The sequence below is a fragment of the Bos indicus genome, chromosome 8 (genome assembly GCF_029378745.1).
Source record: "Bos indicus isolate NIAB-ARS_2022 breed Sahiwal x Tharparkar chromosome 8, NIAB-ARS_B.indTharparkar_mat_pri_1.0, whole genome shotgun sequence".
NCBI lineage: Eukaryota > Metazoa > Chordata > Mammalia > Artiodactyla > Bovidae > Bos > Bos indicus.
The window spans coordinates 76,238,132-76,293,001 of NC_091767.1; the positions used below are offsets into that span (position 1 = coordinate 76,238,132).

Consider the following 54,870-nt stretch of genomic DNA (forward strand, 5'->3'; position numbering starts at 1 on the left):
AGAAATTAAGGAAACACTTCCATTCAGCATTCCAACCAAAAGAATAAAATACTTAGGAATATTTCTACCTAAAGAAACAAAAGACCTATATATAGAAAACTATAAAACACTGATGAAAGAAATCAAAGAGGACACTAAGAGATGGAGAAATATACCATGTTCATGGATCAGAAGAATCAATATAGTGAAAATGAGTATACTACCCAAAGCAATCTATAGATTCAATACAATCCCTATCAAGCTACCAATGGTATTTTCCACAGAGCTAGAACAAATAATTTCACAATTTGTATGGAAATACAAAAAACCTCGAATAGCCAAAGCTATCTTGAGAAAGAAGAATGGAACTGGAGGAATCAACCTACCTGACTTCAGGCTCTACTACAAACCCACAGTCATCAAGACAGTATGGTACTGGCACAAAGACAGAAATATAGATCAATGAAACAAAATAGAAAGCCCAGAGATAAATCCACACACCTATGGACACCTTATCTTTGACAAAGGAGGCAAGACTATACAATGGAGAAAAGACAATCTCTTTAACAAGTGGTGCTGGGAAACCTGGTCAACCAATTGTAAAAGAATGAAACTAGAACACTTTCTAACACCATACACAAAAATATACTCACAATGGATTAAAGATCTAAACAAGGACCAGAAACTATAAAACTCCTAGAGGAGAACATAGGCAAAACACTCTCCGACATAAATCACAGCAGGATCCTCTGTGACCCACCTCCCAGAATATTGGAAATAAAAGCAAAAATAAACAAATGGGACCTAATTAAAATTAAAAGCTTCTGCACAACAAAGGAAACTATAAGCAAGGTGAAAAGTCAGCCTTCAGAATGGGAGAAAATAATAGCAAATGAAGCAACTGACAATGAATTAATCTCAAAAATATACAAGCAATTCCTGCAGCTCAACTCCAGAAAAATAAATGACCCAATCAAAAAGTGGGCCAAAGAACTAAACAGACATTTCTCCAAATAAGACATACAGATGGCTAACAAACATATGAAAAGATGCTCAAAATCACTCATTATCTGAGAAATGCAAATCAAAACCACTATGAGGTACCATTTCAAGCCAGTCAGAATGGCTGCGATCCAAAAGTCTACAAGCAATAAATGCTGGAGAGGGTGTGGAGAAAAGGGAACCCTCTTACACTGTTGGTGGGAATGCAAACTAGTACAGCCACTATGGAGAACAGTGTGGAGATTCCTTAAAAAACTGGAAATAGAACTGCCATACGACAGCAGTGGGATTGCACAATCCCACTACTGGGCATACACACTGAGGAAACCAGAGTTGAAAGAGACACGTGTACCCCAATGTTCATCGCAGCACTGTTTATAATAGCCAGGACATGGAAGCAACCTAGATGTCCATCAGCAGACGAATGGATAAGAAAGCTGTGGTACATACACACAATGGAGTATTAGTCAGCTATTAAAAAGAATAAATTTGAATCAGTTCTAATGGGGTGGATGAAACTGGAGCCTATTATACAGAGTGAAGTAATCCAGAAAGAAAAACACCAATACAGTATAATAACACGTATATATGGAATTTAGAAAGATGGTAATGATAACCCTGTATGTGAGACAGCAAAAGAGACACAGATGTATAGCCTTTTGGACTCTGTGGGAGAGGGCGAAGATGGGATGATTTGGGAGAATGGCACTGAAACATGTATATTATTATATGTGAAATGAATCGCTAGACCAGGTTTGATGCATGATACAGGATGCTCAGGGCTGGTGCACTGGGATGACCCAGAGGGATGGGATGGGGAGGGAGGTGGGAGGGGGATCAGGATGGGGAACACATGTACACCCATGGCAGATTCATGTCAATATATGGCAAAACCAATACAACATTGTAAAGTAATTAGCCTCCAATTAAAATAAATAAATTTATATTTTAAAAAAAAAATGAAAAAAAAAATCTTTGGTCCAACAAAGTCTCACATATCCCCAAATCATGCATCCATTCCTTTCCTTTTGCCTCAATTCCATTCAGTGATGATGGGTCAAGTCATTGCAGAGAATGATGCTGGCTGCTCTGCCAAGACACAAAAACGTATCAGGTGGAATCCTGGCTTCCAGTCCATTCATCCATCGACTAGAGTGTATTGGTTATTCCAGTGACTTAAATAAAGAAAAATCAAAAAACCAAAGCCAAAACCCTAAAGATTTATGTAACCACTTTTCTGGGGTCTGGTTAGGATCCCACAGAGAAGAAAGTACCCGAGAGTTTGCAGATAGGTGCTGATTGCCACCAAGCTCAGGTCTGTTACCTGAGAGCAGGAGCTGAGGACCAGACTGTCAAATTTAGGACATCATGTGCAATGAGATGGACAGTCTGATCTCTCACCTACAGGAGAAAACAGACAGGATTTATTTTCAAGCACACGTCTCTCTTCACAGAGAAGATGGGGCAATGAATGGAGAGTGTTAGAGATTAAAATGTTCGTTTTTCTCAGCTGTGTTATAAGCATCATCACAATCATCATATTAATAGTTTTCATTGGAGGACTGCCTGAGGTATGTTGGATTCTGAGCAAGGGATTTTATGTGTGTTAGCTCTAAATCTTTCAGTAGTCCCAACAAAATAGATATTTTTATCCCCACTTTACAAATAAGGAAATTGTGGGTCTGGTAATTAAATGTCTTGTTAAAGCTACCCCTGTGTAAAAAACAAAGCTGAAAATCAAATCTGGAACTGGTGGTTCCAAAGCCCATGCTTTTTCCAAAGCATTTTCAGTTTAGAAATAAACTGTGATCTGATGCAAGCACCAAGGTTCTTTATTAGTAAAATCAGCAAGTAAGAGAGACCTTGAAAAACTGATGATATAAAATGAAATTAGCTGTAAGATTCTACAGTGAAAAGTGTAGGTTTCATAGGTTGTGTTTTAATGAAACAAGTTATGAAACGCTAATAAACTAATGTTATAAAGGATCAGGATGTACCAAACTGGAACCTGATAAATGTTGGAAAATCAATATAATCTATGGCTAACTCCAAGATTTTATATGATTTTTCTACTTATCTTAACTATTGCTCATTAGGTTTTTACTTTTGACCATCATTTTAATGACTACATAGTACTCTATTAACATAAATATTTTATTTCCCTAATATCATTATATAAAAAATCACTAATAAGCACCTAATTGTAAGTAGGATGGTGCTAGGCACTGAACACAGACCCAAGCCATAAAAAAGAATGAAATCTTATCATTTGTGACAACATGAATGGCCCTAGAGGGTATATGCTAAGTAAAATAAGTCAGAGAAAGACAAATACTGTATGATTTCACTTACATGTGGAATCTAATATAATAAAACAGGAACAGAGTTATAGATACAGAGAAAAAAAGAGCTGGTTGCCAGAGGTGTGAGGGTAGGAGGAAGAGAGAAGTAGCTGAGGGAGATTAAGAGATACAAACTCCCAAATGCAAAATAAATGAATCGCAGGTATGAAATATGCAGTGTGAGGGAATATATAATTGTTTTTTTTTTAAAGTAAAACTTACAGAGTAGGCAAATTAAGAAGAAGCTATTCATTTTACAGATGATTCTAGGCAAAGTTCTTAAGTATAACAAGCTCTTACTATACATTCAAAATGAGAATTGATTCTCAAAAATTCAATTGACACATAATTTACTGTGATACAGCCTTCAGAACCTGGTTTCAACCCAATCATGAAGTTAACAAAAATTTACAGTGCACTGACTATGTGCTGGGAACTGTGCTTTGCTTCGTGATCAACACCGAAAGCCCCAATGACCTTTTGGGGCTAGGCTCCAAATCTGTGCTGTTGCACATCTGTTTTAGTGCCAGAATCTACAGAATCCCCATCTGAATATCAAGGAGAGTCATGGACATGTTTATCCCATATTGTGTTTAGATTAACAACAGAAACTCAAATATGATAGTAATACAGCATTAGTACACTCAAATAATTTAAGCAATAGGCCCTGTCCTTGTAGGGCACCCATCATCTTATTTAGGATATTGAGTAATCCAGAATGGCTCACATAATGCTCATTTAGGAACTCTTCATGGATTAAAAGTGAATGCCTAGAAACTGAGTAAGATTGAGCTATTGTTGTGTGAGTTTGCTGTTTTGAGTGAAAAGAGACTAAGAATGAAAGCTTACTTATTCCCAGAATTTTGAGTTTGTGAAAGACTTCCCCAAACATATCTAAATACAACATCAAGCAAGCTAAGAGCAAACTGTCATCTCTTAAAGAAGAATTCCTTTCAAAGACATGACATTTTGATTAAAAAGGAGAAATATAGTATTGTTCTTCTCTTGTTAATTCATTCAGGGTTTAAGGCAAGAACACTTCAGAACCCAAGATAATCCTAGTAAAAAGAGAAAACTGAGAACTTAAAATTTTTAATGCAACTGCTGAAGTCAGAATATCTTTTCATTGGCTTCCAATCAACCAGCATCAAACAGAATGATAATAATCTGTTTTCAGCCAGAAGTACTATCCACTCCAAGCTCACAGAATTTCAATCAACATTTAATTTGTGAAAAGCAGCCTGTCCCATTGTCACATCACCGTTTGGCTAATCATGTCTGAGGGGGAGGACAGATTCCCTTCTCACACAGACTGAAGCCAAGTGAATATAGTGGGGGAAACCAGCAAACCTGGGTCCAGACTTACAAGCTTCATGACCTGGACCATTTTTCTTTCACCTCCCAGAACCTCAATGACTCTACCTGTAAATTGGGGACAATGCTTCTTCTCACACAGGTAGATGGGAAGCTGGTGAAATAATGTGTGTAACAAGTGCCTTATATGTTCCTGAAACATGGAAGGGGCTCTGTAAATAATAGCTATTATCATTATCTCTTATTTAATAGTTCCATTGAATTATTGTAAATACTAGCTCAGTTAGAAGAATGGAAAAAGATTCAGTTAACTAGGTCAACTTTTAGATCTGCTACCTACATATTCTATAACCAAATAGCAATGTTTTCTCAGTGAAACAGTTTCAAATATTTCTTCTCTTGAGTAGAAGAAATGGTCCACTGTCCAAACCCTTTCTATCATACCGATACTCTGTGATTCTGTCCCCTGTAAAATGTACATTTCAGAACATTATTTCATGATGAGGTGGGAAAGACATGGAAGCATTATTTAGTTTTATGTTCTGAAAACTTAGGCAGGTGGAAACCAATTAAAATGTCAGTCTGAGTCCAAGAAGTCTCATCATTTTGAGGCCAGCAACATTAAGGGCAGTCTCCTCTTGTAAGTTCTCCAGGCTCCTGACCAGGCAGGCCTTAGAGACCTTGGGGACTCTCCCAATATTCAGGATCTGAAGGTGTGAACACTGCGAGGCCAGGGAGCCCACACTCCTGGCAGTAAGAGCAAGGCAGCCAAATACTTCTATTTTGTGGAGACTCTGGAAGGAAAAAAAAAAAGTAAAATATTATACTGTACTCCCTGATTCACTGCACTTGAGCAGATTCCCCAAGTCACCTGAATGACATTTTTACTTTTTCATGGTGGAAAGTCTGCATTTTAACATTATATTTGAGAAGTGAACATATAGTGCTGATAACACGAAATGAACTGGTAGACTTGATCAACAGATAAAGAAAATTCACTAAGCGTGGTGCCCTCAGCAAATCCAAGCCATGTTGATTCGCCTTATTTATGGTAGTTGTGTTCTAGGAAGCTGCTCAAACACTGGGTTAGCAAATCCTCAATCATTGCCCGTAAGGAAATACAGGGTTAGATAACTGTGAGCTTCTGGCATAATGTTTTTGTCAACTGGTTAATACATAACCTTGTTTTAATGTGTGTTTTTGTTTAAAAACACCTCATTTAATGTATATTATTGATTCATTAACACTGAACTCATGGCCAACAGGACTATAACTCGCACTTGAACAAAGCCAGTTTGACATGTGTATTTACTCTACAAGGCACACCATAGCCCTCTCACCCTTAGGAATACTAAATACCTCTTCAGTACTATATTTGGAGGCCATTTTAATAGCAAGTCACTAATAAAAAGCACAAACATGGGGAAAACATGGCACTAAGTGGACCATGAAAAGGATACCTCCTTACAGTAGGACTAAAACAAGAAGATAGAACCTCACCCTATTGGATCTCAGCTGAGAACATGCACCTTGGACAACTCAATTTTTCAGTTCAGTTCAGTTGCTCAGTCGTGTCCGACTCTTTGCGACCCCATGAATCACAGCACGCCAGGCCTCCCTGTCCATCACCAACACCTGGAGTTTACTCAAACTCATGTCCATCGAGTCGGTGATGCCATCCAGCCATCTCATCCTCTGTCGTCCTCTTCTCCACCTGCCCCCAATCCCTCCCAGCATCAGGGTCTTTTCCAATGAGTCAACTCTTCACATGAGGTGGCCAAAGTATTGGAGTTTCAGCTTTAGCATCAGTCCTTCCAATGAACACCCAGGACTGATCTCCTATAGAATGGACTGGTTGGATTTCCTTGCAGTCCAAGGGACTCTCAAGAGTCTTCTCCAACACCACAGTTCAAAAGCATCAATTCTTTGGCACTCAGCTTTCTTCACAGTCCAGCTCTCACATCCATACATGGCCACTGGAAAAACCATAGCCTTGACTAGATGGACCTTTGTTGGCAAAGTAATATCTCTGCTTTTTAATATGCTATCTAGGGTGGTCATAACTTTCCTTCCAAGGAGTAAATGTCTTTAATTTCATGGCTGCAATCACCATCTGCAGTGATTTTGGAGCCCAGAAAAATAGAGTCTGACACTGTTTCCAGTTTCTCCATCTATTTCCCATGAAGTGATGGGACCAGTTGCCATGATCTTAGTGACACCTAAATTATAGGATAGCAATGCTCAATGGCAGTGGAGGTTTATATAAAAATATTTTCGCATTTCTTATAAATTGATTATATTCAGGAATATGAAACCACCCCTCACTCTCAAATTACAGGACGTGTAAACCTGTCTGATTGTTTTAAAACATGAAAGCTCGCAGTTATTTGTGTCTGTTCTAGCAGCTTGGTGCTCTTGGTATATTTTTCACACATATCTGTCTGACCTGAGTCACTACTATGACCTAGAAAATTTCAGGTCGTAGTGAGGGCACAGGGAAGATAGTAAGTAATAATACTGTCTACTTGGAGGACTTACATTGTCATCCAGTGGTTAAGAAACTGCCTTGCAATTCAGGGTATGAGGCTTCAATCCCTGGGTCAGGGAACTAAGATCCCACATGCCACGGAGCAACTAAGCCTGTTGCCACAACTACTGAGCCCGCATGCCACAGCTAGAGAGTCCATGCACCACAAGGAAAGATCCTGTGTGCCACAACTAAGGCCCCATGCAGTTAAATAAATAAGTAAATATTTTAAAACAAACAGAACAAAAGAGCACATTGGGTACTTGCTATTAGACTGCAAGCCCATGCGTTGGTTCTGAAGAAATCAGGAAACTCCCACCAGTCCCTCTTTTTGTGTGACTTTCAGTTGAATGATTACCTAAAGCAGCAGCTCTCCTCCAAATGTGGTTCTGTAACCAGCAGTAACCTGTTAGAAATACAAATACCTAGAGCCCACCCCAGAACCTCTGAGGGTGGGGCCCGGTGACTTGTGGTTTAACAAGCCCTCCAGGTGATTCTCATGCCTCTTTAATTTGACAATCACTGACCTCAGGAATCTTCCTAATTATTCCCAGGTCACTTGAGTAGTTAGCACAGGCACATGGGTCCTGAGTCCATGATTACATCTTGGATAATTGAATTCACTACGGAATAATGAAGCTTTAATCTATATTCCCCAGAACCAGCACAACATAATAAAATACCTTTTTAAACTGACAGTGTATTTTTAGTACATTATTTCAAAATCAATTCATATTACATGAGTAATATGTTGACTTTACTGTTGACTACTGCAAAATTGGATGAGGTATGCAGGACCATGAATGAGTTATTGTGGGATATTTTAACACATGAACTATTAATTTATTGCCCCATCCATCTAGATAGGTTAATTTCTATTAAGGAATTTTTTTTTTTTAAGACAATAGGAGAGTATTCAGGTGTAGAATGAGTATATGTTGTGTGTTTGTGACTACATTTGTGTGTATAGAAGCAAAAATCAGAAATAAATACAGCATATTATAGAGTGTAAGTATTATAATAAAATACGACAAACCATTATAAGAACATTTTTTCTGAGGACATGATTAATTTCCCAGTTATTTAAATACATATTTGTTCTATTGATTTGATAGTGTTACAGCCAAGTTACTCATAGTCCACTAGAACTTGTTACTGAATAGAAGTCAGATTTCACTAAAAGTTAACACAGTGGCTTTCCTGGTGGTTCAGTCAGTAAAGAGTTTGCTTGTAATGCAGAAGACCCAGGTTCAGTCCTTAGGTTCGGAAGATCCCCTGGAGAAAGAAATGGCAGCCTACTCCAGTATTCTTGCCTGAGAAATCCCAAGGACAGAGGAGCCTGGCAGGCTACAGTCCATGGGGTGGTAAGAGTCAGACACAACTTAGTGACTAAACCTATCAACACCATGAAAGAATGTGTACTTTAGTATTAAAAAGCCTACACCTTTTTGCAGTGGATACTCTTAGGACCAGTCCTTTACCTCTCTGAGGCTCGTTTCCTCATATGTAAAATGAGGATGTTGAATTATTAAGGGTCCGTAGTGTCTGATCTTGGAGAAGGAAATGGCAACCCACTCCAGTGTTCTTGCCTGGAGAATCCCATGGACGGAGAAGCCTGGTAGGCTGCAGTCCATGGGGTCGCACAGAGTCGGACACGACTGAAGCGACTTGGCAGCAGCAGTAGGGTCTGATCTAACATTCTGCCTAAGGTGGAAACTGAGCTGGAAATGCAAGAGTTAGCTTGAGAACTAGAGTCTCAGAGAAGAGGAAACACTTGAGGTAGAGTCAGGTACTGAGAATCTCAGATAAAACCCTTTACTGTTGACTACTGCAAAATTGGATGAGGTATGCAGGACCAGCAGGCATGGTGACCTAAGAGAAGAAATACTGGGGAAGCTTCAACATCAGAATGTGAGAGAACACTGCCTTTCCTACAGTCTTAGGGGAATGTATTTGAGGTGATATTCATATCTAAGAAAAATATAATTCCCCTGAATTCAGCCCACCTTGGGAAGCTAGCAAGATAACTGAATGATTGCCAATTATTATTCAGTTATGATGTCTTTCACATGCTGTTGACCTCATTGTCTGTCCCCTTCTGCTATTCTTTTAGTGTTTGACCTCCAACCCAATTACCTGACCCAGGACTGTCACCTGCTTCCAATTAGCTTGTTAGATCTTCCAGCAGCAAGTCTTGGTATGAAGTCTCAGAGAGTCTCAAATGGAACCTTTTCACCAGAATTTGATCAAGTCCCATCAATGAAAAGCCAAAAGGCTCCTTTGACTTCCTGTTCCTATCCAGTCATCACTTTTCCTTTTTTCCTACCCTTTTAGACAAAATTTCTCTGTTCCATTCATTCATCATTTCATGTCAATGTGTTTTTTTACTCTGTCACACCCCTAAAACAGTTCTCATGAAGATCATTAATGATTGCTAGTAGCTAAATCCAATAAACATGCTAAAATCCCCAATTTATATACATTTTAAGTAGCACTGGACACTGTTAACCACTGCCTATTTCTTAAAATTTTTCTCCATTTCTCAAAATAACACATTTTTTTTTGTTTTCCTCATATATCTTTGGCTTTTCCTTCTCATTCCTTTTGTAGACTCAGCTTCCTTTACATAATCATTGACAAATGGGGCTTCTCAAGGCTAATGGCAAGACCCTCTTCTCCCCTCACACTATAATCTCTTTCTAGATGTCAGCCATAGCTTCTACAATGTCCATCTCTAGGCAGATCCTCCTCTGAGCTCCAGAGTCCTCTATCCTTCAGTTCAGTTCAGTCCAGTCACTCAGTTGTGGCCGACTCTTTGCGACGCCGTGGACTGCAGCACACCAGGTCTCCCTGTCCATCACCAACACCTGGAGTTTACTTAAACTCATGTCCATTGAGCGCGTGATGCCACCCAACCATGTCATCCTCTGTCGTCCCCTTTTCCTCTGGCCTTCAATCCTTCCCAGCATCAGGATCTTTTCCAATGGGTCAGTTCGTTGCATCAGGTGGCCAAAGTACTGGAGTTTCAGCTTCAGCATCAGTCCTTCCAATGAATATTCAGGACTTATTTCCTTTATGATGGACTGGTTGGATCTCCTTGCAGTCCAAGGGACTCTTAAGAGTCTTCTCCAACACCACAGTTAAAAAGCACCAATTCTTTGGTGCTCAGCTTTCTTTATAGTCCAAGGAAAAACCATAGCTTTGACTAGACAGACCTTTGTTGGCAAAGTAATGTCTCTGTTTTTTAATATACTGTCTAGGTTGGTCATAACTTTTCTTCCAAGGAGCAAGCATCTTTTAATTTCATTGCTTCAGTCACCATCTGCAGTGATTTTGGAGCCCCCCCCCCCCAAAAAAAAAGGTCTGTCACTGCTTCCATTGTCTGTCCATCTATTTGCCATGGAGTGATGGGACCAGATGCCATGATCTTAGTTTTCTGAATGTTGAGTTTTAAGCCAACTTTTTCACTCTTCTCTTTCACTTTCATCAAGAGGCTCTTTAGTTCCTCTTTATTTTCTGCCATAAGGGTGGTGTCATCTGCACATCTGAGGTTATTGATATTTCTCCCAGCAGTCTTGATTCCAGCTTGTGCTTCCTCCAACCCAGCATTTCTCATGATGTGCTCTGCATATAAGTTAAACAAGCAGGGTGACAATATACAGCCTTGATGTACTCCTTTTCCTCTTTGGAACCAGTCTGTTGTTCCATCTCTAGTTTTAACTGTTGCTTCCTGACCTGCAAACAAGTTTCTCAAGAGGCAGGTCAGGTGGTCTGGTATTCCCATCTCTTGAAGAATTTTCCACAGTTTATTGTGATCCACACAGTCAAAGGCTTTGGCATAGTCAATAAAGCAGAAATAGATGTTTTTTTGGAACTCTCTTGCTTTTTCGATGATCCAGTGGATGTTGGCAATTTGATCTCTGGTTCCTCTGCCTTTTCTAAATCCAGCTTGAACATCAGGAAGTTCACAGTTCACATATTGCTGAAGCCTGGCTTGGAGAATTTTGAGCATCACTTTGCTAGCATGTGAGATGAATGCAATTGTGCAGTAGTTTGAGCATTCTTTGGGATTACCTATCTTTGGGATTGGAATGAAAACTGACCTTTTCCAGTCCTGTGGCCACTGCTGAGTTTTCCAAATTTGCTGGCATATCAAGTGCAACACTTTCACAGCATCATCTTTTAGGATTTGAAATAGCTCAACTGGAATTCCATCACCTCCACTATCTTTGTTCATAGTGATGCTTCCTAAGGCCCACTTGACTTTGCATTCCAGGATGTCTGGCTTTAGGTGAGTGATCACACCATCGTGGTTATCTGGGTCATGAAGATCTTTTTTGTATAGTTCTTCTGTGTATTTTTGCCACCTCTTCTTAATATCTTCTGCTTCTGTAAGGTCCATACCATTTCTGTCCCGTCTTTGCATGAAATGTTCCCTTGGTATCTCTAATTTTATTGAAGAGATCTCTAGTCTTTCTGATTCTATTGTTTTCCTCTATTTCTTTGCACTGATCACTGAGGGAGGCTTTCTTATTGCTCCTTGCTATTCCTTGGAACTCTGCATTCTAATGGGTATCTCTTTCCTTTTCTCCTTTGCCTTTTGCTTCTCTTCTTTTCTCAACTATTTGTAAGGCTGCCTCAGACAACCATTTTGCCTTTTTGCATTTCTTTTTCTTGAAGTTGGTCTTAATCACCACCTCCTGTACGATGTCATTAGCCTCCATCCGTAGCTCTTCAGGTACTCTGTCTATCAGATCTAATCCCTTGAATCTATTTGTCACTTCCACTTATAATAGTAAGGGATTTGATTCAGGTCATACCTGAATGGTCTAGTCATATCTGAATGGTTTACCTCTATCCTTATACCTGCTTAATATCTCCACTTATATATCCTCAAGCACTTCAAACTCAATATAGCCAAGAACACACTCATTTTTCCTCTCCAAAATAACATTCACTTCCAAATTTTCTCTGTCTTTTCACAGAAGTATAGTTTGCAATAAACCAAAAATTGGACAACCTAAGTAAAATAAAAAGTGTGACATATTAGTTCAATGGGATACCATATATTGATTAAAATGAATATACCATAACCATATGTTTTAACATCAGTTCATCTCACAAAAATATTAAACAAAAGAAGGAAGTCACAAAATAATATGTACAGAATGACTCCAGTTACAAAATTTTTAATAGGCAAAATTAAGCTATTTTTTAAGGATGCATACACATGTGGTAAAACTATAAATAAAAACAAGATTAATGGTTCTCACAAAGGTCAAGGCCATTGATGGTCTCTATTATATAAGCAGGGTAATGTACATAGGTTTATAAGCAATCAATGATATTCTGTTTCTTAAGATGGTAAATATATGAGTGATTTCTGATTAGTTTTCTTTATACTTTATAATTACCTACTAAATGGTGTGCTAAAATATTTAATATGCAAGGAATTTTTCAAATACACATAATTTTTTAAGATAGAAGAAAGACTGTACTGGTAATGTTATTTATGTAAACATTTGAAAACAGGGCTTTGGAATTATAGGGAAGGGTAGAAAGGTTCTCATAGGCAAAAGCGCTGTACAACTCACTACTACAAATTTAGGCTGGGCTTGTTATAAATTATGGGATTAGTAATCATAATTATTCTGTAAATGAAGTACTTAAATACGTAATAATATGTGTGTGTGTTTGAACTCACTGAAGAGGTAATCCATGCATGAACATGAGCTGTTGTGAACAATAGTTCTGGAGATGATTGTGGGCAAGCTGAAGCAAGAGATAAACATCAGTAAAATCACATGTTTTTGTAAAAACCTCTAACTATTGTAAGAGGGTCATGTTGCAGAAGTGATACGTAAAGTCAGCCACTATTTCCACTGTTTCCCTATCACTTCATGGAAAATAGATGGGGAAACAGTGGAAATAGTGGCTGACTATTTTTCTGGGCTCCAAAATCACTGCAGATGGTGACTGCAGCCATGAAATTAAAAGACGTTTATTCCTTGGAAGGAAAGTTATGACCAACCTGCTGCTAAGTTGCTTCAGTCGTGTCCGACTCTGTGCGACCCCATAGACGGCAGCCCACCAGGCTCCTCTGTCCCTGGGATTCTCCAGGCAAGAATACTAGAGTGGGTTGCCATTTCCTTCTCCAGTGCATTAAAGTGAAACGTGAAAGTGAAGTCGCTCAGTCATGTCTGACTCTTAGCGACCCCATGGACTTCAGCCTACCAGGCTCCTCCGTCCATGGGATTTTCCAGGCAAGAGTACTGGAGTGGGGTGCCATTGCCTTCTCTGATGACCAACCTAGACAGCATATTAAAAAGCAGAGACATTACTTTGCCAATAAAGGTCTGTCTAGTCAAGGTTATGGTCTTTCCAGTGGTCATGTATGGATGTGAGAGTTGGACTATAAAGAAAACTGAGCCCTGAAGAATTGATGCTTTTGAACTGTGGTGTTGGAAAAGACTCTTGAGAGTCCCTTGGACTACAAGGAGATGCAACCAGTCCATCCTAAAGGAGATCAGTCCTGGGTGTTCATTGGTGGGACTGATGTTGAAGCTGAAACTTCAATACTTTGGCCACCTGATGTGAAGAGCTGACTCATTTGAGAAAACCCTGATGCTGGGATAGATTGAGGGGAGGAGGAAGGGGATGACAGAGGATGAGATGGTTGGATGGCACCACCGACTCAATGGACATGGGTTTGGGTGGACTCCGGGAGTTGGTGATGGATAGGGAGTCCTGGTGTGCTGCAATTCATGGGGTTGCAAAGAGTCAGACACGACTGAGCAACTGAACTGAACTGAATATATACTTAACAGAATGGCAGTGGAGGATATAATGGATATGGGTACATTTGAAGATCATAAGCCCTAAAATGTGTTAATGATCTAAAAGCAAACGTAATGCCAATATTTATTACATAAAAGTGGAAGTGGTTACAATGGAATACTACTCAGCCATAAAAAAGAATGGCAGCAACATGAAATTATCATAATTAGAAAGTATCACACTAAGTAAGTCAGAAAGAGAAAGAGAGATACCATATGATATTACTTATATGTGAAATCTAAAATATGACACAAATGAACTTATTTATGAAACAGACTCACAGACATAGAAAACAAAAAGGCTACCAAAGGGAAAAGGGCTTAGGGGAGGGATAAATTAGGAGTTTGGCATTAGCAGATATAGACAACTATACACAAAATAGATGAACAACCTATTTTATAACACAGGAAACCATATTTAATATCCTGTAATAAACCACAGTGGAAAAGACTACAAACATGAGTATGTATGTATATGTATAACTGAGTCACTTTGCTGTACAGCAGGAACTAACACAACATTGTAAATCAGCTATGCATGCTAAGTCACTTCAGTCATATCCAACTCCTTGAGACTCCAGAGACTGTAGCCTTCTAGGCTCCTCTGTCCATGGGTTTCTTCAGGCAAGAATACTGGAGTGGGATGTCATCCCCTCTTCCAGGAGATCTTCCCAATCCAGGGATCAAACCCAAGTCTCTTACATCTCCTGCATTGGCAGGTGGGTTTTTTTCTTTGTTTTGATTTTAACACTAGTGCTACCTGGGAAGCCCAAATCATCTATAATTCAATTTAAAAAAAGTAGAAGTGGTTAGGTAACATCATGAGAACTAACTCATGATGACATGAAGATTACAGGCCTTTCTTGAGAAAAAATCCATAATGAACCCAATAGAGGAAGATGAAGAGTATTCAGATCTTGAAAATTTGGACACAAGGATGGTGGAAAATCTATGTGGCTCCAGTAGGAACCAAAATTCTTAAGTTTCTTAAGTGGCTGAAAAAGATTCAGGGCCATAAGCAATCCAGAGCAGGATAATAATCTGGATCGATATCTAGAGCTGCCATCATTTATCTAATTTTAAAAGACTGACCTCTGGAAACTATTCTTGGTATCTTCTGTTCCTCATGTACTATTCCAGTTTCTCAGCAACTTCTATCCATTTCATTCATAAATATCTCATTTCTCTCTGAGTTTGCACCATCACCACCCTTAGATGCCTTCGTCTCTAAACCACATCCATAATGATTACTAGATGAGAGTCCTGCTACTCAAAGCATGTTTTACAAGCGGACAGTATCAGCACTTTGCGGGAACTGGCCAGATATGCAGATTCTCAGGTCACATCCTGGACCAACAGAGTCATAATCTGCATTTTAACAAAATCCCCAGGGGATTTGTATGCACATAAAAGTCTGAGAAGCACTGGATTAAAGGGCATTAGAAACTTCTTCACAATTCTGTGAGCCCATGATAGTATAAAACCAATTGGTTTTTAGTTTATACTACTGATCTGAGGGTAAAGGAAAGAAAGAAATTCTGCATCAAAGAAGGATTCAGATCAGATCAGATCAGTTGCTCAGTCGTGTCCGACTCTTTTCGACCCCATGAATCGCAGCATGCCAGGCCTCCCTGTCCATCACCAACTCCAAGAGTTCACTCAGACTCACGTCCATCGAGTCAGTGATGCCATCCAGCCATCTCATCCTCTGTCGTCCCCTTCTCCTCCTGCCCCCAATCCCTCCCAGCATCAGAGTCTTTTCCAATGAGTCAACTCTTCGCATGAGGTGGCCAAAGTACTGGAGTTTCAGCTTTAGCATCATTCCCTCCAAAGAAATCCCAGGGCTGATTTCCTTCAGGATGGACTGGTTGGATCTCCTTGCAGTCCAAGGAACTCTCAAGAGTCTTCTCCAACACCACAGTTCAAAAGCATCAATTCTTCGGCGCTCAGCCTTCTTCACAGTCAAACTCTCACATCCATACATGACCACTGGAAAAACCATAGCCTTGACTAGACAGACCTTTGTTGGCAAAGTAATGTCTCTGCTTTTGAATATGCTATCTAGGTTGGTCATAACTTTCCTTCCAAGGAGTAAGCGTCTTTTAATTTCATGGCTGCAGTCACCATCTGCAGTGATTTTGGAGCCCCCAAAAATAAAGTCTGACACTGTTTCCCCATCTATTTCCCATAAAGTGATGGGACCGGATGCCATGATCTTAGTTTTCTGAATGTTGAGCTTTAAGCCAACTTTTTCACTCTCCACTTTCACTTTCATCAAGAAGCTTTTGAGTTCCTCTTCACTTTCTGCCATAAGAGTGGTGTCATCTGCATATCTGAGGTTATTGATATTTCTCCCAGGAATCTTGATTCCAGCTTGTGTTTCTTCCAGTCCAGCGTTTCTCATGATATACTCTGCATAGAAGTTAAATAAGCAGGGTGACAATATACAGCCTTGACGTACTCCTTTTCCTATTTGGAACCAGTCTGTTGTTCCATGTCCAGTTCTAACTGTTGCTTCCTGACCTGCATACAGATTTCTCAAGAGGCAGATCAGGTGTTCTGGTATTCCCAACTCTTTCAGAATTTTCTACAGTTTATTGTGATCCACACAGTCAAAGGCTTTGGCATAGCCAATAAAGCAGAAATAGATGTTTTTCTGGAACTCTCTTGGTTTTTCCATGGTCCAGCGGATGTTGGCAATTTGATCTCTGGTTCCTCTGCCTTTTCTAAAACCAGCTTGAACATCAGGAAGTTCACGGTTTAGCATGACTTAATTCCTACCCCACCCATACACCCAGAATTCAAGCTGACAGTAAAATGCTGAGAATTCTTATCAATCCTTCAAATATGAAGAAAAACAAAATAAATTATGTATAATGGGCATATAAATCATAAGCTGAAGACTTTTTCCTTGAAAAGATAAGGAAAAAGAAGACTGAAAAAATTTTTAAATATTGATAGCAGATAATTTGGGGTGTTAGAAATACATAGTTATATTTATGTATGTTTTTCGTTTTCAAAGAATAATATCCAAGAATAAAATATTTTAAAAAATAATAAATATTTAACTGTGAAAAGAATACAAACATGTACTCCATAGAAGAATAGAGACAAATAATCAATAAACATGATGTTCAATTTTGCTATCAAAGAGCAGCAAAGCAAATTGATAATATAGAACTCCAGTCTATCAAAGAAGCAAATATTTTTATTTAAAATTATAATAGTAGTCAGTGCTAGCAAAGTGAGGTTAGATTACATTGTTAAATTCTGTTGGAATGCATATTGTGACCCCTTTCTAGAAAGCTGTTTTGCAGTATTTGTGTTCTTACCCTCTGATCCAATAATTCCACCTCTAAGATTCTATCTTAGAATTTTCATCATATTATATATATGGTTAGTCATTCAGTCATGTCCAACTCTTTGTGACCCCATGGACTATAGACTGCCAGGCTCGTTGGTCCATGGGGATTCTCCAGGCAAGAATATTGAAGTCGGTTGCCATATCTTCTTCCAGGGGATCTTCCCAACCCAGGCATCGAACCCAGGTCTCCTGCACTGCAGGCAGATTCTTTACCGTTTGAGCCAGGGGAAACCCAAGAATACTGGAGTGGATAGTTTCTTCCTTCTCCAGGGGATCTTCCTGACCCAGGAATTGAACTGGGGTCTCCTGCATTGCAGGAGGATTCTTTACCAGCTGAACTACCAAGGAAGTCCCATACTACATAAAACAGCAAACATTTAATAATTGTCCAAAGATCTGTAGTGAAATTGTGCATTTGTTTTACACAATCATTAAAAATTATACTTTCAAAGGGTATTTAATGAATTGAGAATATTCTCTCCATGTACCTAATGAAAAGAAATACTACAAAAACTATCCTTGTGATTATAGTTTTGTTTAAAACATTTCCCCACATATAGAATACAGACTGAAAGTAAATAATAAGATGTAAACAGTGCTCATCACTGAGTATTAAAATTAAGGGCAATTTCAAAAAAGGAACGAATTCGAGTCAGTTGAACTGAGATGGGTGGACCTAGAGTCTGTTACAGAGTGAAGTATGTCAGAAAGAGAAAAGCAAATATCATATGTTAACTCATATGTACGGGATCTAGAGAAGTGGTACTGAGGAACCTATTTGCAGGGTAGGAATAGAGACACAGATATAGAGAACAGACTTTTGGACTCAGCGAAGGAAGGAAAGGGTGGGACAAATCAAGAGAGTAGCATTGAAACATACACATTACCGTGTGTAAAACAGATGGCTAGTAAGAAGTTGCTGTATACCGTAGGGAGCTCAGCCTGGTGCTCTGTGATGACCTAGAGGAGTGGGATGGGGGATGGACGGGAGGGAGGTTCAAGAAGGAGGGATGTATGTATACTTATGGTTGATTCACATCGTTGTATGGCAGAAACCAACACAACATTGTAAAGCAATTATCCTCCAATTAAAGTCAAGTCACTCAGTTGTGTCTGACTCTTTGCGACCCAGTGAACTGTAGCCTACCAGGCTCTTCCGTCCATGGAATTTTCTAGGCAAGAGTACTGGAGTGGGTTGCCATTTTAACAAATTAATGGCAGTTTTTATGTGCTCCTTTAACTTTGTATGTTTTAAAGTAAAAAAAAAATTGTTTCAGCAAATATATAAGAAGTAAAATAAAACATACATAGAAGATTCTGACATCTAGATAGAAAAGTACTGTGCTGTCTTAAAATTAATGAAATTTCTTTGTTACAAAACCCACTATGCCTTCAATAGGACTTGAACAGAAAATTAATAATTGACAAAATGCAAATAGCAAACAAATAGATAAAGATAAAACTAAGTAATCGAAGACAAGAATAAGAAAGTAATCTTACAAGAGAAAAAACTTTTTTATTCATCAAATCAGTGAAGTTCACTTTGTTTCTACCCCTCAATTTTCCACCCCCACTGCCAAAGAACAGTGACTGGCAAGTGTATGATGAACAGGCATTCTTTTCCACTGTTGATGGAGTATATGTTAATCCAGTCCTTGAGAACATTTGAAAATGTAAATTAAGAAAAGTTAAATCCAGAAATTCCACTTTGAAGAATCTAGCCTTAATAGTCATTAAGGGGGAGATGGGACTCTCCATGCAAAAAGGATCATTGGTGTAGCTTTTACTTCAAAACATTAGGAACATCCTAACTGTTCAAAACTTAAGAGATGGCTAATACATTTTGAAAAGGTTAAAATGATGCTAATAGCAAGCTTTCAATAATGTAGGAAAATATTTGCTAAAATGCTAAAGACAAAGGTTCTATACAATTATTTTTTTAAAAACTGATGCATTAGAAATAATTCAAAGCAAATACAGTCAAAATAGTTTTAACAAAGAAACAAGAAAAAGTACACTGGAACCTTCTGAACCAAAGCATTGTATTAATATTCCAAAGTGAGTGACCATGAGATATGAAACTATGGCAAAAGGGACCATTTTGGATTTCAGTGCCAACACTGCATTTCTAGTTTTATCTTTCCATTTGACTATGGCAAAATTGTTCAAGGACTAGTATTCAAAAGACTTGAGATAATTCAGAGAAACCACAAGCTGCTGCCAACTTACATAAGAAATGTTGGCCTTCTTAATTTACTTAAATACTTTGCCAGTCAGATTTCAATTTGATGAGGTTTTATTGGCCAGTTCCAGGCTTTTTTTTTTTTTTTTTTTTTACATCACAGGGGCCACACTCCTTGGTGTGTTTTTCTACCAAGTAAGCTATTACACAATTTACAAGCCATTCGAGGTGTTTCCCCAAGTTATGTCTTGCATTATGCCTGCATTCCTGCAGGGGTTTAAAGTATTCTTGTGTTAAAAGTTGGTTAAGAAGACAAGGTTATAATTATAGAAACAGTTGGGAATGTGTGCTGTAGGCATTCAGAGTGGGGGATAATCAATGGAGCCTGGAATAAAATAAAGTAGCATTTATTGAGCACACACTAAGTACTAGTCACTAAGGGTTTTATGTATACTATTTTTTAATTTTCACAACAGCTCTCCTTGATGATTATTATTACCCATATTTTATAAATAAGGTAACTAGGGTTCATGGGCTAGGTAATGGACTTCCCTGGTGGCTCAGACAGTAAGTAATCTGCCTGCAATGCAGGAGAGCTGGGTTCATTCCCTGGGTTGGGATCATGGCATCTGGTCCCATCACTTCATGGGAAATAGATGGGGAAACAGTGGAAACTGTCAGACTTTATTTTTTGGGGCTCCAAAATCACTGCAGATGGTGACTGCAGCCATGAAATTAAAAGATACTTGCTCCTTGGAAGAAAAGTTATGACCAACCTAGACAGCATATTCAAAAGCAGAGATGTTACTTTGCCAACAAAGATCTGTCTAGTCAAGGCTATGGTTTTCCAGTGGTCATGTATGGATGTGAGAGTTGGACTGTGAAGAAAGCTGAGCGCCGAAGAATTGATGCTTTTGAACTGTGGTGTTGGAGAAGACTCTTGAGAGTCTCTTGGACTGCAAGGAGATCCAACCAGTCCATTCTGAAGGAGATCAGCCCTGGGATTTCTTTGGAAGGAAAGCTGAAACTCCAATACTTTGGCCACCTCATGCGAAGAGTTGACTCATTGGAAAAGACCCTGATGCTTGGAGGGATTGGGGGCAGGAGGAGAAGGGGACGACAGAGGATGAGATGGCTGGATAGCATCACCGACTCGATGGACATGAGTTTGACTGAACTTCGGGAGTTGGTGATGGACAGGGAGGCCTGACATGCTGCGATTCATGGGGTTGCAAAGAGTCAGACACGACTGAGCGACTAAACTGAACTGAACTGAACTGTCTCTGAGTCTCAGATTACTTGACAGACAACTGTAGGTAATGCCTACCTCAATGAGTGCTTGATAAGAACATCAGATAAAGAAATACAAACATACATAAATGGAAGCTACATGTAAATGAAATATTTATCATTATTTTACCTGTTTCCATGCTTTTTAACTAAAGCTGCAATGGCTTTGTCTGTGATCTGGGATCCATTAACAGAGTCCTTGCAGGCTGAAAAAGAAATTACATGTCAATAATATCTCTATTTAAAAAGAAGGATTTCATACCAAAAGCTTGCAGTTCACTAGTTATTCAAATAGCTGCAAAAAATATCTAAAGAAGATTTTGTTTTGATAAACCATGCACTCTAATTTTCTTTTGATAGCTTTGGAGGGCTCAATGAGTCAGACACAAATATATATCTTTATTTCTTGAACTTCTTTTCTGTTGCCTTGATTTCATCTTTGGGGGAAACATATTTTCATTTCAAATTATTTTCTTTATTGTGACCAAAGAACATGGTTGTGTAAGGGATATGGAATGCTCCTGGGTGTGGCCACTTAAAGTATAGTTTCCATCGTCACCACCATGTTATTCAGCCAAGAATAGTTTCCTATGGAGATAAATTAAGGAAAACATACAGTGACATCATGATCATTACACTTATTTTCTTTGCTCAACACCAAGCTTCAGTTAGAAATTGACAAAGAAATGAAATATAGTGAGTCTTACATAGCATTTCTTTTAAGATTTACCACTAAATATAATGGGACATGGGTGTCCCTGGTAGCTCAGCTGGTAAAGAATCCACCTGCAATGCAGGAGACCTGGGTTCAATCCCTGGGTTGGGAAGATCCCCTAGAGGAAGGCATGGCAATCCACTGCAGTATTCTTGCCTGGAGCGTCCCCACGGACAGAAGAGTCTAGTGGGCTGCAGTTCACGGGGTTGCAAAGAAATGATTGAGTGACTAAGCACAGCAAAGACAATGATGTGTTTAACATGACACTACATGTGTTTCCCAAACAGTTCTTATACGGTGCAGAAAGTATATTTGTGATGCTTGACAACACATCTGATTTTGTGACTCTGGACGGAAAGCCATAATCACTGATTGCCTTTGGCATCTGATATATATTGACTACACAGATTCTATTAAAATATCTGAAGGAGTCCTTGCCTACTGCCAGAGAGCTACCATTAACTTCATCAGAGCTGGGCATTAGGTGGTTAGAGAGGCAGGTGGAAAACTAAAACTACTTTGGCCACAATTCTACTCTAAAAGATTAGTGAAGATCAATTTTGATGTCGGGTGACTGTTTACAAATGCCTGGTTTTCTCTTTCCTTCTCTTTAATCTTTGCTTTATGCTTTGAATATACAATATACAAATTGGAATTACTTCAGTTTGTTGGGGATATAATTAATTTTCTCATGAAAAATATTTATAAGGTAAAGTACTTGCAAAGATTATTTTGTATTCTGATTTTTCTGCAAATCAGAAAAAGAAAAAATTTTCAAGGCAACATATCAGTATAGGTAAAAACATCATACCATTTAAATATATACATATGTATATTAAACAGTTGGACATGACTGAGCAACTTTCACACACACACTTGTAAATATTGACCTATATATTAAAATATGCAAAAGCCTTTATGCATGTGCTTATGTGGCTCATTTATGGGTAAGGAATCCATTACTTTCATCTGAGTCTCAAAGAAGTTGTTATCCATAGTATTTTAAGCACTTCTCAAGACTAGGAGTTAGCAAATTATGGCCCATCAGCCAAATGCATTCGCCATCTGATTGTGTAAACAAAGTGTTACTGAAACAGGACTATGTTAGTTTATTTACGTACCATCTAGGGAAGCTACAAAGGCAGAGTTAAGTAGTTATGACAGATTGTATGGCCTGCAAGGCCTGAAATACAAACTACCTGGCACTTGAGAGACAAAGCGTTCGATCCCTGCTCTGGACGCTGGTCCATCTGGAAACCTGGTGCTCCTGGTTGTGAACTGAGCCTACCCAGGCCAAGTCTACAAAAATCATGGATGGCATGCTTAGAGCCAAACATTAAATCCTGAAGGAAACATCCTCATGTTTTATTTCTGTAAGGAATAGATATGAGGCAGAGGGTAGTCAGAATCTGAATCCCCTTGTTTAGGTTCCAGTTCAAACTACTACTTACTACACGTGTGAAGTTAGGCAAGTTACTTAACCTCACTAAGTCTAGGCTTTCCTCCTCAGCAAAATGAGGAAAATAATAATACCTATCACTTCATGGCAAATAGATGGGGAAACAATGGAAGCAGTGAGAAACTTTATTTTCTGGGGCTCCTAAATCACTGCAGATTATGACTGTAGACATGAAATTAAAAGACGCTTGCTCCTTGGAAGAAAAGTTATGACCAATCTAAACAGCATATTAAAAAGCAGAGACATTACTTTACCAACAAAGGTCTGTCTAGTCAAAGCTATCGTATTTCCTTGGACTATAAAGAAAGCTGAGCGCCAAAGAGTTGATGCTTTTGAACTGTGGTATTGGAGAAGACTCTTGAGAGTCCCTTGGACTGCAAGGAGATCCAACCAGTCCATTCTAAAGGAGATCAGTCCTGGGTGTTCATTGGAAGGACTGATGCTGAAGCTGAAACTCCAATACTTTGGCCACTTGATGCAAAGAACCGACTCATTGAAAAAGACCCTGATGCTGGGGAGGATCGAAGATGGGAGGAGAAGGGGATGACAGAGGATGAGATGGTTGCATGGCATCACTGATGCAATGGACATGAGTTTGAGTAAACTCCAGGAGTTGCTGATGGACAGGGAGGCCTGGCGTGCTGCAGTCCATGGGGTTACAAAGAGTCGGACATTACCGAGCGACTGTACTGAACTGAACCTCATAGAGATGTTCTAGGGATTAATATAATGCAGATATAACATGTAAAACAGTGGCTTGCATATAACAGGAACAAGAAAAGTTTTATTTTAAAAATATATTGTCAATTAATTAGTGGGGAAGTGGCAGGGCAACTTTTGATGCATTACCTTGAAACTGCTTGTATGAGTGCCATCATGCCCACATCTGTGGTCCCCAGACCAACTTAGATCCACTGCTGTCAATCTGCTAAAAAGGGCCCCTGCATGGAGCAGGACCTTGTCTCCCCTAAGCCCACGGTCACTGCTGCTTGTCTCAGTCAGCTCCTGGGTGGATTAAAACCAAGTGAGCCTTCATTAGAAATGCTTCTGAATCCCTTCAGAATAGGGCATGATCAGAAGATTTTTACTAAGAATACTAGGGAGTAAGAGAAATCAACACAGAGGCCAACAGCTGAGATATAAACAGCTCAGCAAAGGAGGAAGAAAAACATGAGGTGAGCAATTAAAACTACTCGGTATGTCTCTGTTCAATCAACTCATCTTCCTTCAGGCCTGCTTACTGAACCTGCCACACTTTCCTCCTGACAACAGGGGAGATAACTGTATTACCATGATAGGATTATCATGGAGCTCATTCAAACAGCCAATGATGATGTAGCCATTAAAAGTTATTTTCCTGAAGAGTTTTTAATTAATTGAGAAAATGCTTAAATGAAAATGACTACAAAATGTTTTATACTTTTTATAATCTCCAGTATTTCTATAAATATGTTAAAATGCCCTTAAATAAATATGTATTGATTTGTAGCTTAAAAAATGTTATTTATGAACAAAGTGAGGCCAATTTATAGTGGAAAAATCCAGATGAGTGATTACCTCTGGGGGATGGTGGTGTAGGGACTGAATGGGAAGGTGGCATGGGGCAACTTTCTGAGATGGTGGGAATGTTTGCATCTGGATGGGATGGGTAACACAGGTGTCTGCATTTGTCAAAACTCCATAAATGGTACACTTACAATATGTGTGTTTCATTATATATACTGCTGCTGCTAAGTTGCTTCAGTCATGTCCGACTCTGTGTGACCCCATAGACGGCAGCCCACCAGGCTCCCCCGTCCCTGGGATTCTCCAGGCAAGAACACTGGAGTGGGTTGCCATTTCCTTCTCCAATGCATGAAAGTGAAAAGTGAAAGTGAAGTAGCTCAGTTGTGTCTGACTCTTAGCGACCCCAAGGACTGCAGCCTACCAGGCTCCTCTGTCTGTGGGATTTTCCAGGCAAGAGTACTGGAGTGGGGTGCCATTGCCTTCTCCAATTGTATATACATTTTACCTCAAAAATAAAAAGGAATTGTAATGATATACATGTTGAAGTATTTAGGAGTGAAGTATACCAGATGTCCATAACTTTGAAAAAGAACTCAAAGAAAATGAAGATGGATTGATGCGCAGATAGAGGAATGGATTGATAGAACTGTGGTAAAGTAAATATGCTATCACCCAACTATAGAGCCAAGGTGGCAAATATAGATGTTAACTATACAATTCCTTTAATTTTTAAACATATTTTAAACTTTTAATTACAAAATGATGGGAAAATGCAAACAAAACCTAAGTCTGGTCTGTCCTTCAATCCACACCAGAGCTTTGTACTAGTGTTGGAGGTAAGAGTTACTGGTTGGCTTTCATAAAGCCAGTTGGTGAAAACTAAGAATTCTAAATTAGATACTTGGATGTAAGTATTCTTTTTTTATTAAAAGGTTATTCATTTGAAATAAATAGCTGGAGGATATTATCAGTTGGATATGTCACTCTATTACTTTTATCTGAGCTGAACAGGATTCACCAAACCCCTAGAATCTGGACCATCTTAAACACATTCTCCATAATGGCGTCCTTACTGTCTTACCAGTTCACACCTGTTTTCATTTTTCCACACATAACAGGAGTGACTGTTGTTTGATGTAAAAAAGGAACAGAGAAATCAGTCTTTCTAGGCTAGAAGCTTGTCATCCCAGGCAACAGAAATTTTCTACCAGTAGAATCTAAAAGTTTTGAGAGGCTGAGTTAAAACTGAATTATATGAAATAATATTGACCGAGAGCCTCAACTTGATTTCTACTCCTATCCCAGATTCAATAGGCTAAAGACTGGGAGCTGGAGCATTATACCTAAAGCTCCACATTTTCCCTGGGAGGATTCCCAGTGGCTGCCTACTCACCTGGATGGCAGCTCTTAGCTTTTTACAAATAACCAACACTACCAGACATTTCCTGTTCACCATCAGCACCAAAAGTGTTATGCACAATGGGGTTCTAATTAAAGATCACCAAATTAATTTTGTTTTGATCTATTATATTTTTATTTGAAATAATAACTGGGGCTTTCCTCAGACACCAAAGAATCATGCATGGATTCTCAGCCCTGTCTATTTGTTCACAGAAGCATTTAGCCCTTTTTTTTGCCATGTACACCTCTGACAGCCTATATGAGCCTGTGCCTGAATAATGTTTGCAAATGAATAAATTATAATATGTAGGATTGCAAAGGAAACCAATTATATTGAAATACAGTAATCAAAATGTGAAGAAGTTTGTGATCTAACATATTTGCCTGTTTATTAATAGTGTATGTAATATGATTTAGCCACCTGGTACAGTAACTAACACAGTTTTGAAGTAGTGACAGACATAAACTATATTTTGAGATTATTCAATGATTTTAATGTGAAATGAAAATATGATTTCTGTTGGTGATCAAATCACACATTTTGCTAATATATGATCAGTTGCCTAGAGTCATAGTAGAAGGAGATGCTAAATGAATGAATTGTAGGGTAGAAATGAAAATAAATGATTTTTTCCCCTATTGAAGTTCAAAACCCCTTCAATTCTATCCAGAGACCCCAGGTTATGAGTCCCCTAGTCGAGACTTTAGTTATCTTTCTGTTAGAGCAAGCTGGGAAAGGAAAAGCAGGAATGGGGTGATAAAAAGTCACAGAGAATAATGAGATTGGGAGAGTGAGTGCCAGAGTAGAACAATTCTAGCCATGTGAATAAAAGTGTTGTAAATGTGCTGGCAGGAAGAGTGGAGAAAGAAAAGGCAGGGACAAAAGTGAAATGATAGACTGGAACAAAAAGAAACTTCATTTCCAATGCACCGCGGGTGAGAGTTAGTTACAGTGTGTCCTGATCTGGGGGTGTGACCACTTTTACATGTGACCCTTTGTCTGGGAGCGTGAAACAGGATACTATTAATAATAGCAAGGATGTGGGAAACCTGGCAAGTCTACTGAGATGCGTACCCTAAAGTCTGCAGGAGCCACTGACTCACAGAAACAAATTTAGAGATGATTTCCCTAATTTTTTTACTCTTTTCAGCCAGAACCAAACCTACTTGTGGTGGATAGTATATCCCAATATTTCTTAGATGAGTTGCTATTTGCTCCTATTCACTGTCCCAAAACTCAAAGAACAGGGCCAAAAAAATAGAGTGCCTGAGAGGACCATAAAGAAAGCTGAGTGCTGAAAAATTGATACTTTTGAACTGTGGTATTGGAGAAGACTCTTGAGAGTCCCTTGGACTGCAAGGAGATCCAACCAGCCCACCCTAAAGGAAATCAGTCCTGAATTTTCATTGGAAGGACTGATGCTGAAGCTGAAACTCCAATACTTTGGCCACCTGATGCGAAGAACTGACTCATTTGAAAAGACCCTGATGCTGGGGGAAGATTGAAGGTAGGAGAAGGGGATGAGATGGTTGAGAGGATGAGATGGTTGGATGGCATCACTGACTCAAAGAACATGAGTTTGAGCAAGCTCCAGGAGTTGGTGATGGACAGGGAAGCCTGTTGTGCCACAGTCCACGGGGTCACAAAGAGTTAGACACATAAGGGATTTGATTTAGGTCGCACCTGAATGGTCTAGTGGTTTTCCCTACTTTCTTGAATATGAGTCTGAATTTGGCAATAAGGAGTTCATGAGCTGAACCACAGTCAGCCTCCGGTCTTGTTTTTGCTGACTGTAGAGCGCTTCTCTATCTTTGGCTGCAAAGAATATAATCAATCTGATTTCAGTATTGACTATCTGGTGATGTCCATGTGTAGAGTCTTCTGTGTTGTTGAAAGAGGGTGTTTGCTATGAGCAGTGCATTCTCTTGGCAAAGCTCTGTTAGCCTTAGACCTGCTTCATTCTGTACTCCAAGGCCAAATTTGCTGTTACTCCAGGTATCTCTTGACTTCCTACTTTTCCATCCAGTCCCCTATAATGAAAAGGGTATCTTTTTTGGGTGTTACTTCTAGAAGGTCTTGTAGGTCTTCATAGAACCGTTCAACTTCAGCTTCTTCAGCATTACTGGTTGGGACATAGACTTGAGTTACTGTGATATTGAATGGTTTGCCTTGGAAATGAAAAGACATCATTCTGTTTTTGAGATTGCATCCAAGTACTGCATTTTGGACTCTTTTGCTTACTATGAGGGCTACTCCATTTCTAAGTAGTAGATATAATGGTCATCTGAGTTAAATTCACCCATTCCAGTCCATTTTAGTTTGCTGATTCCTAGAATGTCGACATTCACTCTTGCCATCTCCTGTTTGACTACTTCCAATTTGCCTTGATTCATGGACCTAACATTCCAGGTTCCTATGCAATATTGCTCTTTACAGCCTGTAACTTTGTTTCTATCACCAGTCACATCCACAACTGGGTGTTGTTTTTGCTTTGGCTCCATCCCTTCCTTCTTTCTGGACTTATTTCTCCACTGATCTCCAGTAGCATATTGGGCACCTACCAACCTGGGGAGTTCATCTTCCAGTGTCCTATCTTTTTGCCTTTTCATATTGTTCATGGGGTTCTCAAGGCAAGAATACTGAAGTGGTTATTTATATAAAGACAAAATATTTTCATTATGGAACATCTTAGCAATTCTGAGACTCTTTAAAAATAATGACAGGTTCAATATAATAGTTTTTATTCCATATTATTTTCTTCTCAAACTCATACCTAGTAATTTGTTAATCACAATTTCAGCAAAATCAATGGTTTTATCCCTACATAGATCAGTTACTTTTAAATAAAAACAAAGAAAAAAATCAAGTTATTGTGTATGTCATACAAAGCTAGTGGAGGTGATGGAATTCCAGTTGAGCTATTCTAAATCCTGAAAGATGATGCTGTGAAAGTGCTGCACTCAATATGCCAGCAAATTTGGAAAACTCAGCAGTGGCCACAGGACTGGAAAAGGTCAGTTTTCATTCCAATCCCAAAGAAAGGCAATGCCAAAGAATGCTCAAACTCCTGCACAATTGTACTCATCTCACACGCTAGTAAAGTAATGCTCAAAATTCTCCAAGCCAGGCTTCAGCAATATGTGAACTGTGAACTTCCTGATGTTCAAGCTGGTTTTAGAAAAGGCAGAGGAACCAGAGATCAAATTGCCAACGTCCGCTGGATCATGGAAAAAGCAAGAGAGTTCCAGAAAAGCATTTATTTCTGCTTTATTGACTATGCCAAAGCCTTTGACTGTGTGGATCACAATAAACTGTGGAAAATTCTTCAAGAGATGGGAATACCAGAACACCTGATCTGCCTCTTGAGAAATCTGTATGCAGGTCAGAAAGCAACAGTTAGAACTGGACATGGAACAACAGACTGGTTCCAAATAGGAAAAGGAATATGTCAAGGCTGTATATTGTCACCCTGTTTATTTAACTTATATGCAGAGTACATCATGAGAAACGCTGGACTGGAAGAAACACAAGCTGGAATCAAGATTCCTGGGAGAAATATCAATAACCTCAGATACGCAGATGACACCACCCTTATGGCAGAAAGTGAAGAGGAACTAAAAAGCCTCTTGATGAAAGTGAAAGTGGAGAGTGAAAAAGTTGGCTTAAAGCTCAACATTCAGAAAACTAAGATCATGGCATCTGGTCCCATCACTTGATGGGAAATAGATGGGGAAACAGTGGAAACAGTGTCAGACTTTATTTTTGGGGGCTCCAAAATCACTGCAGATGGTGACTGCAGCCATGAAATTAAAAGACGTTACTCCTTGGAAGGAAAGTTATGACCAACCTAGATAGCATATTCAAAAGCAGAGACATTACTTTGCCAACAAAGGTCTGTCTAGTCAAGGCTATAGTTTTTCCTGTGGTCATGTATGGATGTGAGAGTTTGACTGTGAAGAAGGCTGAGCGCCAAAGAATTGATGCTTTTGAACTGTGGTGTTGGAGAAGACTCTTGAGAGTCCCTTGGACTGCAAGGAGATCCAACCAGTCCATTCTGAAGGAGATCAGCCCTGGGATTTCTTTGGAGGGAATGATGCTAAAGCTGAAACTCCAGTACTTTGGCCACCTCATGCGAAGAGTTGACTCATTGGAAAAGACTCTGATGCTGGGAGGGATTGGGGGCAGGAGGAGAAGGGGACGACAGAGGATGAGATGGCTGGATGGCATCCCTGACTCGATGGACATGAGTCTGAGTGAACTCCAGGAGTTGGTGATGGATAGGGAGGCGTGGCGTGCTGCGATTCATGGGGTCACAAAGAGTTGGACACGACTGAGCGACTGATCTGATCTGATATACTCTTAACTCTTGTCAGATGACTTTCAAATAGTACCTTTGGGCCCAGAGGACTCTGGATAAAATTAGTAAAAATTCATCACTAAGTGTGGGAATGAATTTTAAGTACTTTGACTTAAAGTCAATTAAGATTTAACAGCTCTTGCTTTACAGTCAAACATTGTTATCATTCTGGAGTATTTATTCCTAAAAGAGTGCCCTTTTCTCGTTTAAGCCTATAATTCACATGAGTGAGATATTAAGTGGAAGCCTGTTCATTATTTTTAGAATGTGTGGCTCTTCCTTAGACTAGGATTAGCCTGAAAACAAGCTTGTATGAAATGCTGGGATGGAAGAAGCACAAGCTGGAATCAAGATTGCTGAGAGAAGTATCAATAACCTCAGATATGCAGATGACACCACCCTTATGGCAGAAAGTGAAGAGGAACTAAAAAGCCTCTTGATGAAAGTGAAAGAGAAGAGTGAAAAGTTGGCTTAAAGCTTAACATTCAGAAAACTAAGATCATGGCATCTGGTCCCATCACTTCATGGGAAATAGATGGGGAAACAGTGGAAACAGTGTCAGACTTTATTTTTTGGGGCTCCAAAATCACTGCAGATGATGACTGCAGCCATGAAATTAAAAGACGCTTACTCCTTGGAAGGAAAGTTATGACCAACATAGGTAGCATATTGAAAAGCAGAGACTTTACTTTACCTACAAAGGTCCATCTAGTCAAGGATATGGTTTTTCCAATGGTCATGTATGGCTGTAAGAGTTGGACTGTGAAGAAAGCTGAGCACTGAAGAATTGATGCTTTTGAACTGTGGTGTTGGAGAAGGCTCTTGAGAGTCCCTTGGACTGCAAGGAGATCCAACCAGTCCATCCTAAAGAAGATCAGTCCTGGATGTTCATTGGTGGGACTGATGCTGAAGCTGAAACTCCAGTACTTTGGCCACCTCATGCAAAGGGTTGACTCATTGGAAAAGACTGTGATGCTGGGAGAGATTGGGGGCAGGAGGAGAAGGGGATGACAGAGGATGAGATGGCTGGATGGCATCACCAACTTGATGGACATGGGTTTGAGTGAACTCCGGGAGATGGTGATGGTAGGGAGGCCTGGCATGCTGTGATTCATGGGATCACAAAGAGTCGGATACTACTGAGTGACTGAACTAACTGATGAAGAACATCTGAGATGGGAAAAAATATTTATGAAGCAGGGTAGCCAAGTTTTGAGAGACATATCACCAAGCCCTCCATTTCTGAGGAGATGGTTTTAGTGTGATGACTAAGATTTTATCTAAGGCCCCAACTTTCAAATGTTGAAAATCTAGTACCTGATGTTTTGGGAGTCACCTCCAGCTGGGGGATACTGTTCTCAAGCTAGCTCTCTTGAGTAAATTACTGCTTTTAAATCCAACAAGGTCCTTCCATTTCTCTAACAATGCATTTCATAATCTTTCTCCCCACTCTGTTTGCAAAATTCAACTGATTTTCTCTGTGCTATTGGTATTGATGCAATTCCATATACAATATTTCAAATATTTAAGTATCAATACTTTTCCACTCCTAACAATGGTATGTCATAGTTTAGGTTGCCCCATAAGTAGATCCTAGGACAAGAATTTAAGGGTTAGGAGGTTCAAGAAACACCAGTAGCTTATTGGTATGTCTCTCTAAAACACCAGTGGCTTATTGGTATTTTTCTCAAAGACATTCAATTTGTTAAAGACCCACTTTACTTGCAGAATATTTTCCAGGGCCATTATGGATTATAGTAGATCACTTGTGAACCTACTGCAGTCTAAAATCTAAGTGCAAAGAGATTGCATACAACCTGATTCAGTCACTGGCCTCAATGAAGAAGGCTAGAGTATTAACTTTTTCTGAGTCATGAAATCTAAATACCTAAGTGGGTACATCCATACAGGATTTTAAATAATGGTATCTTTTAGTACAGTCATGCCAAGTAATTCTTTTGTGACTTGTATATCTGGGTATCTCCAGAACTTGTGAAGACAGATGTTTCTGACCAGTCAATCTGTCTTTCTACTTCTGCTTCTACCAGAAACAGCTCCGGTGATTACTGCTTAAAGCAAATTCACAAAGTATGTTTCATGGAACCAACATTGAATAGATACCATAGGAAAAACAGGGTTCTGTATTTTCCAAATACAGTAGCAAGAGTATCTCCTGTCTACAGGCTCTTATGGAACTTTGCCACTTTCTCAGAAAGATGTGGAATTGAATTCCCTTATTCTTGTGGTCTTGTAACTCACCTGTAATTAACAGAAAACAGTGAAAGTAATGCTGCATAATTTCTAAGGTTATAGTCAAGGTTATATCACGGTGGCTTTCACCTTATGAGTTGAAATACGTTTTTGGAACTCTGAGTTTCCATGGAACAATCCTACTGCCCTGAGGACGCCATGCTGTTGGGAAGTACAATGGAGCCTAAATGGAAAGATCACAAGGAGAAGCCCTAATGAGATATGAAGAGAGATTCCCATCTGCTCCTACCTGCTGTTCTAGCACCAGTCACCACCTGTCTGGACCACATGAAAGATTCCAAGCCACAACCACCCAGCTGAGTCCTTCTAAAATTCCTGACTCATAGAAACTATGAAAAATAAGGAAATGATTATTGTTTTCAGACTTTAAGTTTGGGGGCATTTGTTTCACAAAAAAGTTTCTATAACAAAAATTGGGCAAAATTGAGTTAAACAAAATGCTATAGATTTTTGTTTCCCCTTGAAGGATTTCTCAGAGCCTCCCTATGTTAATGAGGATGTACATTTCCAAGACTGGCACTTAGTATGCAGTGTTTTCCAATTCTTTTTTTCAAGAAACCATTTTTATAACTACCCTCAAGGGATAACTTTGGAAAATGCTGGGCTAAAATGATGCCCTCTTTTCATGGGTCTGTTTCTTTCTTCCCCAGTGATTTGAACTACAAAAAATAAAGATTTTATTTCATTGTGATAATAAACTGAAGAACAAATAATTATTGGTCAGCCCAGAAAGAGTCACCACTTGGTAACTCCCGTGTGTGACGTACACTCGTTCCAGCAGTATCAGAGAGCAAACAGCATAAACTCTGAATGTCACTCATTATTTGCTGTGCCAATAATAGCTCCAGGATGTGCTGTTTGTTTTTCCAATGGGTTTGACAAACATTTCGATGCACTAAATTTCCATAACCCTCTGGCCCTTCTATCTTACTTTTAAACTGAAAAGCTTTTAGAAGTAGGCTAAAAAGAAAGATTCAGAGATTTTGGTCCCTAATCTCTCTGAGAGGAATGAAGGAATTATGCAGAAAAAAAATCCAAATTCCACTCCAGGGTAGTATTAATTTCTTTCTTGGTTTTAAAACAGAGTGCTTCTCCTGTACAGAAAATTCTAAAAGGTCGGGAATGAGGATTAAATTGTTAGTGATTGGGAAATTTGTACTGCTTTTGTGAGTATTAAAAAATTGGAGAGGCAATATTGAAAAAGTTAGAAATTTTTCATTTTTCTAATCGAACATGTGAAATTGGAATTGAGGTGAAGGGATCAGACTTCAGTAAATATATAACAAGGGAGTATCACCTATGATTTGATACAAGACTAGGAGTGAGGAGAAATTCTTCTGATCCCCAGTTAGGTCACTGTATGACTACAGCAAATAATCTAATCTACGTCTTGGTTTCTCAATGAATAAATCGCCACTCAGTTTTCTAGTTTCTTTACCTAAAGAATTCTAAATAGAGTCAGTGTCAGAGCTGAGACTAAGGTGAAGCCTTAGTGCCCCTTGGGCACACAATTTAAGAGAATACCAAAAATCTTAGTTATTAAGATACATAATATTTAGTGCAATATTTTTTTTCTTTTTTTTTTAAATTTTATTTTATTTTTAAACTTTACAATATTGTATTAGTTTTGCCAAATATCGAAATGAATCCACCACAGGTATACCCGCGTTCCCCATCCTGAACCCTCCTCCCTCCTCCCTCCCCTACCCTCTCTCTGGGTCGTCCCAGTGCACCAGCCCCAAGCATCCAGTACTGTGCATCGAACCTGGACTGGCGACTCGTTTCATACATGATATTATACATGTTTCAATGCTATTCTCCCAAATCTCCCCACCCTCTCCCTCTCCCACAGAGTCCATAAGACTGATCTATACATCGGTGTCTCTTTTGCTGTCACATACACAGGGTTATTGTTACCATCTTTCTAAATTCCATATATATGCGTTAGTATAGTGCAATATTTTTAAAAATCAAAGTTAATGCAAACAAAATCCATGATGAACAAAACATCAAACCTTCAACAAAGTCAGGATCAATATTACTGATTTTTCTTTTTACCCTCAGGCTCCAGTATAGCTCAGCACAGAACTGTTACCGAGCCCTTAAAGTTACATAAATTGAGCTCCACCAGTTTCTCACACATGATGATTGTGACAGACAAGAAATCGATGCTTACATTGGTTTAGGTTCTCCCATACTACTCAGAAACATACTTTTACATATAGGTTATAGTATTTATTTAAGCAAATCACTTCCATACTTTGAATGAGTCAAATTCTGATAGCCAACTTCAACAGATATAGTTACAGACATAAACACGGGTATACAGACAGACGTATATAGATAGATGGTTGTATAGACAAAGCAACCTATCCCAAATGTACTGAAATGGATTTTTTCCACTCACAGTTATTCCCATCCCTCTTCTCCCCTTCCCTATCCTGAGTTTCCTGATCAGCAGAGGTGGTTTCAGTGCACTTTCACAGGTAGGTGTAACAGAGAACACTTAGGATAGGACCTTAACAACTCACACAGGGAATCCTGTGAAGAACATTTAGCTCACACCTCTTTGCAACAGGTCTGTAATTTTGGATAAGCTGATTTGGTGCAGATTCTTTCCTCCAACAAAGAATCTGTTTCCTTTTGATCACAATAGCTTCTATATACAGCATAAGTGGGTCTTTGCTCAGTTTAAAGACAAAACTGGCACCCAAATGGATTAAAAGCCCGTTGCAACAGGCCTGGGACCTACAGATTGGGGTTTACAAATTTTTAAAAGTCCATCTTGTTTCCTAATTATTAAAGTAATATATGCCCACTATAGAAGAATAACTAAATGAAAAAGGAAAGGAAAGGCCAACTGCAATGAGACAGTAAAATGATGTAGCTCCTTTGGAAAAGACTCTAGCAGTTTCTCAAAAATATCAAATATAGAGTTCTCATGTGATAGAGCAATTTGACGACCAGGTACCTAGCTAAGAGAACTGAAAACAAACACACGTCCACACACAAATTCATAAGTAAATGCTCATAGCAACATTGTCCATAGTGGACAAAAAGTGGGAACAATACAAATGTCCATCAACAGATGAATGGATGAATGGATAAACAAAATGTGGTATCATCCACACTGAGGAAACCAGAATTGAAAGAGACACGTGTACCCCAATGTTCATCGCAGCACTGTTTATAATAGCCAGGACATGGAAGCAACCTAGATGTCCATCAGCAGATGAATGGATAAGAAAGCTGTGGTACATATACACAATGGAGTATTACTCAGCCATTAAAAAGAATACATTTGAATCAGTTCTAATGAGGTGGATGAAACTGGAGCCTATTATACAGAGTAAGCCAGAAAGAAAAACACCAATACAGTATACTAACGCATATATATGGAATTTAGAAAGATGGTAACAATAACCCTGTATACAAGATAGCAAAAGAGACACTGATGTATAGAACAGTCTTTTGGACTCTGTGGGAGAGGGAGAGGGTGGGATGATTTGGGAGAATGGCATTGAAACTTGTATAATATCATATATGAAACGAGTCGCCAGTCCAGATTCGATGCACGATACTGGATGCTTGGGGCTGGTGCCCTGGGATGACCCAGAGGGATGGTATGGGGAGGGAGGAGGGAGGATGGTTCAGGATGGGGAACACATGTATACCTGTGGCGGATTCATTATGATATGTGGCAAAACCAATACAATATTGTAAAGTTAAAAAATAAAATAAATATGGTATCATCAATTAACAAAGGAGTTACTTATCCATAAAAAAAGAATGAAATACTGATCCATGCTACAATGTGGATGAACCTTAAAAACATGATGCTAAGGAGCCAAATCCATTTAGGCATTTCCATACAACTTGTATGGAATTCTCAGCCTTGTAATGCTCAGCCACAACATAACCAATAAATTGGGCTTTGGGATTGAAATGCACACTCTGCTATATTTAAAACAGATAACCAAGAAGGACCTACTGGTAAAAAATGTATATATAACCCATACACTGAAACTGTCAGTCATGAAGAAGATTCTCTAAAGAAAATACTAGAATAAGGAAGTAATTGTGCTGGAGGAGATGTCTAGGAAATAGTGGATGACAAGTAGGCAGGGGGATCAAAGCAGTCTTACCCTGAAAATTAACTCTGACTTAAGTCCGACACCATCAGTTCAGTTCAGTCGCTCAGTTGAGTCTGACTCTTTGCGACCCCATGAATCGCAGCACGCTAGGCCTCCCTGTCTATCACTCACTCCGGAGTTCACTCAAACTCACGTCCATCGAGTCGGTGATGCCATCCAACCATCTCATCCTCTGTCGTCCCCTTCTCCTCCTGCCCCCAGTCCCTCCCAGCATCAGAGTCTTTTCCAATGAGTCAACCCTTTCCATGAGATGGCCAAAGTACCGGCGTTTCAGCTTTAGCATCATTCCTTTCAAAGAACATCCAGGGCTGATCTCCTTTAGAATGGACTGGTTGGATCTCCTTGCAGTCCAAGGGACTCTCAAGAGTCTTCTCCAACACCACAGTTTAAAAGCATCAATTCTTCGGCGCTCAGCTTTCTTCACAGTCCAACTCTCACATCCATACATGACCGCTGGAAAAACCATAGCCTTGACTAGACGGACCTTTGGCAAACAGAACACTACAATGGAATCTGTTTTGAGGGGACTTCTATAACGTATCATCCAAATTGACAAGGGCATTTATTTTTATTGACTGTCAAATCTTCCAGATCAAAAGGGTATTTACTTTTATGGAATGTTAAAACAGCCACAACACAGTTCTTCTAGAGCAAAGCCAACTTTCTAAACCATAGCTCCAGACACAACCTTGGCTATTTTCCTAGGAAGATTACATTCTTTTCAGAAATCCTTTTGTGAAGCTACGTAATCTCTTGCTCCTCAAAGGACAGTCTGAATTTTTGTAACATCACTTGCTACACAACAAACTCAAACTCTTAGACATTTTAAATAAATAAATAACATATGATTGGTGTCATGGAAATGATAAGTCTAATCTGTGGCTGTCACATTTATCCTCTAACAATCCCCTCCCAGATTAAAAAAAAAAAAAAGGCCATGAGTATTTGAATGTGAAATGGCACACATTATTGACAGAGTAATCACTTGGTGACAGTCTCTGCTTTGGGGGGAGAGGTCATAGAACACTAGGTTATAGAACACTGGGCCCTCAGTGAGTCTGGAAATGGAGATATTTCAGGATTTTCCGTTTGTATCTTCCTGAATGGTAACCCAAATCCAAGCTGACTCCAAATCAGGTCAGCCCTCCCAGCACCTTACTGCTCTTAACAGCAGTGTCTACATCACCAGGGAGCTTGTGAGAATTGCAGAGTCTGCATTTTAACAGCACCCCCAGGGGATCTGTGCACACAAAGTTTTAGATGCCTTGTATATTAAAATATGAGATTTGCTGCTCTAGTACACACTCCTCCAAGATACTTCTTTGTATACAAAGTAGAGCAGAAAATGCAAATTTTTAAGGAACTTAAGCTAAAAATATTAAGGGTCATAGAAAAAAATCTCCCCTGGACAAGAGAACATTTCATTAGTTTAGCCAGTATTTGGAAACTTTTATTACATGCTAGCAGGTTGCTAAGTTTCCACTTCAACTTTAAAATAGCAATGTGATAAGAAAATAAAATAGCAGTAGAAACTAAATCATCAATGATATCAAGGATGTTTTTAAATCACCATGAGGAATTAGTTCTAACCGTAATGTAGATGAGTCATACTGAGAAATCATGGCCGGTGAGCTCATATATAAAGGTCTCTGAAAGATAGCAACGCAGACGTAAAAAATAACCATTGTATTAGAGACCTAGTTCCTGAGGAGAATCTTCCTCCCTAAAAGAATTCTTCCTGGAGGATTCTTCAGTGTTTCATTCCTAGGGAAACTTACAACAACCGGTATTTGAACCTGAGCTCAAGGCGGAGAAGGCAGTGGCCACCCACTCCAGTACTCTTGTCTGGAAAATCCCATGGACGGAGGAGCCTGGTGGGCTGCAGTCCATGGGGTCGCTAGGAGTTGGACACGATTGAGCGACTCCACTTTCACTTTTCACTTTCATGCATTGGAGAAGGAAATGGCAACCCACTCCAGTGTTCTTGCCTGGAGAATCCCAGGGACGGGGGAGCCTGGTAGGCTGCCGTCTATGGGGTCGCACAGAGTCAGACATGACTGAAGCTACTTAGCAGCAGCATGAGCTCAAGGGCCCATCAAAATTATACTCTGTCGGGTTAAGACCTGAGTAGGTGGGGGCAGAAAGAGGAAGGCATCCACTTGGGGGACTGGATGTTCTACTTCCAACAAAGCATGAGTTATATGCTGATTCAAAGTTTCAGTAATACGTACACTATAGTTAGAAAACCAGGTAATGGGAACAAAAATAGTCACACCTCAATAAAGTAATATTGAATAGGATAAATGTCTTCTAGACATTAAAAACTTAAATGCTAGGGATGTGTGCATCTGGTTGGCCTCTAGCATATTTCCCAAAAGGGAATTCTGATGGTGCATTGGTAGATGACAAGAGAATATGGGTCCTCTCAGCGGTCAAATGTCAGACTGGAACCTATTCTTCTTTGTTCAATTGAGTACTTTGGAAAGTTATATAACATGGGGCATTTGCAAACCAAAGAATATTCTTGCTATAAAAATACAGAGAAAAATTATTAATATTATAAAATCAAGTAAAAATTTTAAAAACATATCTATTTTCAAAAACACAGAAGAAAGTAACTTCACAAAATTATGAAAAAACCCAATAAAAACAGAACTGAGATACCAGGCTGATATAAAAAGGTCGACAGCAAGGAAATGACATTAATGTAAATAAATCTAGTGTTGCAATAGCTAACTACAGCCCATCTTGAAGGTGGTGCAGAGCAAAGGAAACAGATGAAGATGGTAACATAAAAAGAGACAGCAATAGATTACAAAGTTCCAATCAGCTGGCCATTGATATCATCCAGAAAAACCAATATAAAAGGGAGCCTTCTGGCTAAAGGCTGAGTGAGGAGGTCAACAAACCCTTTCCCCCCAACAGCATTAAACAATAATCTGTGAAACATTTGTGCTTAAAAAAAGAGCTGACCTGTAAGTAGGAACAGTGGGAGTCTGAAGCATTCTTGCCTGGAGCCCCTCCAGCTTAGTAGGCAGGGGGCAGGCTGTGCTCCGGGGGAAGGGAGTTCGCTCCACTTGGAGGGATGGCAACACCCTTGTCCAGTAGCATTGGTGGTGGAAGTGATGAGGTCAGGACTGGCGCGAGTATGTTCCTAGCTCAGGCTTTGCTAGGACTTGGCAAGTGGGAGGGAGAAGGGATTAACTGCAAGTGAGGACAAAGGGACTTTTGGGGATGATGAAAATGTTCTGAAGCCAAAAATCACTGAACTCTTTACCACTAAGCATGTGCAAATTTTATATGAAATTGATACACTAATAAAAGTTTTTAAAAATCATATATAAAAAGGAAAACTTCCTATGGTGAAAAAAAAGCTTGAATTTATAACTCTAATGAGCTCACCATGCCCCTGGCAGAGATTATTGTTGCTCAGACTCCAACTTGTCTTGCCAACCATTTTATTCTCATGCCAAAAACTGTATAAGAACTATGACCTTATCCATGCAGGAAAAGAAAGCCACACAGATTACTGCACAGGAAGAACAATCACACTAAACCCAAGCTTCCCCTGTGCAAAAGTAAATAATAAAAGGAAAAAAATTTTATAGAATTTTAATAGGACAAATTGAGCTCTCAGAATTGTCTGCCAAACTGAGCTGTAGCTCTTGTCAAGGTAACAGAAATACAATCAAGTGCGCTTATTTGAGGGTTTAATCCCTGGGTCAGGATGATCCCTTGGAGAAGGAAATGGCAACCCACTCCAGTATTCTTGCCTGGAGAATCTCATGGATAGAGGAGCCTGGAAGGCTACAGTCCATGAGGTCACAAAGAGTTAGACATGAATGAAGCGATTTAGCAGCAGCAGCAGCAGCAGCAGTGCTTGTCTGATGAAGAGTTAGTTTACAGTTACAATTGATTCCTCTAAATAGAAGAGAATATGCATTTCAGAAGGAGTTTAACTTGTAAACAATATCCCCCCCAATACTTCATAGAAACCCATCTACTGCAAATCTCTGGAGCCTCAAGTTCAATAGCCAAACCCATCTACTGCAAATCTCTGGAGCCTCAAGTTCAATAGCCTTCAGTGATAGTCAAATAACATGAAGGAAGAAGCCAGGTGTATTTCTATGGGGCCAGAGTCAGCATTTGGGGGTTCAGTACTGCTGTTGATAGCTCACTTCTGCATCAGAGAGTGGTGAGGACTGTGGCAGGGGTTCCAAGAAGACTGACACTTTTCAAGAATGAGAAACTGCAACCATGTTGCTGGGACTTTTAATTTTTCAAAAGAAATCAGACTACCTAGATTTTATATTTAAAAATCTTGTTTATTCATCAGAAAATAGTTTGTCCAGAATAAGTGGCTTTCATGTTGTTCCATGTTTACAGAAACCTTTCTTCAAATCAAATTCTCCATAGAACACAAAATATGAGCTAGAACTAGATTATCTTTCAAATACCTATGATTTTGCTTGTACTCGCTGAGTTATGTCCAACTCCATGAACCCCATGGACTGTAGCCCACCAGGCTCCACTATCTATGGGCTTTCCCAGGCAAGAATACTGGAGCAGGTTGCCATTTCCTTCTCCAGGGTATCTTCCTGACCCAGGGATTGAACTCATATCTCCTGCAATTCTTTACCACTGAGCCACCAGGAAAGCCCCCCGTGATTCTATGAGATACTAAATAAGAGTTGGCTGAGTAATGAATGGTCTGTTATCTAGCTGGTCAGCATATTTAACTTATGCCAATCTAACTCACTAGGTTAGCTCAATTTAATATGTATTAAGTGATTATTATTGACCGGACATTTGCCTTTATGGATGCATGAGCACACCACTGACAGTCAAACATACTTATTTCAGGGCAGGGAAACCAGAACACACAGAGGATGTAGAAAATCCTTCTTGTAGAGGAGGAGGTGGAAGATGTCAGTCAAGGAGACTTTTCCACTGTGCCTTCAAGGATGGGTTAAGTTTTTCCAAGCAGAAACAGGACAGGGAGTGTCCAACAGCCTGAAGAAACACAATAGGTGTGAAAGTGCACAGTACCCCCAGGGAAGATAAGACAGCTGGCACACAAGAAGAAACAGCACCTAGAAATTAAGCATTAACCTGTAAACTGGTGAGTAATTGAATTACACTAATTATTTTCTTACAGTGATTTGCAAGGAGGCAGAGAAAAAAAGAGACCTCAGAGTCTTAAGGATATAAATCCTAGCTTATGTTAATAAAACGTGTATTCAGTTATACATTTTCAGTTAGAATCATAAGATCATCTGTTAAAATTTTAATAAGTCAAATCCTCTTAAACTTTATAGATACTTATAGAAAAAATACCTACCGATTTTTTACACAAAATATGGACTTGATTGTCATCAATTTAGTCTTAACTTCTAAGATGAAAATCTATGAACTCATAAAGAAAACAATTTAAACCATCCCAAACTACTTTTCCAATCAATTTTTGGGGCTGCTTCCTCAGTTTTCTAAAAATCCTTAACAACTGGAATGATTAGCTGAAATGCAGACTGAAATCTTGTTCAAAAAACAGATGAGACAGAGTCCTATTTATATCTTTAACAAGGACTATAAAACTTACAGAAGAGATACTGAAACATTCCACATTTCTGGGGTTGAGTCATCCCACAATATAATTTTCAGGTCAGACTTAAGCCTATAACTGCCATTCAGGGCTACTAAACCACTTGAGGGAATCCTGGGTTATGTTCACTCTTAATAGATTACAGGTGACCTTTGAAGCAGGTTTCAACTGTATGGGCCCACTTACATGAGGATTTTTTTTTCCAGTAAATACTGCACCTGTATTTTCATTTTGCAGATCTTTAACTAACTGGCTATGGTGGGGGAAGTCTATATTTGATTAGAGATCACAATATGTGGAATCAAAAGAACTAGGGTTTGAGTCCTGATTCTACAAACTATCCAGCTTCCTGCTCCATCCCCACACTCTCACAGTGTTCAGCAGTCAACCGTATATTTGTAAGGTATACCATATTTTAAAATATGTGTTTAATACAATATTTATTTTCCCATTTAGTGCCTCTTTGAAGTTGAAAGAACCCTCTATTCTTTTTATATTCTTTCTGCCTATTGTTATCATTGTTGTTCAGTTACCCAGTTGTGTCCACTTCTTTGTGACCCCACCTATTATGTTCAGTTGCTCAGTCATGTCCAACTCTTTGCAGACACACAAATTAGGGCTCCCAATTTTTTTCCAGTACTAAAAAGACAGTGTAATTGGATTCTCCATCTTTTAAGTTTGTCTCACCACAAATTCTACAGTGGGTCTATTGACAGTTTCTCACATACTTTGATGTGCAATAAATAGTAGAAGATGCTTGTTAAGCATAATATTGAAAAAGATCTCACACAGCTTAAAAATATCCATAGTTCGATAAGATAAAAACAAGAAGGGAGAAAATAAGAATAAACAGGAAAAGAAGGCAGAAAAAACTGAGGACAAAGTTTTAGGGTGGTTTACAAAATATAAGTCATAACATGCTCTGTCTTATTAAGATGTTTGATTTCACTTTCAGGGTCTAAGAACTACCATATACACAAAGTAAATACTTATTTTTACATTAAAAAACATGTTTAATTTCACAAATCTGAGTCTGGATTTCCTTACAGCAAAGTTGAAGAAGAAAGCATAATCATACTTTCTATAAAGTAAACACAAACAAGTTGTCAGAAGAATGACAAATATTCCTCAGTCTGAGTTTCTTGAGAAATTTATTTCATGGACCCTTATAAAGAGGACAATTTGTAACATAGCTATAAAGAATATTTTGCCTTGAAAGTTTAATAATCCATGAACTTTGAAGAGGGCAAATAAAGTGCTAAAAAATCAAAAAGGAAAGCATTCTTGACAGTGCTACTCCTTGGGGAGCCACACAGTGACTCACAAGTGAATCCTTAAAGACATCAGTACAAAAATGCAAGATGACTGCTTTTTATAAGATCCCTCAAAACAGGTCAAGTGTTTGAGCAATCACCAGCAACTCAGTCTCTCTCTTAGGACCTCAGGATCATCATTTACAAAAAGGGGGGAGCTGATAAGGAGATGGAATAACCTAGATAATCTCTAAGAAATGTCTTTCTAGCTCTGAAAAAATGTTTGTAATTCTTGACTAAATTCTTACTGAGCGCCTACTATGTGTCCTGTGTGCTGTTTCCTGGATAAAAAGAATTCTAAACACACACACACACAGACACACACACACACCCAGACACACACACACACACACACACACGACACATGTGCCCTCTGAGTGTTTTATAATCTTGCTATTCTGAAGAGTAGACTTGCTATTGTTTGCCTGTTATTATATTGCCACCCTGCTTATTTAACTTATATGCAGAGTACATCATGAGAAACGCTGGGCTGGAGGAAGCACAAGCTGGAATCAAGATTGCTGGGAGAAATACCAATAACCTCAGATATGCAGATGACACCACCCTTATGGCAGAAAGAGGCAGAAAGAGCCTCTTGATGAAAGTGAAAGAGGAAAGTGACAAAGTTGGCTTAAAGCTCAACACTCAGAAAACTAAGATCATGGCATCTGATCCCATCACTTCATGGCAAATAGATGGGGAAACAGTGGAAACAATGGTTGACTTTATTTTTCTGGGCTCCAAAAATCACTGCAGATGGTCATTGCAGCCATGAAATTAAAAGACGCTTACTCCTTGGAAGGAAAGTTATGACCAACCTAGACAGCATATTAAAAAGCAGAGACATTACTTTGTCAACAAAGGTTCATCTAGTCAAGGCTATGGTTTTTCCAGTGGTCATGTATGGATGTGAGAGTTGGACTATAAAGAAAGCTGAGCACTGAAGAATTGATGCTTTTGAACTGTAGTGTTAGAGAAGACTCTTGAGAGTCCCTTGGACTACAAGGAGATCCAACCAGTCCATTCTAAAGGAGATCAGTCCTGGGTGTTCATTGGAAGGACTGTTGTTGAAGCTGAAACTCCAATACTTTGGCCACCTGATGCAAAAAGCTGACTCATTGGAAAAGACTCTGATGCTGGGAAACATTGAGGGCAGGAGGAGAAGGGGACAACAGAGGATGAGATGGTTGGATGGCATCACCAACCCGATGGACATGGGTTTGGGTGGACTCTGGGAGTTGGTGATGGACAGGGAGGCCTGGTGTGCTGCGGTTCATGGGTTGCAAAGAGTCGACATGACTGAGCGACTGAACTAAACTGAACTGAATAGACAGAAAGAGTCTAGTATTTGCACACCCAATGATCCATGAAAGTCAACAGAGAGCAGACACCCTCTGTCCTTCTAAACTGTTTATCTCTGAACTTAGATGAAGCCTGGAAACTCTTATTGAATATTCAAAACTCTTTGTTGACAGTTTCTGTCAGACAAGTTTTCAAACTAATTTGTGCACAGGTGCATATGCTAAACAAGGCACTTAACCCATTGTTTTAAATGGACATTGTGTTCAAACTCCCAGGCATGTTTTCCACTATTAAAAACCCTTAACTGAAAACATAACTAAAATGTGTTGGGCTTTTGAAAACTTGGGGCAATATTGTGCAGAAAAGGCAAAGCCCCCAGTAATTGGATGAGAATAAATGAAGGGAGAATAGAAAAAAATTAATAATCTAAAAAGGAATTTTAAATGGTAATAGTAGAATCTTCAAGTCATTTTATAATGTCATTATGCTCAGCACCTCCCAGATAACACAAATATGTATCTTTATATACATATCATACATATACCATATATATATTTATACATATGTATGTATGGGTGTGTATATTATAGGGCAACAAAATTTGCCACCTAAAATTTCTCTTTGGCTTGCAGATTATTTTGAGTTGAAAACAATCAAGGCCTAAAAAACTCAGGAAGAAACTTTGACCTTCCACCTAACTGCCTGAAGAATTTAGAAAGAGGCTGTGATCCCTTACAGGAATAGAGCTGTCACCAGAGACGTCTGCAATGAATATGGGCTGAGTGTGGTGGGGGGACTCTTAGAGATCTGAGTCCACTCTGTGTCCCATTGTGTCTCATGGCCCAGCAAACATCTGTTTATAAACATCTGCTTTTCCATCTTTATGGAATTTACCTTTCCCCCTTTTGAAGTCCCAAACCACTACCCTCAACATCCTGTTTTATCTTTAGTTGAAGATGGTATTTAAGGTGAGGGTTTTAGTCATTTTGGTGAGTTAGTCTTTCTGAGTCTCTCCCATGTATACATGTTATTATAATTTTGTGTGATTGTCTTCCTGTTACTCTATCTAATGCCAATTTAATTCTTAGAGCAGCCAGAAGAACTTAGAAAGGTAGAGGAAAATTTCTTCATCCCCAACAATATACCTATACACGTGTGTCTTTCCCATAATAAGATGTAATACGTATAAGGCTTCCCTGATAGCTCAGTTGGTGAAGAATCTTCCTGCAATGCAGGAGACCCCAGTTTGATTCCTGGGTCAGGAAGATGTGCACATAGGGAGAATGCCATGTGAAGATGAAGACAGAGATTGGGGTGATGCTTTACAAGCCAAGGAACGCCAAAGATTATCAACCAACCACCAGAACCAAGAAGAGAGGGCTGGAATGAATTCTCCCTGACAGGCTCAGAAGGAACCATCCCTGCTGACATCCTGATCTCAGACTTTCAGCCTCCAGAACCATAAGACAATAAATTTCTGTGGCTGAAGCCACTCAGATTACAGACCTTTGCTAAGACAGCTCTAAGCAAATTAATGGTCCTCTGGGGTGGCACTAGTGGTAAGAACCCCTGGGTTGGGAATATCCCCTGGAGGAGGGCATGGCAACCCACTCTAGTATTCTTGCCTGGAGAATCCCATGGACAGAGGAGCCTGGCTGGCTACAGTCCATGGGATCGCAAAGAGTTGGACACGACTGAAGCGGCTTAGCACAGCACACACAGTGCAAGCAAATTAATACAATGTGAATGAGAGTGACACTTCTCAAAGGATGCCTTTTTATGCTATGTTCATTTCTTAAACCCAGTGAATGTAGTGGCACGTTCACTATATTACATTTTTATATAATTCCACACAAAAGAGATACTGTTTTATGGGGAGGGAGTGGGAAAGTGGGTAGAAAGTCATTAGAATCCAATCCATGCAATTCCCTGCAGGGCAAAAACTGTTCTACAAGGGGGCCTGTGGTGATACCTGAAGAACACCCCTTAAGTGCTGGAAAAGTCGCTTTAGGCCCTGGTCTGTCATAGCCTGGCCAGCATGGCAGCAGCAGTGCAGAGTGAGAGAGCTGGGCTGGCAGCGAACCAGAGCCACCTGCCAATGATCCTCCAGGATACAGCAGTCTTCAATCTGGACCTGCTTCCCTGGGAAGGTGCTGCTGCTGCTGCTAAGTCGCTTCAGTCGTGTCCGACTCTGTGCGACCCCATAGACGGCAGCCCACCAGGCTCCCCAGTCCCTGGGATTCTCCAGGCAAGAACACTGGAGTGGGTTGCCATTTCCTTCTCCAATGTATGAAAGTGAAAAGTGAAAGTGAAGTCGCTCAGTCGTGTCCAACTCTTAGTGACCCCATGGACTGCAGCCTACTAGGCTCCTCCATCCATGGGATTTTCCAGGCAGAGTACTGGAGTGGAATGCCATTGTCTTCTCCTCCTGGGAAGGTGAGGGGGGGTTAAAGAACAATAACAAATAAACCTTAAAGCCCTCCCTTCAACAACACCACAGAAAAGGGCTACTCGTGCCACAAAGTTTCCTAAGCGCCAACATGTGTCAGGAAACTCGTAACCACACAGAAATGGTGCCGGCCCTCATGCCACTCAGAGGCTAGTGGGGAGGCTGGCCTTCATCAGGTGGTCACATGCAAAACTGAATTAGCAACCCTGATAAATGCTAAAGTATAAGACGCTGAGCGATTATATTAGAAGTGTCAGGGTTCTGAACCCAATTACTGTGTGTTTGGGAGAGTTCCCAAATCACCAAGCGATTCCCCAACTCCAACTGGGTGTCCTACAATTCAACTCAGTCCCAACACTATCTGGAGCAGTGTCAGATCCCACAGCCTACGGGCTCAGTCCCACAAGACTGTCCCTGACATCAGATGATAACTGCAAGGCCAGGGGCTACCTTTGCTTCTGATCAGCTGGCTATAAATCAAAGGTTCCCATGAACCCCTCCTTGGGCTCAATTAAGTTTCTAGAGCAGCTCACAGAACTCGGGAAAGCTTTTTACTCACTAGATTACCTGCTACTGCTACCAGTTTATTACAAAGGACATCAAAGGATACAAATCTACAGCAAGATGAAGCGATACACAGGACAAAGTCTTGAACAAAGGAGCTCTGTCCTCAGGCAGTTTGAGGCCCAATAGGTGGTATTTGGAAGAGTTCCAGTTCCCCAACTTGGAAACTCTCTGAAAAAACCTTTGGGATTTTTATGGAGGCTTCTTTACAAGGGCATGATTGGTTAGATCACTGGCCATTGGTGTCTGGTTCAGAGTCCCGCCCTTCTTCTTTCTCCAGAGGTCACGAGTTGGAAGTTCCAAGTTCTACGGTTAGTTTCTCTGTACCCAGCCCTATCCATACATGTCTTCAAAAGTCACTCATTAACTAAACCAGTTGTGATGGAAAAGTTATGAATAATAAGATACCTGTTCCACCTTTATGGCTCTGAAGCATTTTCAGGAACTGAAGACAAGAGACCAAATATGATAACAAAATATACTCCCATTGCTCTTATTGCTCAGGAAAGTCCGAGGATTTGGGGAGCTGTGAGCCAGGAACATGGACAAAGACAAAAATATATTAAAAAAAACATATTTTTGCCCATCTAAATGACCAAATATACATTTCTTACAAATCACAATATCACAAGGTGACATTGGAAAGTTAGAGAAGCCTTCCTTAGGAAGAGATACTTACACTGAGAGGAGGGGTGGAGAGATATTTATACTGAGTGGAGGAGGATGAGAATTCACATGTCAAAGTGGGAGGGTGGCAGGTGAGAGAGGCTCTGAGGCCAGAGGGCTTGGCACAGAGAAAATAATAAAGGCAGGCATGACTAGCATTTAGACAGTGATTAGGAGTGACCCAGGACAAGGCTGTAAGATAGGTCAGGTCACACTATGTGTGCTTTGCAGGGCACGATGAAGGCTGAACTCAATGGGATTAAACAAGGATCAGATTTGAATTTAAGAAAATATCACTCTGCCTACCTCATGGAGGTTTTATAAATCATTTTTAATAATCTCCCCTCCTCTATAGGGAAAAATTATTTTCTATAATAATTATTATTTTCTGGACTTGTTTAGCTTTAGGGCTGTGCTGTGTGCTGTGCTTAGTCACTCAGTCATGTCCAACTCTCTGCTGCCTCATGGACTATATCCTGCCAGGCTCCTCTGTCCATGGGATTCTCCAGGCAAGGATACTGGAGTGGGTTGCCATTTCCTCCTCCAGGGGATCTCCCTGACCCAGGGATCGAACCTGCATCTCTTAAATCTGCATAACCTGCGTCTCTTATGTCTCCTGCATTGGCAAGTGGGTTCTTTACCACTAGCGCCACCTAGGAAGCCCCAATAGCTTTAAAAATGTATTTTCCATTTTAAAGACACTTTTGAAATGTAGTAAATCACTTCATGTATGAACAAAAAAGTACATGCACCAACGTTTTGCTGTTTTAAATGTTAAAATTATGACGTGTCTATGAGGGCACATAGAATAATAGAACTGAAGTAACTCAAGTTCTGTTTCCTTATCTTCATAATCCCTATGCTACTGTTTAGTTTGGATCTACTGGTTAAATGCTTGAATGTGTAGTCACATAAGGACTAGAGACATGAACTAAAAATAATCCACAATTTCTGATCCTGATCCATCAAGAACTCAACTTTCAAATCAATGCAGATTGGTCTGAAGTGTCCACTATTTTCAGGAGACTACTATGTAACTAGGACATCTCTTGAGTAATTTCCATGTATCAATAGAATGGAATGTTTATTAGAGGATAAGTATTAAAATGGCTAACTAAAGCTTATATAATCATTATTAAAATTATTAAAATTCAGCAGCTACTGCAGCAATTGAACTTATATCTTAAAAAGATTTTTTTCAGGGATTAGTACTTCACTGCCGAAATTATTTAGAATTTCCTGTGCATGCTGATAACAACAGACTGACTTTTAATACATATAATTTTTGCTTTTCAACCCTTTACAGTCAGATCATCCAGCAACTGACTGCACCTGGGCAGATCTTCCCTTTCCCCCGGTGCTCGGGACACTACTGGTGTGAAAGATGCATTGAAGGAGAGCCAGGGATGTGGAGGAGGCCACTAGGAAAGAAGCCAATGGAGAGAAAATAGAGACTTAACTGGGATGGTGAATTTGAGAGAGATGTAGGTGTTAGGTGTTAAGGCTTGGTGACTACATGGATATGCAGGTGGGGCAGGAAGAAGAGCATTCTAGCCCCTAGCGTTTTGGAGGGGATACCCAGTGGAATGGCTGTCTCACTGGTATGTAGAGGGGGACTGAAGCCATAAGAATTGATGCCATTGCCTGGGGAGAGGCATTTGTTCTCAATCATGTAATAGTTCTCAATCATGACGACTCTAATATTTAGAAGAGGATCCACTGCTAAATATTATTTCCAGTTTGCAACTGGAAAACCAAAGTGGTTCCATCACTTTTCCACAGCAAGTTAGAAAACCCAGGGTTAATTTTTGACTCATCACGTGCACCCGATAACTCAGCCAAATTGCATTTTAGGAATATCCTTTGGAGATGCTGAAAAGAAATATAGGGCTTGTCACTCTGCCATACCAGGGGACAACTGCCTACAGATGTCATGGTCTCTGGGACAGCTGGAATTTAGACTTAAAGAGCAGGTGGTATGAAGGCAGCAAGGCAGATTTCTTTTCTCTATAAACAGATTTTTTAAAAGATTTAAGCACAGTTTCAGGAAGTCCAGGAAGGCTGCTGGAAGATGTAGAAGAAAAACAGGAGAGCATGGTATTACTATAACCAAGACACGACAGAGGACACCTATACTGTGTCAATGGTTCCCTCCTGAGGCAGATGTATTTTCTCCCCAGTTAGACCAGGATCTCCTTGAGAACAGGACTGGATTTTCTAATATCCCCAGTGCTTAGACACAGGGTCTCACACATGGTTGCTGCTGCTGCTACTGCTGATGCTAAGTCGCTTCAGTCGTGTCCGGCTCTGTGCGACCCCATACATCTATGGGGTCAGCCCCAGTCTCCCCCGTCCCTGGGACTCTCCAGGCAAGAACACTGGAGTGGGTTGCCATTTCCTTCTCCAATGCATGAAAGTGAAAAGTGAAAGTGAAGTCGCTCAGTCGTGTCTGACTCTAGCGACCCCATGGACTGCAGCCCACCAGGCTCCTCCGTCCATGGGATTTTCCAGGCAAGAGTACTGGAGTGGGGTGCCATTGCCTTCTCCAGCTGCTGCTGCTAGGTGCCCAATAATTGCAAAATGATGGTAAATCAGATGGGCTAGAAGGAACACTGGGCTTGGAATCAATTACCTGGACCTAGATCCAGCTCTAGGAAAAATCAAACATTCAGCCTCAATCAAATACTTTAACTCATCTGAGATTGTCCCGAACAGTGTCTTTTAGCTCTAAAATTCTACAGAAAGGATAAACAGTTCCAGGATAAGTAGCATTTTGCTCTCCATTCATCAGAATGAATCACAGATTCAAAATTCAGAACTTGAAGGGGCCTTACACACCATCTCTTTGCTTTACTCCCCTTGTTCTATGGAAGCCCAGGCTGAAAATGAGCCTTTATTTCAGAAAAGATGTCAGGATTTGAATCCACATCTTCTCCTTTTCAAGAAGCCCACTATTCATCTTATAAGTTCACCATCTTTCTTCATGCATAGAACTAAAATGAAACTGTTTTTATAGATCTTCCCCCTACCCTCAATATTTTCTCTTTAAAGTGTCGTTTTGCACAGGGAGCTCAAACCGGTGCTCTGTGACAATCTAGAGGGGTGGGATGGGGTGGGAGGTGGGAGGGATGTTCAAGAGGGAGGGGACATATATACACCTATGGCTGATTCATTTTGATGTATGGCAGAAATCACAATACTGTAAAGCAATTATCTTCCAATTAAGAATAAAAATTTAAAAGTGTCATTAGGGTTCATTCCTGGGAATTCCACATTCATATTATAACAAACTAAAAACGATCAGTGAAGGCCACTTGATTCTCTGAATATGGATGTGCATACATACACAACGGAAACTGTAACTGAAGCATCACTCAGAAACTCTGCTTATTTACTTCCCGTCTATCTTTCCGATCCCTTGCACAGTATTAAAAGTGTCAGCTGTGACAAAGAGATGAGAAAACTTCAGCACTGTTAACAAGACTAAACCTTGCTAGCCACATACACTCCTTCCACTGCAGTTAGTGACGCTTCACTCAGAACAAAATAAAACAGACCATTGGAGAAAGGAATAGACCAATGTTTTTACTCTGGCCTAATCAAAAGACTCTGTGCTGCTTAATCTTGCCACACACACACACACATACACACAAAACCAGCTTCAGAAAACTTGTTTTGCAATATAAAATACAGTGGAAATGAAAAGCAAGTTTGATCAATTCTAACCCAACTGCTGTAAATTCAGTCAATTTTCTCTCCTACAGTGAGATATTGGGCTTTCCTGGTGGTTCAGATGGTAAAGAATCCACCTGCAAAATGGGATACCTGGGCTCAATCCCTGGGTTGGGAAGATGACCCTGGAGAAGGGAAAAGCTGGAGAATTCCATGGATAGAGGAGCCTAGCAGGCTACAATCCATGGAGTCACAAAGAGTTGGACATGACTGAGTGACTTTCACTCACTCACTCACTCGCTCACAGTGAGATATTATTGTGAACATCATCACTTCCCCTGACATATCCTAGACAACCCCTTACCACCTCCCATCCCCCTTTTCTCTACTTCAGACCTACTGCTCTCCCCATGACATTTATTAAATGATCTTGACCCCAATAAAGACATTTCCTGTTTGACTATGTATTGCTTATAAGAAACTTATTGTTCCCTGCGCATTCAAGGGAACCCACTATTTACTTTAAAACTTCAAAGGCACTATGAAATTGTCCCCATCTCTATGCTGTCAAAATCTCAGAGGAGGTCTGTACCCACTGCAAGTTACCGGGGCCCCTTTTGCTTCATTTCTTCATCATGGGAACCCTGAGCTGCCTTCCATACTTCCCCTGGCAAGACAGAGGCCTTTCTCCTCCAACCCAGCAATTCAGCTGTTTGTCTACAACTCTTGAATTCCACCTCCACACCACTGTGTTCTCATACCAGACAGATTGTATGAGGCTGTTTGATTTACCTTCTTTTGACATTCTCTTCCAGTCCTTAGCAGCAGAGTCCTTAAGATGGGACATAAAAAGATACAACTTCAAAAGCAGCACCTAACCATGTGGTGAAGGCCATGCGGCATGTTTCCAGGCAGGGATAGCAGGCCCAGGTGTATCACCCACTGTCATGGAATGCCTTCTTACTGAGGCTGGGATGAGAGTACCTGCTGAGTGCCAAGATGTTGTCAGATAACCTTTCTACTGCCTCTTAGTGAAGCTGAGTAATAGTGGAAAGTGCATGGGATACAGAGTCTGAATGCCTGCATGGAAGTCCTGGCTCTGCTATTTATTGCTCTGTGACCTTTTAAAAGTCACTTAACTTCTCTAAGCTTCAACAAATATGGACCTCAGATGGCTTGGTAGGTAAAGAGTAGACTAAGATAGCAGACCCATGTTCTTGTCTCCATTCTGCCATTTGCCAGCTCTCAGTCAATATGGTCTCAGCAGCCTTAGTTGTAAAATAAGAACAATTATATCTGCCCTGTTTGCATAGTGTTGCTACTACAAGGAAAGAAGTGATGGGATGTGGAAAGTCCCATGAGCTATAGTCTTCTGCAAACTGATTTGAGTGAGAGCCTCCTTGCCTTATCCATTTGCCTATAAGACTCTCTTTTGTGAAATCTAAAATTTGACAGGAATGAACTTATCTATGAAACAGAAACAAACCCACAGACAAAAAGAACAGACTTGTGGTTGCCAAGCGTGGGGGAAGGATGGAATGGGAGTCTGGGATTATACAGGATGGATAAACAACAAGGTCTTACTGTACAGCACAGGGAACTATATTCAATATCCTGTGATAAACATAATGGAAAAGAATATGAAAAAGAATGTATCACTTTGCTGTACAGCAGAATCGCTATAAATTCAGTCAATTTGAATTACTTTGCTGTATAGCAGAAATTAACACAATATTGTAAATCAACTATGCTTCAATTTTTAAAAAGACAAAAAAAATCTCATTTAAAAGTTCAAACATACCTAGAACCCTTCCCCACAGCACTGAAATCACCATCCATAGTCACACTTTCAGTCCTGTTATTTCGGAAGGACCGAGAACCCCAGAACATTGGCTCCCTCTCTGCTTTAGAGTCACAGTGAGAAATCTCACAGCTGGGCAGTCAGCAAGCCAATCTCCTCCCTTCCCCTGCCCTGACATTGTGTTCTTACTTCCTGGGTACACATGATTGCCTTCCAAACACTAAAAATTCAAGAACTTTTAAAGCATAGAAAGTTTGGAGTTAACTCTCTGTCAATTCTGTGTGAGGTTTTTGATCTAAGCTGGCCATCTTTCTCTCTTCCCTTGCTCCCAAATCTCCTCTCTCCACACCAGCATATTCCTTTTCCCTCCTTGCTCTTAAAATAAGAATCCTTGTGCTCACAAAGTTAATCAAGTGTTCTTCCTTAGACAAATCACAAACCACCTAAGGAAATAATGGAGAAAAGTGTTTTTATCCTTATTTTAGAATTTAAAAATATAGGGGCCAGAAAGACTGGGTGACTTGCCTGAAGGCCATATTGATAGTATGTGGCCAAGCCTGGTCTCACACACCAGCCTGCTGACTCAAAATCAACATGCTAACCACTACCCCTAGTGGGTTCCATAGGGAAAACAAGAGGCATAGCCACCACGAACACTCGGGCCTTCTGTTATAGATAGACAGCCAGAATCCAGGGATAAGCTGGAATCCAGAGGTAAAGCAGAAAGGAAATTAAAAAGGTCATTGACTCCAAGAACAATGGGCAGCATTTTGGGGTCATTCAATCCTTCAGAGTCATCTT

At 39.8% G+C, this 54,870-nt stretch overlaps 1 long non-coding RNA gene across 1 annotated transcript; it reads right to left on the reverse strand.

Annotated features, from left to right (window-relative positions):
* Positions 1-2,795: 2,795 nt before the first annotated feature.
* Positions 2,796-39,879, reverse strand: LOC109562716 (uncharacterized). Its single transcript, XR_002181197.2, has 3 exons — positions 39,674-39,879; positions 20,967-21,042; positions 2,796-5,431 (listed from the first exon to the last, which is right to left on the reverse strand). It is a non-coding gene; the product is annotated as an uncharacterized lncRNA (long non-coding RNA).
* Positions 39,880-54,870: the final 14,991 nt, after the last annotated feature.